The sequence below is a fragment of the Osmerus mordax genome, chromosome 21, assembly GCF_038355195.1.
Source record: "Osmerus mordax isolate fOsmMor3 chromosome 21, fOsmMor3.pri, whole genome shotgun sequence".
Lineage (NCBI taxonomy): Eukaryota > Metazoa > Chordata > Actinopteri > Osmeriformes > Osmeridae > Osmerus > Osmerus mordax.
Window position 1 is genome coordinate 9921432 of NC_090070.1, and position 68205 is coordinate 9989636.

A 68205-nucleotide genomic window follows, 5' to 3' on the forward strand; every position below is an offset into this window, starting at 1 on the left:
GGCCGTTCTTCATTAGTCTGAGACCCATGGGCCTTTGGGAGTAATTATGACCAGAGAAGCTGAAGTAGTAGACTCCTTTCACTGGTGCAGTGAAGATACCTGTGACCATCAGAACAGCACATGATGTATAATCCAAAACAGGGCTGAATCTTAATTACATTGCTAATCTCAGTCAGGTGCTAACTAGCAACAAATTGTAATACATATACCTGTTGCTGGGTTGTAGGCATTCCCAGCATTGGCAAAAACGCGCTTGTAAACCAGGGTAATCTCAATATTATATGGACCCTGATTTCCACGAGGTTCCAGTGATGCTCCAAATGCTACTTGCTCTGAAACACAAAGTAACACATGCATGCTTTGGGCAATTCAGATCAAGTCAGAATAGCTGTGTAGTGTACTTGTCTACTTATTACCATATGTTGTAAATGTGGAAGACTTATTATTGATCAAGCTGTGTTAATGTGTGTGGCATTCGTTAAACCATTTTGCCAAAACTGTTATTTTTTACCTATTTTACCAATAACTGTTGTGCCAGGTGTAAATGGGGCCATTTTTAAAGCTGTGTTAAATAACATGCCTGTTTTGCTAAAACTGTTATATTTTATCTATACTAGTAACTGTTGTGTTTTACCTGTCCTCCTCTGATCCTCGATTTGGCTCCTGATTAAGCTCCTCAAGGAGACCTTTAGCTCTGTGTCCTCTGCATCCTTTCTCTCTCTCACACTCGCCTCTTTGGCCTCGCTGCCAAGCTGTAGGGCACGAGTCTCCATGACGTCTCCACGCTCACCCAGGCCCTGTGTTCCACACAGAGAGCAGAGCAGCAGCAGAAGCAACACAGACTGAGCACTCTTCATCATCATGGACACCTGAGATGGGTTTCCACTCAGGAGTTCACATCCCAGCCTTATATACAGTCCTGTCAGAGAATTCAGGAAACAAAATGTAGGCTAATTTGTTAGCAAACCGGTTGTTTGACATTTCTTGTCATCAACCTCACCACAATGGATGCCTGGGCCTCCCCCTATGTGGTACCCAAGTCTGAAACTCACTTCCTCCTCACATCCATTTGTTGCATCCTCAGCGCAAGATTATTGCCTGAAGGGAGAAATGCACCAAGTTTTGAGGTGTGTTCAGGGTTTAATGTATGAATAAGTACACCAGTTCTGGCAGCAGCGCGCTGTATCTAAGCTAGCTCCTGCAGGATGTAGACTAATTCAGAAGACCTAAACAAGAGAATGTCTAATATAGAGAGAATGTGTTGCGCTGAGGACGCATGGATGTGAGGAGGAAGTGAGTTTCAGACTTGGGTACCACATAGGGGGAGGCCCAGGCATCCATTGTGGTGAGGTTGATGACAAGAAATGTCAAACAACCGGTTTGCTAACAAATTAGCCTACATTTTGTTTCCTGAATTCTCTGACAGGACTGTATATAAGGCTGGGATGTGAACTCCTGAGTGGAAACCCATCTCAGGTGTCCATGATGATGAAGAGTGCTCAGTCTGTGTTGCTTCTGCTGCTGCTCTGCTCTCTGTGTGGGACGCAGGGCCTGGGTGAGCGTGGAGACGTCATGGAGACTCGTGCCCTACAGCTTGGCAGCGAGGCCAAAGAGGCGAGTGTGAGAGAGAGAAAGGATGCAGAGGACACAGAGCTAAAGGTCTCCTTGAGGAGCTTAATCAGGAGCCAAATCGAGGATCAGAGGAGGACAGGTAAAACACAACAGTTACTAGTATAGATAAAATATAACAGTTTTAGCAAAACAGGCATATTATTTAACACAGCTTTAAAAATGGCCCCATTTACACCTGGCACAACAGTTATTGGTAAAATAGGTAAAAAATAACAGTTTTGGCAAAATGGTTTAACGAATGCCACACACATTAACACAGCTTGATCAATAATAAGTCTTCCACAATTACAACATATGGTAATAAGTAGACAAGTACACTACACAGCTATTCTGACTTGATCTGAATTGCCCAAAGCATGCATGTGTTACTTTGTGTTTCAGAGCAAGTAGCATTTGGAGCATCACTGGCACCTAGTGGACATCAGGGTCCATATAATATTGAGATTACCCTGGTTTACAAGCACGTTTTTGCCAATGCTGGGAATGCCTACAACCCAGCAACAGGTATATGTATTACAATTTGTTGCTAGTTAGCACCTGACTGAGATTAGCAATGTAATTAAGATTCAGCCCTGTTTTGGATTATACATCATGTGCTGTTCTGATGGTCACAGGTATCTTCACTGCACCAGTGAAAGGAGTCTACTACTTCAGCTTCTCTGGTCATAATCACTCCAGCAGGCCCATGGGTCTCAGACTAATGAAGAACGGCCAACAGATGGTGACAGTGTACAATCATCGTGCAGGTAGTCGCTATGAGACAGCAACCAATGGGATGAACCTGCAGCTAAAGAAGGGAGACCAAGTGTACATTCGGCTTAGGGCAGGCACCTGGATTTATAATAATGGCAATTACCACAGCACTTTCATTGGCCATTTGCTGTTTCCACTGTAAAACGGCAATATCTGTTCTTTTGATGTCTTCACTCTGTTTCTGGTGTGTGGGGTTAACATGATCTAATTGAATCAGTAGTTCTATGGTAAGTCAGTAAGGATACATTATTTGAATGATTACAGACTGTAGGACTCTCTTATAGTTCAGCATGTCACTGCAATAAAGGTGCTGTTTGAAGGGTTAACTATTTGTCAACCAGCTAAATTTCATACTTTACATTCCAAACAAGCTGGTAGCAATGTATCACCAAAATGTTTGGGTACACTTCTGTTTTGGGAAAAAAAACCTCTGTCGCCATTATAATGAAATTCTGACTGTTTCGTTAAAAAACACTTCATGTAACATCCTCAAGTTATTGTTGTTTGAACTGAACAAATGTATCAAAAGAAATCATGAAGACATTCTTTACTCAATAAATGACACTAGCATCTTAACATGTGTCTAATCTGTTTGTTACATTCCCTTTGCATTCATTTTCATTTCCTTATGGTCAAAGAAATGATTTAAGAACTCCTGAGAGAAAAGCAGATCAATGATCTCAGTAACCACGGTGTCTTTTTCTGCCATCTGCTTCTCATCTACAGTCACACATACCAAAATGGCATTTCACTAAACTGAGATGAGCAAGTGCTCATCTCAGACAGTAGGAAACATTTCAGTTTGCTGGGACTGATTTATGTTCTCGTAACAGGATCTTGTAACAGGCTGGAAGAGCTGTTCACATCCCGCACTGGAAGAGTGCGGGATGTGAGCGATGAATCACACATTTGTGACACTATTTCAGTCATATTCTCCTGGTATTAAGTGCTGACAGAATCCTTGATTCTGGCGAAAGATCGTTTATATTTGAACTCAAAAGCCAATGGAATAAAAGCAACATTTTTGATTGGCTGGACTAGAGTAGGGCTCGGTCCAGGTCACTTTGTTTGTTTCCTATGTACAGAGCCCAGGACTGTGTAAAGCTTTGTGTTTTTGAGCGCACATGTAACCGGTGTGAACTGGTGAAACTCACTCCTCAGGTATGTAATGGGTCACCCGCGTCAACGAATAGCTAGCTTTTCTTTGGCGTAGATGGTAGTGGTCGCGCTTGGCAAGTCAGAGGTCATGCGTTCGAGCCCAGCGAGTGGCTAACGACGCCTTGTAGTGACGGAGCGTGGCCACGTCCGTTACACACCCGTCACACACACACAGAACAGACAGCTAGCTAAAGGGGAAATTCGTTGAATTTGACAAAAAGTGTTTCTTACATAATATCAACACGGCACATTCCTTTCCGCTGTGTTTCACTTCTTCTTTTTGTGTGGCCGGGCAAGGCATTCCGACAACTTTTAATCATAAAAGGATGAAACCATGACAGATTTTACTATTAAAACGTATACTGGTGCTTATACAGAGAACACTGTACCACCTGCAGTCCTGATATATCAATCAGCAATCTAACAAACGTTTGGCCGTGGCCAAAAGCAAAACAATTGTAATTGTATTGTCATTTATTCATCTCCTTCTGAGGGGCAGCTCAGGCAAAAAGGGCAAATGGGCTGTTGCCCAGGCAACTTCATCTTGACGATCTACACTCAACATTTGGGCTTGTTTATTTCTAAAAAGGTAAAGGGGATATCTGCACGTCATTGCACTGTACTAATACACACGTCCAGTTTTCCTGCATCACAACATGGCAAAGGTACAGACACACCAGCCTTACCCAGGTCCAGAAACCACATGCAAAGTGGATGGGTTGACTCCCAAGATGACCTTTTACGAAATATCCAAGAAAACGGCTGTACATCATTTCTAGCCCAAACTGGCCCTGATGCGATACACATATATTTTTCTGGAACAGAGAGATTTCCCAGGTAGTTGTGAACTACAACCTTGCCTGTCATCTCCATCATCCATAAAACATAGTTGAGTTCAGAAATTCCGTTCAGAAGTTCAGAAACACTTTTGATGGCTTAGGTGACCTTTACAGTACTGCAACAACAGTGTATAGGCCCAAAGAGTTTGACAGCCAGTAGTTCAAAGGAGGATTGATCAGTCAGTTTAACAATCTTGTGCAACACAGCAGTTCAACATCACCTCCTCTCCCAGAGGGACAAGATTTACAGATGAAAACAAATCTTAACAGGGCTAAGATGTAAACAAATCTTGTTTTGTTTATGGTCAGGAGTTTTCGTGGTGAGAGAATGCGGGTATACATCTGACCTGGGCAAAGTGGCTAGTAGGTTATGACGACATATTGGTGATGGCAATTTACAGAGCAGAGAGAGGGAATAGTCTTCTGATCATTCTTGTTGAAAATGGTGTTCTTAAATCGTATCTTGTCACTAAACCACATTTTTGGAACACCCCTTTTGTTTCCGTGAGGGGCACAGGCTGTGAACTATGTAGTTCCGTGTCCTTATTTTCACCCTGTGAAAAGCTTTTACATCATGACATGCTGCAAGTTAAGGCAAGTTTATTTATGTAGCCCATTTTATTCACAGAGGCATTGTGCTTTACGTAAATAAAAACAAAAGGAATATACTGTAAACAAAGCAAAGTGCCTCAGAGAGCAAATCAACAAAGGATGATATGTACACATCATTATAAGAAGTGATATTATTAAATTAAGAGTGCAAGTTTTAGAGGCAATCAGGCACATGAAAATACATTGTAAGATGAAAATGTTGCTACATTTGGGACACATCTAACATCTTCTGGCAGTTTGTTCCAGTTGTATGCAGCATAACAGCTAAATGCTGCTTCACCACTTTAGATTAGCACTCTGGCCTCTACTAGCTGATCTGAGTCCATAGATCTTAAGGCCCTACTCAGTTTTAAATGTTTTAACTTATCAGAGTAGGATTTTAGAATCGGAGTAATTTGCTCAGTTTTCTTGATCTTGTATAAAACTGTAGCATTTTGAAGCTGCGGCTGTTTAATGTTTTTTTTGGTGGGAAGACCAGTTAAGAGACCATGGCAGTAGTCCACCCTTCTAGAAATAAAAGCATGGATGACCTTCTCTTAGTTATTTTGGGACACCAAACCCTTGATTCAGGCATTATTTTAAAGTTGATTTAAAGCTGTTTTGGTCATTGCTTTCATACAGTTGGTACAAGTGAGATCTGAGTCTATTAGAATTATTAGAATGAAGATTTCGGACTTTTCGGTCTTTATTTTTTAGAGCCCGAGGGTTGAGGTGTTGGTGACATAGCTATGGCCTTCATAAACTGAACACTAGTACTCTCGTTTATGTACCCTTTCTTAACAGAGACCGAGCTTATTTGAACATCCAGAGTGATTAGCAAGTCAAAGAAGACACAAAAATGATCAGAAAGGGTCCTTAGGTCCTTAACCACAACAGAAGAAATGTTGAGACCTTTAGAAGTAACCAGATCTAAAGTGTGGCCTTGAGTGTGGGTAGACTCTTTCACATGCTGCAAGAGACCAAAAGTGTCAAGAAGTGCAAAGAGTTATTCAGTATTATTTTCCATGTTATTATCTATGTGGATGTTAAAATCTCCTGTTGGGATAAAAAAAAAAAAAATGTAGATAACTGATAGTAGTTCAGCAAAGTCATTAATCGGAATATCTAGTCATGGCAAAACATATTGGATATCTTTTTTTTCTTATCGCTGTGAAAAGTGATATGTTGTGTTTGTGTGGGTGTGACAGAAGGAATGTTATTGGATACTGCAAAGCCATTTTCCCCACAAGTACAAACACATTATAAATCTTTGATGCTAAAAACTACTGTTCAAGGAACAAGGAAACATGATAACCAAGGAACAATGAAGTGTTGTGTTGTGAATTGCACGTGTGTTTCTCACCTCGTAACAATGAAATATGACAACCAAGGAACATTAAAGTTGTTTTCACCAAAAATACCATGCCTTGAAAACATTGGATCAAACTTAACCAGGTTAAAATGTTGCGGTATTATGTTTTAAGATTGGTAACTACATTCTGGAACACATTAAATATACTGTGTACGTATATATAGGCAAAGAGGCTTACAGCATAGAGGATGCTGACCTGAGAACTGATGCACAGTTAGAGAGAGCGGGAAAGACAGGGAGCTCCCGAAGTGGCTTCACCTCTCCATGTGACAAATGCTCTTCCTTCCATGCACGGTCCACCATACTGACCTGCGCGCCTGTGTCGAGAAGCGCCTTTACTGTCACGCCATTCATGATGCACTGAGTCAACGCCTTGCTTCCAATCAACTTTATTATTGCGTCATTTTTAGTCTTACCGGGGTCCTGAATACTTGTCCCTTGACCCCTGGATCTCTCCTCCATAGTCATCGATCTGCCCTTTAGTCTCTGGTGTTTTGTGTTTTGGTTGTAGCACTTCTCCCTCTCTCGGCCTAACCGGCTGCGGCCGAGTAACGTCTGTTTGGGGTGTTCGCACTACGGTCACTGGTCGCCCCTTTGCAGTGACCGGTTCCCGTTTCCCTGCCGTTGTGGTCGTCGTAGACACCCAACTGCCCGGTGTCCGTCTTCACCGCAGGTGAAACAGTGTGTACGGCTCTGTGGCCCCTCCTCCGCACACCATGGGCAGCACCTCACTCGGTGGGTTGTTGTTTGGCTGCCGGATCATTGGCAACCACTCTCAGTTCGTACTGGCCTGGATTGTTGCATGGCGTCTACCATACTGGTGAGAGCGTCAATCCTGGCAGTAAGTTGTTTGATTGGATCGTCTTGGCACCTTGTTGAAACAGCCCCTTGCACAACACTCACGTCCCTGTTTGGTTCATCACTAACATGGGCACTACTAGCTACAGGCGGTTTTGCTCTGGTTGGTGGCAGTAGTCGTCACAGTCTCTCATTTTCATCAGTCATGACTCTCATAACGTGTCTGAGAATAGCATCAACGGTTACACTACTATCAGCTAGCAAAGGTTTTAGCTCACTCCGAATATCTTTACACCGGTGGCTTAGGCCCTGGTAAACAGTATGTAGAAACAAGTCCTGTACTGTAGCTGCATTATACATCTTGTCGGAGTCAGCTCGTTTCGCCGCAAAAAGTATTTTCTGCTGAGGTGTTTCATGCTCACTTTGTTTCGTGCACATCAGTTCCTGGAACAGCTCTGTGTTACTTCGGTCATGTCGTCTTTGTTCATTAACGTGTCTTAAAAAAACCCTGGCTTGATGATTCGCAGCACCCCTCTAACAATATCGGCTTCGCTAAAGTTTTCCCGCCTGTCTATCTGCCTGCACTCGTTATTATATGTGATATCTGACGAATGATCCCCAATCTGGCCCCCATATACCTTAAACTCACATGGTTGAACGTATGAGAGTGGGGAATGCAAAGTCATGAACTACCCGTTTGGGTGGTTCAGTTTGGCCTACAGGTGGTGTGGTGTCGCCTCCTCGTGTTACAGGTTAAGCCCGGTCAGTGTTTTGAGTGGGTGTTGCCTGTACCTCAATGGCATGTGGGTGTGACACAGATGTAGTGTGAGTGTGTGCATCAACATCAGATATGTGTACCACATCGCAAGTCTGTTTTGCTGAACTTACAGTGTCTTGTAACACCAACAGTTTTGGTCCTTGGTCTTCAGCTTCAAGCAGCAGATCACTCGATATAAAAGCATTGAAACAACCGTCACTGTCCTCCAAATCTAGTTCAGATGAGTCGGTCCCTGGCAGTGATTCAATAATCTTGATGATGCGGAACAGTTCCTCCGCAGGTAATGTGACCAGGTCCTTCCTGATGGACCACATCAAGCGTTTCCTCGTACGATCTGCCATGATATCCCTTTCCGTCCCCCTCTATCACTGTCTCGATCTCAGGGTTAAGACAGCCGTCTTCTCAACTCTCCTGGTATGTTCTGTGGCTCGTTGCCACAGTAGACGTCGCAGCCGCTGGCCTCAGCCCTAGCTTCAACGTCTCCCCGGTTCCGCGGTTTAGTAATGTTTGGATTCAGTCTCCACACGTCACGTGGAACCGATCCCGGACGAGCCCCCAATAATCTGTTGCAGACCTCGGCTCAGGAGGCCTGACTGGCAGATTACTGTTACCTGTGAATACAGGAGACAATGAATGAAGAGAATGAATGACGAGAACGGGGAGTCTCTCACCGCTCCTGCATACGTGTCTTTATTTTAAACAACCAATTAACCTCAGTTACGACACAGTTAACTTTCTTCAATATGAACAAAATATTATTTTACATTTCTTCAGTTCAGTATTGTCACATTCTCTATTTTTACAATCACATTTCAATGTTCAATAAACCCTCATTTATTCATACCTTGCATCTTATGTGCAGTAACTGAACAAAATAATTTGTTCAGTTCAGTTCTTGGTCAGTTCTTAATTTGTTCTGCTTATGTTCACATTTTAAGATCAGGAGTAATTTTTTTTTCAACTTTTCATTTAATTTCATTCCTGCATGAAAACTAAAATGTATAACATTGTGAACAAGCTCTATGTCCGATAGCAAGGACAGACATGAAACATTATTTACTTCAGCAATAGTCTCAAGTTAAATTCTGCACTAATTTGATATTACACCAAAGTGCTTGTTTGCTGTTTGATGGTGTATTTTAAGGGCCAGTGTTGTTTTGAAAAGAGCTTCAATGTATTTTGGTCACGTTTGTGTTGTTTTGAAAAGAGCTTCAATGTATTTTGGTCACGTTTTTATACATTGCCTGTTGTTACTAATAATTAACATAAAATGTATTGCCTTATTGATGCCTTCACCTGGTTTCTATTTTAAAAGTCAGAAGCACAAACATAGTGGACATACTACATTACAATGGGGTTGATGCCATCTATTGGCTATAAACGGAACTTTTACAGTCATGGTGAGAACAGAAAAGAAATCCAAATAAATAGACCATGCAATGTTATGTATTGTTATTTAAAGTAATTAAACGTTCTTTAAACCACTGGGTTTAGGCTCATGGACTTCTGAAGGTGATGTAATATGCTGGATTTAAAAGTATGTCTAGATTAAACATTATATAATGCATGTCTTTATAACAGGCCTGAGCGTGTACGGTTTATGGTTCAGGATGACCGGACCTCTACTTCAGAGAACAACTAGCCATAGGCGACACAACCCAAGAAGCGTCCGTCTGGAAAATTGTTGTTTCTTATCTTAAACGCATGGTGGCGGCATAACCGCACATTCGTCACTGGGATGTTTCTCAAACTCTTCATTGATACTTGGAATTTAGCTTTTGAGTTCAGAGTTCCAATTATTAATTTACAAATAAACCCAAATGTTTGATTTGTTCAATGACCAATCTGATGCAGTTCAGTTAATCATATTTCTTTGTTTAAAATATTGATAGAAGAGATCACAACAAACGTTTGTCTATAATCAATCTGGATCCACCACATAACTCAAAACAAGGGCCGTGCACCAGCGCCGGTCGATAGAGAACATTCTACCAGTTTGTCATTGTTAAAACATGTTAACTATTAAGAGCCTAACAGGAACAATATAGATCTAATTAGTCGTCTCTTTTTTTTTATCAGTCCCACTTGTAATGTATAGGCCTACATCCTAGAAGAAGTAGCTCTAGTTATCACTGCGTGTGATAACGTAAATGTTGCACAGCTTCCTATCTTATCGATAGCTAATCGAATAGAAGGACAATTCGATCCTTTCTAAAAACTTGTGAAATGTGCAGTCCCACGGGTGTAGGTTATGGACGCTCCATTGTGAAAGAGTGAAAAGGGCTCTGCTGGCTGCTGCATCAGTGATGAGTAGGGGTAGGGTGGGGTGGTGGTGGGTACCGTTGTTATGGCAACAGATTAAGGTCAGAGATATTTTAGACGGCTCCATTAGCACATTTTGCAAGTGCGGTGGATTCAATGCTCTCTGGAGTTTTTGATGTGTGGGAAAGCTATTAAGACATGTGAACACGAAGAGTTTAGGTCAGTTTGGGGTAATAGCTTAGTTGCCACATTGTGTCCATATAATTAGCCTGGTGATTTTATTTATTGCTTTTGAAAGACTCTACACAGGCTGTATAGCCTTATGTGGGCGATAGCCTGTAGTTTAACTGTAGCGTAAGTCTATCACCAGCGCAATAAAAAATTATATATTTCACAAAATAAAAGGTCAAGCTGTGAAATTGTAACCTAAAGTTTCAAAAGCGTGCGTGCAGGAGGGGGATGAGGGAGAACCATCGTAAGAGAGGAGGAGAGAGGGAGGGAGGGGTGCCAGAACTGGTGATGCCTTTGCAGCATATCGGATCGACCACAGACAAGGATGTGCGTAAATGTTGCGGGAAAATACCGATGGAATTCTTTTTAAACAATGCCTTGTCGCGGCTAGATTGCTGGGATTTTTTCAAATCATTTGATGGATCTGTAGTAAGTTTACACGCTTTCTGACCAAGGACGCCTACAGTTCATTGCGGTTTTGCTGCGGCTGCAGCAGGGAGCTACTTAAATTCTCAAATAGTTTTACTAACGCAACGGGATCCCTATCGACCACAAGAAATGCTGCACCGGCTTCCTTACAATGACTGTGTTTTGTGTTTCATTCACAACTTTGTAGAAAGCGGATGGTCCGAATGAAGCTTGCTTTGTAGGCTATCTATAAAACAAGCCTCGTTTTCTTCTGAAGACAGGGCAAATGTCTGATTGAGGATTATAAACTGTCAATATTATCGATCGAGATGGAAAGCGAGGTTTTCCCCACCTACCTTAAGCAATTTATGCTGAGCCCGCTTGTCACTTGGGTAAGAACCGATTGATATGTTTGAATAATGTGCATGTTCAGATACAGTAGTAGCCTATGAATTGCATCAATTGACTGATTTCTCTCCTTTTTCTCTCTATCTAGGTGAAGACATTTGGGCCTATTGAGGGTACCACGCAATTGGATTATTCTGAGTTGCTGGACGGCGTCTTTTTGAACGAGATCATGAATGAAATGTAAGTTTAGGCCTTGCTTGGTGGCCGTTCACTGATACTGTCAATGTTGGCTTGCTGCCTGGATGTAAACTCCTGAACGCAAGATTGTCAGCAGTGCCCAGACTAATTTGTGTTTCAAAGGTGTAATAGTTTGACACAATGACCTATGTCTGTCTCACATTCTTTGACCTCGCTGTTAACTCCTGACAGCTCTGTATCCATAACTAGTATAAATTCATGTTGTCCGTTTTGTAACGCTATCTATAAATGTAGTGATTTTCTCCTGGTCATATTGGGTCACACTGTGTTTCATTTCAATGTTGTCAGACGTTCTTGTCCCTAGTTCCAGCTGTTTTCAATGCAGTATCAAGCCTCAAGTGACGACCTTTAACCAGGCAACATGTGCCCTCACAACAGTGCCTGCATTGTCAATTTTGACTGAAGGGGGAGTTTTGTGGTCTAAAAACTGCCTCGTTCTCCTGTCAAATGCTATTCAACTTTCCTGGAATGAGTTACTACATAATAGGTTTGGTAGTAGAGGTGTGTGTTGACCATAGTTGGTCATCATAACAAATCTACTAGTCTTTGGAGATTATGTGGGGGTAGATTATTTTTGGGGTGGCAGCCTTATGGTTCAGGGATTATCAGCACCTCTAATTACCCCAAACCGAAGGCCCTTTGTCAGTCTTTGGATATGACAGACAAAGAAGTGTGGTGTGTGGGGGTTGGGGGGGTGGTGGGGGGGTCAATATGAAACCCAGTGGTTGTATAACATCTCACTGTAGGTTACAGTAATACAGTGGTTTGAAATATGAGTGGACCATATACTGAGATTATGACAACACACATGCGTTTCCCAAGTGAGGAGGGAAAATATGATGACGCCATGTCCTGGAGGATAAAGGCGTCTGGCCAGACCAGCCAGGGAAGCCCAGCCCGGATCAGAATAACAGTTTGGAGAAGAAGACAGAACACAATGCTAGGCTGGGTTAGGGATAATCCCTTGGATTGGGAGACTCTCTGGGATTATAGAACCTTGTTGCTGGTGCTCTCAGGCAGAGAGAGAGAGAGAGGGGGGGGGGGGGGATGGTTGTGATGGAGATGGGACTGACTGATTGACTGGCCGACTGACTGACTGACTGGCTGACTGGCTGACTTTCTGGCAGAACTGCCTATACAGAAGCCAAGCTGTTTTAGGTCACTGTGTCTCTCTGTGGCCTGGGTGACCTGGCTGGCTGGCTGGCTGGTCCTGAATCTGTGTGCAAAACAGGTCATGTCAAACATGACAGCCGCAGTGACTAACCTGAGATTAGGCCACATGAGCTCAATCCTAATATCTTTCACAGTTCCTCACCATATACAGTACATTGTGTGAATTCCTCAGTATAAATTGTGGATTTACTGTAGGTGCCAATGGGAGAACATCTTTATATGTCTTGTGTGGTTCTCAATCCGAGGTCCAGTACTATAGCTAATGGAGGGACCATGGAATGTTTGTGTTTGAATGAAAGACTTGTTTCTGCTGTACGGTAGTTGTTTGGGTGGAGCAGGCCGATGCCAGCCCCCTTTGGCTGTGAATTCTCCTCAGTCCAATCCAGCCAGGAGGAAGAACGCAAGTCATGAGTCTAAAACAGGAATGAGATGAAAAGCTAATGTTGGGTTTAATGGGTTTTTTGAAGCCAAGGCTAACAGATACCGAGACAGATACAAGAATTCTCACCACAAACCCCTTGACAACTGTTTATTTTGCTTTTGTGTACTGTGACTGCATTCAGTAAATTATTTGTATATTGATTTCAGAAATCCCAAATCTTCTCTTGAGTGTGTAAACAAAGTGAACATGGACTCGGTTCAGAGAATCCAGAACCTGGCGGTTTTGATCCGTCAAATCAAAATGTATTACCTGGTGAGTTCAATATTTCTGTCCCTGTTTTTCCATCCTAAAACTTTCAGCTCATAAACTCTGTCTACCAGACATTCCTCTGTCTTATACTGTATGGAACATTGAAATATATTTCAACAGCTGGTCCGAATGGTCACTCAGTGTTATCACACACATTCACGGGCTGGGACACAAACACACACACACACGAAGACGCACACTTTCACTGACCCACACACAGGCTTAAAAACACGCATGCAATCTTCCTTTTCTTCATTCTCTCTCTCTCTCTCTCTCTCTCTCTCTCTCTCTCTCTCTCTCTCTCTCTCTCTCTCTCTCTCTCTCTCTCTCTCTCTCTCTCTCTTTTTCACACACACACACACAGAGATGCACATCCAGAAACACGCACACCCAGGCAAGAGCTTTTTTTTTTTTAACCAAAGCAAGGTTTAATTCTCTCTACAGGGAGTAGCTCTGTGCACATCTGTCCCTCTGTCCCCCTCCTCCCCTCAGCCTGGACTAGCCTGGCCTGGCATGGCCCGGTACATCAGCCTGTCAGCCAGGCTGTTCTTAAGACGCCTGGCCTAAATATCATCATCCACCCAGTAAACATCTGTGCGTCCACCAGTGTGCCCAGTTGCAGAGTTACAGGCTGTGTGTGTGTGTGTGTGTGTGTGTGTGTGTGTGTGTGTGTGTGGGTTATAGACTGCAGCACTGCAGTGACCCAGGACACACAGCTTTGAAATGACCCCATTTGAAACCACCAGGCCGTATCATCTAGTCCACTAGCATGTTCTGTAGGATAGAGCTAGCTTCTGTGGTAAATGAAAAAGATGTGTGACATTAGAGGCAACAAAACAGGATTGGGGAGACCGCTGGTCCTCTGTGCGCTTCAGGGATTAGGAAAATCGCATTTCAGATAAACATCGGAAATCACCCTTTTCGCCATGGCTGTTGGTATGTTTTTATAGCTAACGCTGCATCATTGACAGGGATTGATTGTAGCAAAAGCACTGGGCGTATATCCATTTGCAATGAGATAGACTTCAGCATCGCTCGCCTATCTCGCCACAAACGGATTGGCTGGCTCTGTTTTGAAACAGTGAGACAGACCGTCCCTGAGACTCTGATATATATATCTTTGAGGAGCCCTGCCTCTCATCCAAGTGATGTGCCCTCCCCAGAGGCAGGATGAGAGTCTGGGGACTCCGATCACGCCGAGCTCTTACTCAGCAAAACAAGGGAAAAGAAAACACAGAGTTGAAGCAAAATCACTAATTACTTACAGACTCAGGTGGCAAGTGAAGCTGCAGCCCACTCCAAATCAAATCTAAATCTTTCGGTAACAATACACTATAAAGAAAATAGGATTGGTAATCTTTCTGACCTAGGCTTGTAGACTTTTAGAAGGAAGAGAGAAGGTGGCACAGCATCCAGTCTAGTATGCTAAACATTCCTCCTAGGTAATGGGTGGCGTTCTGTGGAAAATGTGACTGCTTCACCTCCCTAAAGCTGGGCTAGTTTCCCCAGACTGGAGCTCTCTCACTGGGGAGTTTGTAATAGTTTCCTCAACTTCAGGGGGTCACTCCATTTCTCCTGAGGAGCATTTAAACATCATCATTACCATGCCACACACACACACAACACACACACACACACTATACACCCACTCCAACCTCCTCAACAGTCCCCAAACGAAAATGAGAAGGCAACAGCAGTGAAAAAAAAAGAAAAAGCCCTTGAGTCATTATGTCCCCTTTCCATCTGCAGGCATCCATGCTACATTTGTCTAAGGGGAGCGCTAGCCAGCTATACATACATAACCTTTCTTCCTGAGCTAGCTATGGCTTGACCCCAAACAGCCGTCTTTGTGCTCCCGTCTCCCGATGGAAACTCCCTTTATCTGCCTGCTCTCCTCCTCCTCCTCCTCCTCCTCCTCCTCCTCCTCCTCCTCCTCACCACCCCCCCCCCCCTCCCTTCTCATCGCTCTTTCTTTCCCTCCGTAGGAGAATCTGAGGCAATTGATCGTGATCCCTCCTCCTAACGTGCTGCTACTTGGGAAGTCACCTCACTCTGGTAGGTCTGTTCTCTGACGAAGCCCTCCTCTTCTCTGGCCCCTTCATTTCACTGCTGGTCGTCCGTGTCGAGGAAGAATCAGAACTACCGTATGATTCCACTGTGATGTGTTTGCCTTGAAGGGGGATGGTTTCCCTTCAGCGCCCTCGGTAATGAGAGGTGTGTGATTAAGATTGGTTTGTGCTTGTAGATTCTCTCGACTCAAATCAGTCTTCGCACTAGGATGTGCTTCCCCAGTACCTACTCACCCTTTTCCCTTGGGACATGTATCATTGCGTCTCACTTCCCATCAGGGTGATGTGCCTGTGTAGCATTGAGGACTGGGAGGGCTCGGGCGTGGCATGACACTAATTCACCACACCGCCTTTCCAGTTCCAACCTCTCTCTGCCCTTTTATCTCTCACTTCCAATATAAAATTCATTTTTTTTTTTGTCAGAGCAAGGCCTGGAGGAGATGAAGAAGGTGTTGCTGTTGCTGTTGGGATGTGCTGTCCAGGTAAGTGTGTGTGTGTGTGTGTTTCGGGGGATGTGGGTGGGGCGGGGAGGGGACGCAGTGTGTCATTGTGAGTGTGTGTTTGTTTGTGTTTTTAATTCCGATATTAAGATTGGGGAGACCTTGGTTTCACCCCACTAACAGGATGTCCGCTCCTCAGGCTATCCAGACTCATTTCCACTCGAATCTCTCCTTCTCTCTCGCGCCCCGTCTTTTTTAGTGTGAGAAGAAAGAGGAGTACATTGAACGGATCCAGACACTCGACTTCGACACGAAAGCTGCCATAGCAGTTCACATCCAAGAGGTATCTAATACAGTCACTCTTTCTGTCTGTGTGTGTCTCTGTGTGTGTGTGTGTATGTGTTCCTTTAGTTTTTCTATTTTGAAATCCTTCTCCTCGGTGGTGGAACATGCTGGAGGGTGACCTATGCTCACAGCAATCATTTACGTTTCATGTTTCAGTTTCACCCTCAGTTTCATGTCCTTTGTGCAGGGTCATAAATACATTTCTAAACAGATATTTCTCCAGTTGCACATAAGAATAACCAAACAATTTCCCTGAGGTAAACAAGATCACATGGAGTTAAAGTCATACGGGCTGAAAGGGGATGGTACCATAAATTCAACTGAATTACAAACAGACCCTTAGAAATCATTAGAATGCTCTGAAACGAACAGTGTGTATGAAACAATACATGCTCACAGAGCATGGAGATCTGTAGTACTTCAACCCTCCAGTGCAATCTTCAGGTCTGAAGGGGCAGAGGGCAGTGTGCAGACTGCCAAGTTTGGATCTATCAAGTGTGTTAAAAGAGACACTCCCGCACTGTTGTCGTGGTCACAACAGCGTAAACAAACAGTGTTCCAAACGTTGTACCTTGACACGCTGTTTTTGAAGGTCTAGGTTGTCTAGAAAGATTGTGAGATTCGGTCTTTCTTCGACCGTGGACGTTCAATCCAATTATATCATCACATTACATACGCAACCGATATCATTTGATTAGGTAATCCCAACGCTTATCAAACACTGTATATGGAGTCACTCTTTAGTACTTTGACACCTTCCCCTCCCCACCCTCCAATCTTGTCCAACCAGGTGACCCACTGTGAGGACAGCGTTCTGGACCTCCACTGGCTGGAGGCCAGCGGCCTTCACCCAGACGACCTGGAGACGGTGTCCAGGAACATGGCTCTCCACCTCAGACGGCTGGTGGAGCAGAGGGACTCACAGCTGGAGGTACTGACCCCGACACAGCCGCCCACGCAGAGAAAGGAGCGTGTTAGTAAAGAGATACAACCCCCGGAACTGCAGGGGATCGTTCGGATGCCTTGAAATGGAATCTGGTGTGACATGTAGTCCCGCCAGGACATCAAACGGTGTCCTGCGCTGTGGTCAGCGGTTAAGACGGCGATTGAAAGGCCTTGAGAGTGTGTCGCAACGCTAAAGATAGCATTGTCGTGTCAGACGTTTGACGGAGCTGTAGAAGTAAATGATTAGCTCTCTGTCCTAGTCCGACCTATGAAACGTTGGGGATGCAGTAGAAGAGACGTCAGGTGTTTGTGTCTCGCCCCACCTCACCCCCCCACCCCCCTACCCTCCCACCCCAGTCCATAGTGGAGCTCATGCTGGACAGGGAGAGCCCCCCGCCCTCCCCTCCAGACGCCCAGTCCCCCAGCGAGGGCCCCAGCGTGCAGCAGCCAGGCGCCCATCAGCACCTGGCTGTGGAGCTAGCCGACGCCAAGGCCAAGATCAGACGCCTGCGACAGGAGCTGTGAGTGGAAGACACGCACATGCACACACTTGTACTACACACACACATGCATACTCAGTCAGGTGGCTGAGCGGTTAGGGAGTCAGGCTAGTAATCTGAAGGTTACCGGTTTGATTCCCGGCTGTACCAAATGATGTTGTGTTCTTGGGCAAGGCACTTCACCCTACTTGCCTCGGGGGGAATGTCCCTGTACTTACTGTAAGTCGCTCTGGATAAGAGCGTCTGCTAAATGACTAAATGTAAATGTTCTCATTTACATACACACAGACGCTCATCTTTGGTCCAGATTTACTTTACACATACTTGGTTTACACACAGTTTTTTCCTGTGAGCATGGTTCAAGTGTTAGCCAACCGTGACATGGTGCCAATACGGGGTGGAGGAGAGAGAGATACGGATTGTCACACACACAAGCACACACACACACACAGGGTAAGATGCCTCAGGGGAGTTTGGCCCAGATTACTACAAGCCTTGGCAAGATCCATGGACTTGCAGCATTATTGACCCACATCGGCCATCCACTGTACGCTAAACACACACCCACACACACACACACTCACACACTCACATACCACCACTACCACAAGCACCACAATCCCCCGTTGAACTCACCCATCCCTCCATCTCTCTCATTGTCCCGGGGCTGTGCAATATCATAAAGCAACTCAACGCGGCATGACTTTGCGCTTTTCAATAGCAACAGCGCAGCACAGTGCTAGTGCTTTGTATGGGAAATGCAATAGCTCTAGGAAGAAGTACATTCTTGTCAACCAAATGATAGATCTGGCAAAAACAACAAGGATAATGGAAGCTCTCGGCTGTGAGAGATGAGGGCCTGTCACGCATAGCATGATGAAGCGGGAGAAACATGCTTCTCAGAGCAGATGAGGGTTAAGACAGGGTGGAATGGCGTGTGCTTGTGTGTGTGCTTGTGTGTGTGTGTGTGTGTTTGTGGCTGGGTGGGTGAAATCTGTCCAGCTTAGCTATCAAGTGCTTGTCATCCAATATCAGTCATCCACTGGAAAACACGAAACGACTCACTTTGTTAAAGGAATAGGATGGGGTTGTGGGATTATGTGTGTGTGTGTGTGTCCATTGGCAGCATGCCTAGCTGTGTGAGAATAAACAGTGTGTATGTATAACTATATAACTAGCGTGTTCAAACCACGCATACCACATAACTCTCTCTCCTTCCATCTCCATCCCCCGTTCCAGAGAGGAGAAGAGCGAGCAGGTGCTGGACGGCAGACAGGAGCTGGAGAACACCGAGGCTGATCTAAAGAGGCTTCAACATGAGGTAGACCAGGGGGCTAGCTTTATCTAGCATCTTCTAGCAGTAGTAACGGCATCCATACTATTAGGTGGCCCCAGGCTGGTCCCAGTACGTCGCCCGTCCAGTGCCACGCCCCCGCTGGGAGGCTCACTAAACACAACCCCTCCCCCTCCCTGGAGGTGACCTTGTAACCTTAACTCTTACTGACACACATTGACCCCCTTATCTGTACCATTGAGATTAACACAGAGATTAATGTACATTGTAGTTTAGTTTAGACGTGGGCTTAGTGACAGTGGCTATACTCTTCTGTTGTGGGACAACACGAAAGCTTAATGTGGATTTGCGCGCCAGGTTTCTGACTGTTTCATGTGAAAGTACAATGTTTAGTTCAGCATTTAGCCTGTATCAGAGAGCGAATGATACAATGACAATCGGGGGGGGGGGGGGGGGGGGGGGGGGGGGGGGGGGGGGGGGTCTTCTCCAGGGTGTAAAGTAATATTTACGATTACAGGTAAGAACGATATATAAATGTATCGACCCCCCCGACCTGTTGTTTTTACCTCTTTTGGGGGGGTCCAAGTCTTAATTAGGGGGGTCAAACCCCCCCGTAATTCGAACCCTGGCCTGTATGGTACACGTTTCATAGGTATGTTTCGTTTTTTCCCAATCGTTTTTTTTTCCTTTTGAGAAACACCAAGAAACACTCTTTGGCTGTCATGCCTATACGCCCTCACCTGCCCCCTGCGGGTGTTTTTTTCCAGAATGCGTCGTTGCTGGCAGACGCGCGGGCGGCGCGCGCCTACCGCGACGAGCTGGACGCCCTGAGGGAGAGGGCCATCAGGGCGGATAAGCTGGAGAGCGAGCTGGGCCGCACCCGGGAGAAACTGCACAACATGGAGTTCTACAAGACTAAAGTGGAGGTACGGCATGGAGGGAGGCAGTCCGGAGGCAGGCTATGCTCATGGGGGTGTGGAGGGAGGCAGTCTGGAGGCAGGCTATGCTCATGGGGGTGTGGAGGGAGGCAGTCTGGAGGCAGGCTATGCTCATGGGGGTGTGGAGGGAGGCAGTCTGGAGGCAGGCTATGCTCATGGGGGTGTGGAGGGAGGCAGTCTGGAGGCAGGCTATGCTCATGGAGGTGTGGAGGGAGGCAGTCCGGAGGCAGGCTATGCTAATGGAGGTGTGGAGGGAGGCAGTCTGGAGGCAGGCTATGCTAATGGAGGTGTGGAGGGAGGCAGTCTGGAGGCAGGCTATGCTAATGGAGGTGTGGAGGGAGGCAGTCTGGAGGCAGGGTATGCTCATGGGGGTGTGGAGAGAGGCAGTCTGGAGGCAGGGTATGCTCATGGGGGTGTGGAGAGAAGGCATGCTGGGCAGGGCTGACTCAGTGGGACGTCTGCGTTTGAATGTTTTCAAATCAAGTCGGTCGTCATTATCCAAACGTCATCGAATGCTGGAGGAGGATGCTGTGTTTCCTTAAGCGCCTCATAAATGCCAGTGGTTGTAACCGGATGTGTGTGTGTGTGTTTGCATCTACCAGGAGCTGAAGGAGGACAACCAGGTTCTCCTGGAGACCAAGGCAGTGTTGGAGGAGCAGGTGGAGGGCTGGCGAACACGCTCAGACAAGCTGCACCAGCTGGAGAAACACAGTCTGCTGCTGAAGGCCCGGGTCCACGACATGGAACAGGTAGGCTTTCTGACCGTCTAACAACCAAGAGTAAACAAAGAGTTTTGGGGTTCAAATATCAAGACCATCAGTGTCCCACCTCAGCCCTCCATTCCAGTTTTGAGATGTTTTCAGCTTTGGGAGTTTCTTCCTCTCTCACCCTCTCCTCTCCCCCAGGAGAAGGAGGTGGACAGGAGGCGTGTAGAGGAGCTGCAGGAGGAGAACCTGGCTCTGTGTCTGGCCCAGAGGAGGAGCATGGAGGAGTCCCAGCACCTGGGCTGGGAGCTAGAGCAGCTCTCCAAGAGCCCTGACAACACAGAGAGTAAGGCTCTGATCCGGTCTGATCCGGTCTGGTTCAGTCTAAACCTGTTAACACACGACATCGAGACGTTAAACTGTATCGTTTACCAACTACTTAAAAAGCCAGTTAGAATTCAATCATTTTGAAAGACGAACATAAGTGTGATGTGTGTGTGTGTGTGTGCGCAGGTCAGAAGTCCCTGAGCGAGGAGGTGAGCGAGAAGACCAGGAGTCGTCTGCTGAAGCTGGAGAAAGAGAACCGCAGTCTGCTCAGGACCATCGAGGACCTGAAGACCGTCTGTGGCCTCCGACCGCACCACGACCGCAACCACCCCGCAGCGGACATCTACGGCTCCACGCAGAGCACATCCTCCTTTGAGCATCCCCCGCTGGCCCCAAACGAGACAAGGGACACCGCCGCGATGGACGATGGCGACTCGTCGCTTTCCAACACGTCGGCGCTTCAACGCGCCCACGACGACGATGAGTCCGAGGCAGAGATCGCCCGGCTGGAGAGAGAGAGCGAGACCCTGGAGGAGAAGATGGACCCTTGGGATCAGGAGAAAGCTCAGCTGGAGGAGGAAGGGGACCTGAAAGACCGGACCCCCGACCTGGAAGCGCCGGAGAAAGGCTCTCCTCACTGCTCGCCCTGTTTCAAGAACAGCAGCCCTCTCTGGGGCAGCTTGGCGAGCCGCTCGCCCTACTCCTCCAAGCACACGGAGCGTCTGCAGGCCAAGTGCGGTGTGCTGGACACGGAGAACCAGCGCTTGCAGGCTGCCCTGGATAACACTGGTGGGTTTCTAGAGGATGGACGAAATATAACACTACTCACGTTTACATTTATTAATTTAGCGGACACTCATATCCTAATCAATGTATAAATAGGGATGAACGTGATATCTGTGGATGTGTTGATGATCGATCTCATTTTGAGATTGATGGAGCCCCCATTCATCCTTATTCCCTCCCTCTGGGCCAGGTCGTAAGCTCCAGCGCGTGGAGGCGGAGGTGCAGGAGCTGGAGGCGGAGAACCAGGCCCTGCAGGCGGGGCTGGAGGAGCTCCGGATCTCCTCCCGGAGGCTGGAGCAGCTGGAGGTGGAGAGCCGCACCCTGGAGCAGGAGGCCTCGGGCCTGGAGAGGGACAAGAGGAGGCTGGAGAAGGACAACCGCAGGCTCAAGCAGCAGGTCAGTGGTGGGGGGGGGGGGGGGGTGGAGGAAGTTGTGGAGGAGGAGGAAGTGGTGGGGGTGGAGGAAGTGGGGGTGGTTGGGTCAGAGTCTTCTGCATATGGGTTTGTCTTCGGGTGCCGTCGGTAGCCACACGAGTCCATGGTGCCTTTGATCAAGGAAGCGAATCCACAGATGAACTCGGGTCCTCTCATCCACACTGGGTGTTTGGGAGACGTCTTGGGTGTTCCGAAAGGCTTTACTCCCGGTCCCCCGCTTCAAGCGGATCACCAGAACAACAGTCTGACTGTGTCCCGTTCCGCCCCTCCCAGGCCGAGATCCAGGACGCCACCCTGGATGCGGCAAACGTGCGCGTGGCCAGCCTGGAGCGGGACGCCCGCGCCCTGGGGAAGGAGGCGGAGGGCCTGAGGGAGACGTCCGAGAGGGTGAAGGCCCTGGAGAGGGACAACAGGGAGCTGGCCAAGCAGACCGCCATCGACCACAGGACCCTGGCCACGCTCAGAGAGGTCAGGGTAGTTTGCTTGAATGAGAGGCCTGGCTATGCTGTGTCACGTCAGGGGTGTCTTGATGAGATGTGAGGGTCGGAGATATAACATTGGGATGAAAATTGTTGTCTTTTGTTTGTTCTCTGAGATTTGTGCATCGTTAAAGCCAGCTACAGTAACATTTCCTGATGACTCATTGCGCTGAAAGAACAAAGTGGATAAACATGAATAAAACATTTTCCTTCTGAAAAGTTACCTCAGATGCTCCAACTGATTGTTAGGGCTGTGTCTGTGTGTGCGGGCATGCGTGTGTGTGTGTGTGTGTGTGCGCGGGCATGTGTGTGTGTTGTAGGAGTTGGTGAGTGAGAAGCTGAAGAGCCAGCAGAGAGAGAATGAGCTGGAGAGGCTGGCCCACCAGCTGGAGCTGAAGGTGTTCAACCTGGACTCTCCAGCCAGCGATGAGGAGACCCCAGAGAGCAGGTAGAGATACAGGCTGCACAGACAGACTCCCTCCAACTGGTACATAGCTTTACAACTATGGCTGTGAGATGTGGACACTGAATAATATAACAGAAAAATATTGATATGTTATAATATTTTGAAACATTCTCCATATATACTTCTGAGCTATTAAGCTAAACAAATTCTTCAGTAAATGTTACAGGATTCTTGAATCTGCCAATACAATTGTGCTCTTCCACCCCCCAGTAGGTTCAAGATGCTGGAATCAGAGCTGGAGTCTTCCCTGAAGAGGTCCCTGCAGATCAAGGAAGACAAGATGGCCGCCCTTGAGGCACGTCTGCAGGAGTCCTCCACCCTCAACCAGCAGCTACGCCAGGAACTCAAGACTGTGAGGGCTTTTCAGTCTCAACCTCAAGAAATGTTTTAAAGAGGCTCTTAACATTAAAGAAGTGAAGATATCTGTCCCTCCCCCAAGAAAAAGGAACAATGGAACACTGTCTGACCTTTGACCCCTCTCTGTCTCTCTTCCAAAGGTGAGGTTGAATTACGAGGCACTGCAGCAGAGAAACGAGGAGGAGCGGGCGGACGCTGGCTCCGCCCCCCAGAGGGAGAGTGGCAGGGCTGCCAGCGAATGGCAGCGGGAGAGCCAGGAGGCCACCAGGGAGCTGCTGCGGGTGAAGGACCGCCTCATCGAGGTGGAGAGGAACGTGAGTGGACGAGATTTATGATGGATCAGCTAGAAGGCCAGTCGGCAGTGTAAACACACAGTTTAGCTACGCCGGTTAACTTTTCTCGTCCTTCCATCCATTCTACTACTTTTTCATGTTCTTGTAGTGTTGGTATGATTGCCTTTTGCGTTACGCAAGACAGTGAGAGTGAACCAGAACCTGAATCAGTCTATAAACCAGTTCACAGTGAACCACAACCAGTTCATGAACAATGTGGGTCAACATACTGAGTAATCATATATTGATCCTGGCCCTCTCTTGTGGCCCACCCTCTCTCTCACCCTCTCTCTCTCTCTCTCTCTCTCTCTCTCTCTCTCTCTCTCTCTCTCTCTCTCTCTCTCTCTCTCTCTCTCTCTTAACCATTCTTCTCTCTCTCTCTCTCTCTCTATCTCCCTCCCCCCTCCCCCAGAACGCCACCCTGCAGGCGGAGCGCCAGGCTCAGCAGGCCCAGCGGACTCAGCAGGAGGCCCAGTCTGAGGGGCTGCAGGCCCAGATCCTGGCCCTGCAGAGGCAGACCGCCTCGCTGCAGGAGAACAACACGGCGCTGCAGACGCACAACGCCAACCTGCAGGTGGGGCCCTCCTCACGCACTCCCGCCACGCTCCTACCGGGACCTGCCGCATCGCAGAGCACTCTGAACAACTAAACATGACCCCCTGCTGTCCCCTCCCCCCCTCCCTCCATCCCTCCCTCCCCTCCCCTCCCCTTCCCTTCCCTTCCCTTCCCTTCCCTTCCCTTCCCTCCCCTCCCCTCCCCTCTCCTCCCCTCCCCTCCCCTCCCCTCCCCTCCCCTCCCCTCCCCTCCCCTCCCTCCGCGGCCCAGGTGGAGAAGTCCACGCTGAACTCCCAGAGCGCCTCCCTGCTGGCCCAGAACGCCCAGCTGCAGAGGCAGCAGTCGGCGGCGGAGGGCGAGCGCGAGGGCGCGACGCGGGAGCGCGAGGAGGCGCGCGTCGTCCACGAGCAGTTGCTGCGCGACCACGAGCGCCTGGCGGCGCTGCACGAGCGGCAGGCGCAGGAGTGCGAGGCGCTGATGGGGAAGCACGGCGGGCTGAAGCACGCTCACCGCAGCCTGGAGCTGGAGCACCGCACCCTGCAGGACAGGTACGCCCTCCTGGGACACCTCACGTCAGGGGAACTAGTTCTGGGAAAAGACTAGGCCTGGAAACTGACTAGTCCTGGAAAAAGACTAGTCCTGAAAAATGGCTAGCCCTGAAAAATTACTAGTCCTGAAAAATGACTAGTCCTGGAAAAAGACTAGTCTTGGAAAAAGTCAAGTCCTGGAAAAAGTCTGTGGGCCTACATTCGTGTCCTTGTGTGTCCTTGTGCGTGTGTGTGTGTGCGTGTGTGTGCTGCAGGTACAACACTCTGCTGCAGCAGAGAGCCAGGCTGGAGGGCTTGGAGAAGGCACTGAGGGAGGAGCAGGAGAAGATGGCCCTGGAGAAGGAGCAGCACAGGACCACCGCCTCCGAGTGCCGCAGGCTCCGGGACGAGAAGGACTGGTGAGGAGGACACACACACACACCATATAGACACACACACACCCCATATACACACTGTCCCTACACACACATGCAGCTCACTCTTGACACAAGCACGTAGACCTTCCCCACCTCTCATACGTAGATACTGTCTAATAATACTTCAGGCTGAACCAAACCTACCGCCAGCTGGTGAAGGACAATGAGGAGCTCCAAGCCGACCATAAGAGCCTGAAGACCCTGCTGAACAGCACCAAGCTGGACCAGACCAGGCTGGAGTCGGACTTCTCCAAGCTTAAGGATCAGTACCAACAGCTGGACATCACCTCCACCAAGCTCACCAACCAGTGTGAGGTACAGATTGGTTTTGATTGGAAATTCCAAGATTTGGATACCGAATAGTTTCTTCTTCACTGTTTTTGTAGTCATTTGTAGGCCGAGTAAAATCTGTTTGTGGATTTTCGATTGTCGTCAAATGAGCCGCTCGAGCTGAGGTTCCGTGTTCCGCGTGCAGCTTCTGAGACAGGTGAAGGGGAACCTCGAGGAGGAGAACCGGCATCTTCTGGACCAGATCCAGACCCTGATGCTGCAGAACCGGACCCTGCTGGAACAGACCATGGAGAGCAAAGACCTGTTCCACGTAGAACAGAGACAGTACATGTATGGAACCCTTACACGGCATCAGTGTCACACTTCAGCACTCAAGTTCTACTTCACAGTGTTCTATATACAACAGTATGCATGTTGACATATCTAGAAGTTTGGCTGTGTGCATGTAACTATCTCATAACTATCTCTTAAGACATCTGGAAGCATAACACGTTTTAGGAGAGTGTTGCTTGGGGAGTTATGTTGCCCCCTCTGCACCAACAACACAGACATAGCATCCTCATCAGTCTATTTAGGGGACCCAAAATATTCTGCTACTCTCTGAGCATACCCAGAGGAGCTCCCGGGTTAGCCCAGTCGTGGATTATTGATGCTGTCTGACATAAGTGATGTGCCAGGTTTCAAAACAAAATTGACTGACCTAAAATGATCTCGTTCTCTCTCTCTCCCTCCCTCCATCTCTCTCAACACATTGGCTTGGACCAGATGAATCTCACTCAGATAGTTGTCTGCTGTTAGCAGATCAAATATGAAGCCAGCGTCTAAAGCATGACAACTTTTATAGCTTCATTGTTTCTCCAAAAACCACAACTTTATTGTTTTGAGATGTTAAAGGAGCAGTCTTTCAGACACTTGTGACAGTTGAGCTAAATCAGACCGGTGGGTGTTTACTCCTGAATGTAAACACGTCCAGATCGCCCCTCCTCCTCTAACCTCTGGCTAATGCTAGCCTGGGTGTTATTTTTACTGTGAGACAAGTACTGTGTGTATCTCTCATTCGCTTCTGTTTCCTCCTCAAAGAGACAAACTGAACGAGCTGAGGAGGCAGAAGGAAAAGCTAGAGGAGAAGATCATGGACCAGTACAAGTTCTATGACCCGTCACCTCCACGCAGGTACCTGAAACGTGTTCCCTAACCACCGTCGTACATCACACAATCACACCGACTGCGCGTTACCGCCATGTCCGACAGCCAAATTCACACAGACTCTTTGAGAGAGAACGGGCCTCGAGAAGGACAAGTTCAAGCGGTCTCTCCCTTCCAACCCTCCAGGCGAGGGAACTGGATCACCCTGAAGATGAGGAAGCTGATGAAGCCTCGCAGCCGAGAGCGAGGGTCCGAGCGCACGCCCGGCTCCCCGCCCCCCACGCGCTCCGCCTCCAGGGAGGGCCCCCCCGGGGGCCCCGTCCCCTCCTCCTGCCGGGACGACGGCTCCTTCGTCGGCTCCGACGGCTCCGGCGGCTCCGCCTCCACCTCGGTGACGGACGCGCTCTCGCCGCGCCGCCGCAGCAGCAGTGAGTATAACCTCTCCGACCACACCAGGCCCAGGCCGGGCCACAATTGGCCGGGCAGAAATCTACTGCAGCTGTGGGCGGAGCTGTTTTCGACAGGGCCGTCCCACCGCCGCCTCCCATTGGACAGGGAGATAGGAGGCTTTTGACATCAGCCATTACGTCGTCATTTGAGAACGTTTCAGCACGAACTCTCCTATTTTTATAGATGCCCCTCCCTCCCAGAGGGAAAATAAACATCATAAAAATAAATGATCTTTCAGATAATCGAACGAAATCATTGCTTATCCCTTTCTGTCTTACTGAATAGTCTTCTTCTGCCCATACATGCATACATAAAGTACATGCAGTACACATATGTATACAGGATTGGATGACATGGCATGCATAAACCGACCATGTTTGTGAACACCCAAAAACCTGGCATGTCTACCCTGCTCTCTCTCGAAGAAGAAGAAGAAGTGTGCTTTCTTGCATTTCCTGTGTCAGTGTTGTGCGTTCACGTGTGTTCTCTTCATTCCACTCTCTCTCTCTCTCTCCCTCCCTTACTCCACCCCTTCCTCCCTCTCTCCCTCACTTACTCCACCCCTTCCTCCCTGTCTCCCTCCCTCGTCCCTCGCTCCGATTCCTCCACCTCTGCCTCCCTCGTGTTCACGCGTTGGCAAAGTGTCCGCCCTGAAAATCTTTCCCCTCATGAGGAACAGACTGAAGGACAGGGACAAAGTCAAGTCTGTCTTCCGTTCCTCCATGTGTAAGAAAACGCGACACAGTTGACCAATCGGTGCCTGCCGAACCTCATCTGGGCTGTCGTTTGTTTTGTTTTTTTGTGCTTTAACCTCATTAGCGCGCAGTGATTTCTTCCTTTCGTCGTGCCATGGTTGCTATTCACAGACGAGCTCGGCATAGTTTGCAGTGATTTAGACCACAGCTCTTTTAATCACTTTTCGCTAGCGATCTTTCATGGCGGCATTCTTGCATATATCATTATCAGTGCTAAAATGCAGCTACTGTATGAAGGTCAGCTGTCATGACCATTCCCTTCTGACATGAAAATCACACAACCAGACCATCCACCATCCAATGCCCATTATATTATCATCTATACAGAAGCTATGTCTAAATGTCTGTCTTCGGAAATATTTGACTGTATCTGCCCTCTGCATAACTATAGACTAACGGCATATGGAGAGCAGTTGGTTTCAAGGTTGCAGCACAGCACAGTCCACTCAGAGGTCAGGGGAATACTGCATTGCAGGAGTGCCTCGGAACTGCACGTGCTTCTGTTTCCCTGGGAGCAGCTAGCCAGGGGAACCAGAGGGGCAAGCCTTACAGATGGATAGAGTGTTTGTTTATTTATTTAATACTGTGTTTGTGTCAATGGGATAGCCTGAAAAGGGGGAGGGGTGGGGGGGATTGAGGACGTTTTTAAGGAAGCCACTCTGCATACTCAAATTCAACTCATTTCTCACTACTTCACTCCTCCCTCCTCACCCCCCCCCCCCCCCCCTCCTCCAAGCCCTTAATGACCTGATGGACACTTCGGCCCTGGCCGTGGACCAATGGGGTGCCAGCTCAGAGCAGCTGGAAGGGGAGGGGTCAGAGGGCGAGGAGGACGGGAAGGAGACGTTGACCTCTTCCTCCCTCACCTCCTCCATCTTGTCCATCATCCATCCTCATCACTCCGTCACCGCCACACCCTGCCATCTCACCACCAACAACACATCACCTGTGCCGGAATGTTCTGAGTTCTGGGTGTCAGGTACATACAGTGTTCTGAATACCGTTCCATTGGCTAACCTTTTCATATTCCGTTTCGTCATTGTATTGTTACATTCCGCAATTATTCCTTTTTATCTGTTGAGTATTTTATTCGATTTCTTTGCAGCAGGGATTGTTTTTTTGAGGCGGGAATGATAACATCTCAGTTGTTCTATTGGTGTGGCTTTTCCCCTTGCTTTTAACCAGAATCATGAAATAGCTACACCTCTGCATTCCTTAACACCCATCTGTCGGGGTGTCAATCTCTGACCTCTGACCCCATTCTGCTCCACAGACAAGGATTCTAACGACAGTGCCGTCCCATCTGGCTTCGATGACAACGATGACTTACAGAACCACGGTGAGCAATTAGACTGAGTGATTATTATGGGGGATTCGCCATGGCGATACAGATGAATAAAGCAGGAGTACGGGATTTAGGATGTAAATCCATCCGTCCAGCATAAACATGGCCTTGATTCAGATTAATCTCTGTTTTTCCAGAGTAGTCACCGGCGATATGAACGGCTTTGCAATGTTGCCACCTGTTGGCAGTGACATGTCATTACACTGGTTTTACAATGGCACAAAGGTTTCCTGTTAAATATGGCATTACAAAATGGCATGTCAAGGATATAATCTCACATGCAGTTGACAGACAATAAAACGCAGTCATGATTGGGATGTTCAATCCCTGAATTAGGGATATTTCAAAATTGGGGATACCAACATAACAACATTTCCCCCTGGTTTCTCCAGGTCTGAATGGCGTGGGGAGTCGTGCCCAGAGCGAGAGCAGCGGCGAGTTCAGCCTCAGCCTGGACAACGAGCCCTGGTCCAACGGCAGCAGCCCCATCCAGCACCCTCCCTCCCGCCGCTCCTCCTCCTGCCAGCCCCCCAGCGACGCCTCCACCCCCAGAAACGGCCGCCCTACGCACAGGGACAAGGCGTCCAAGGGCTCCTCCTTGCCCATGCCCATCCCCACCACGAGCACGCCTGGCGTGAGCCACTCCGCGCACAAACCGACAGAGGCGGGAAACGGGGACGCGTGGCCGTGCCGGAGGAGCGTCATCCGCCGGGGCTCGGGCGGGAAAATCGCCCGGCGCTCGTCCGCCGTCGAGACGGTCGGCGGGAAACCGGTCGAAGGACCTCCGGGCAAACCGGAGCAGACCCCCCCCCGAGCCTCCGCCTGCTCCGCGATCACGGTCCTCTACGTCCAGGGTAAGTCGTCCTCCACGTCGGGCTGCCTCAACTGCTTCTCCGCCCCGCTGGGGAAAGACGTCCGCCTGAGGGGGCTGCGCCCGCCGTCCACGCTGCCCAGGGCCAGCAGCGTCATCTCCACGGCCGAGGGGTCCTCGCGGCGCTCCAGCGTCAACAGCGACTGCAGGGTGGCGGGGGCCAAGATCGACCTCGCGATCTCGCCCGCCAACGGTATTCAAGAGATCGAGGATTGCGGCGAGGATTCAGCCAATCGGGACGAGCAACGGCACACGGGTTTGAAAGAGCCCGTGCCGCCAGTCAAGCCTCCCAGAGACCCAGCTGTGGCCGCGGCAGAATCTGAACTCAAAGCTTCCTGTGTGGAGTCTCTGTTTGGCTCCCCCTTCGATTTCACTGCGGTTTTCTCCGACACCATCTTCAGCGAGGCTGCGGCCGCCACTCACGCCGAGAACGAGAAGAACCAGACGTTCCTTTCTCTGAACCCTTCCCTTGTCCGGAACATCAGCTGCCCGCCCCTGAGGCCGGAGTCCACCGACAACACAGCTCAGCCACAGGACCAGAGCCAAACTGCTCAAAACCAAAATGGCCGCCACGACTGTGAAAACGAGAGGGAGGTTAGCGATGACAAGCATTTTGTTATTGCATGAATACGATCCTGATTTTGAGTTATGCAAATAAAAATACAGTTGCTATGCATCATTTGAATGTACTCTGAGTGAAGGAAAAGCTACATTTAAATGTTTTATTTTGTTGGGAGGGAATGGCAGTACTGACTAGGTTCCTTTTAGGAGTAGATGAAAGTAGAACTCCTTTTGCAGTATGTATTCACAACACTGTCTGTCTTTAAGATCCCTCAACTTTTAGATACAGTTTTGTACAAATCAAGCACTACACCATCCTATTGTTATGGGCTTGAATCACAAGTTTAAATGAAATATACTTGATATGGGTTTACCTTACCTTAATAGTAATACATTGTTAGTAGATCATTCCTCTGTTGCTATTACCTGGCTTAAGCACATTGACAATCCCACTTTGTGTATTTTAAGTTTGTTTGCCAAAACCCTTTTCAGTGTTGTGGAAAAGTATTTTTATGTATTTTACTTGTATTTATAAGCTCTTTTTGAGTGCGTCCTCAATACTCAAATGCACTTGTGAGTAACCTGCTCTGTTTTAATACAGTTGTTTTTTTGTTTGTTTTTTTGCCATTGTGTTATTTAGGCCTGGGAAAACTTTATCAAAACTTGCTCATTAAAAACATAGTGTTATATGTTGTAAAATAAAACATGTATCTGAATGTGTTATTTCGCTTAAATTGATAAATTTTAAAGTGATTGTCCAGTATAGATTTAAGGAATTAATAATAAATTAGGTAAGTTTATAATGTTAAAACGTTGTAATAATAACGCGATTTTGATTGGACCCGATTTTGTTACATATCAACCATGTGACAAAACGAGGAAGTTCCATGGGTACGCTTGTGGTGCACATTTGTTTGTCCCGGATGGGTGGAGTGTTCGATTAATAGCCAACATAGCACTAGAAACTGGAAAACACAACGCATTCGGACTACTTCTGAATATGAAACGTATAACCCCAGTGTTTCAATAGCAAACAACGAACGATTGCTGTTGTTACTGTACGTGCTGTGTAAGATACCTGCAGTTCGACTGGAGTGGTTGCAACGATTATATCTTTCAGCGCGGCGAGTGTACCCGGGGTTTGACAAGATGCTCAATGCCGCTGCTGCCGAGAGGAACAAGGAGCCCATTTTAGCGGTGCTACGGGAGTGTGTGGACACGAATAGACCATTGAACGCTCTTGAGATTTCCTCGGGTACTGGTCAACATGTCACTCACTTCGCACAATCCCTACGCAATATTCTATGGCAGCCGTCAGAATTTGATCGGCAGTCCATCGCCAGGTAATTTCAGAATGCATGCACTACCACGTACGTATTTTATATATTCAGATTGGAACTAGACGCTTCTCTCAAATGCACAAGGTTTAGCGACAGAGTTGGCGCGATGACAGAATAACGAATATCAGTAAGATTGCAATTTAATGAAGGGCTATACCCTTTCATTAGATGGAAAACAGTGCAATTGTTTTCTGGTGCACGTACGCATTGAGAACCGTCTCTTTTGTCCCCTGCAGTATAGAAGCGTACAGAGCACACTATAACCTGGACAATGTGAAGCCCGCCATCCACCTCGATGCCTCGCAGCCCAATGAACACTGGGCTGGGATCCAGCCCGAGTCTCTGGATCTAGTCCTTAACATCAACATGATCCACATATCTCCTATGGCCTGCACAGAGGTGAGAGGGCCCAGTCCTATGAATTGAGACCATCGTTTCCATGCATTTCAGATTATAATTATTTTTGTCGCTTTTCCGAGTGCTACTAGTCTTCTGTTGATACCCTTGTTACACACAGGGGCTGTTTAAAGGAACGGGCGCCATCCTAAAACCACAAGGGGTCCTGCTGACATATGGGGTGAATATAGCCTAATATTGATGAAGGCGTGCAGTGTTATATTTATGTTACAACACCGTGTGATAATACCCAGCTTGAGGTTGAAACGACGCTACTGCTGTGTTCGCAGCCCTATGCGGTGAACGGGCGGATCACCCCTCAGAGCAACATCGACTTTGACTGCAGTCTCAGGCAACGGTGAGGCAAGATTCCATAGGCGGCAAAAGTGTGAAAGAGAGAGAGGGACATCTTGACTTCAGTTGAGAATAGCTACTTATATGTTTCCCTCCCTCCTTCTATTTGTCTCTTTATGTTGGTTCAAGGTGCCCTGACTGGGGTCTCAGAGATGTCTCCCTGCTCAGTTCCTTGGCACAGAAGAGTGGCCTGTTCCTGGAGAAAGTGGTAAGGCCTTTCTAAACAAGTGCGGCTCAAGAAAGTGCGAATGTGTGTTTTGTACTTCCAAGGTGCCAGATTGTGACCGGTTTCTACCTGTTTAGGTCGACATGCCTGCCAACAACAAGTGTCTTCTGTTCCGGAAGGAAAGCTTGGTGTGAAGAATCTGCTATTATTCCTTCTGTTGATGCCACCTCAATCTGAGATTCTATTCCAGCTAATCACCATGCATTACTATGTCACTTCCTGCTCAGGATGACCAAGAATGAACATTTGACGAGTTCTTTAAACTAACTTGACCTATGACTTTATCCCTATCCACTCTAGTTCAGTTTGGTCCCAATATCCTCCATTCCGTAGTATTCACATTTCACAGAATACACTTGTGCACAGATTTTATACTTTGTATAACTTCAAACTGTATGGCTCACTCTTGTGCTTGAATAAAAATGAACACAAACAAGCATTCACAATATTTTCTACTTCATACAAGAGTAAAAAAAAGGGTTTTATTTTTGTAATACAACTTAATGGTTTAAAGAACAGGGATATTTACAATGAAAGGGAGTGATTTACCAAATGCTTTGTTGAGATTCTTCACAGTTGGTTATACATAAACATGACGTTTAGTGAAATGTAATACAAACACTTAACACGCCAACAAAAAGACACTCACCATGACTCACCATAATATTACCCTATTGGCAGTACTGGAAGGTCAGTACATGGCTACGTCAGTATGAGATGATCCACAACGTTACACATGATGCAACCGGCGTGTCTAATAACATAATTTACAATGATGACGTCAACAGTTACGATAACCCCCCTGTAGTCAAGGTGACCAGCATCAGTCCTGGAACCTGTGGAGCATCTGGCAGGTCTTCTTCCCTATCACCTCGCGGATCTTCTTCAGCCTCCGGTCTGTGATGGGTCTGACGTAGCTGTCTGGCTGGATCACGGCCATGCCGTCCTGCACTTCCCCCATCACCACCAGCAGGGGGCCCTCCTCCATGGTGATGTTGGGGCAGGGGCAGCCCCAGTCGATCTTAGCCAGCGTCACCTCCAGGTGCCTGGTGTTGAAGAAGGCCAGGCCCATCTTCTCGTCGCGCAGGACCTCGTCCAGGCTGAAGCGGGCGATCCCCGAGTCCAGGTCCTCGATCAGCTCCGTCAGTCGGCCCACGATGGCGAAGTCGCTTCGGCAGAGGCTGGGCACCATCTTGCCCTTGACGCGGCATGTCTTGCAGGGCCGGCTCTTGGCGCGGGGGCAGCTGGCCTCGCACTCCTTCTTGCTGCGGAAGCTGTTGGCGTTGCCGTGGCAGCCGCCGTACGCGAAGGCCTGGCATTGTTTGGAGAGGGAGTTCCAGGCCCAGCGGCCCTGCCACGACTTGCAGGGGCCCTGGACGGCGGGCAGGGAGCAGGTGCCCGCGCCCTCCCGCTGGCACGACGCCCGGCACTCTTCGTACGTCTGGAAGCGGTTGCGGCCGTCCTCGCAGCCGTTGTTGCCGAACGCCACGCAGGTGGCCTGCTTGCTGTCGTAGTACCAGTCCACCTGGCGCTCGCCGCCGCAGTCTCGCCGCTCCACCTCCGCCAGGCAGTCGGCGGGCGAGAACGGACGCCCCATGGACATCCCCAACTCCGGGTCCTCGGAGAAGTCGTCGGTGGCGCGCCGGACGACCGACAGGGGGTAGTCGGCGCGCAGGGCCCCGCCGCTGTTGCGGGCGATGCAACTGTAGACGCCCGTGTCCCACACCTGGGCGTTGTAGATGACCAGCTGACCGATGTTGGTGATGACCACGTTGCCGTACATCTGGTCGGGACGCATCACCAGGCGCTCCTTGCGATCGCTCTGCTTCTCCCAGGTGACGTGGGGCCGCGGCGCCCCGATGACGTCGCAGTGGAAACTCACGGTGCCCCCCACGTAGATGGACTGGTGGCTGGGGTTGGAGAAGAGCGTAGGGGGCATGGCGTCATCCAGGGAGGAGCTTGGGGTGGGGTTGGCTGTGGTGTCCTGGGGTAGAGGGCTGGCTTGGGGCCCAGCCAGGTAGAAGCGGCAGGTGACCACCGTGATGGTTACCCCTCGTACGCAGGCCTCGGCGTCCATATAGCAGCGGTTGAAGTAGGTGAGGCCGTCGGAGGCGCAGGTAAAGCTGGGCTCCTTCTCGCAGCGGTCCTGACACTTGCAGATGGGCTGGCCCTCCCAGATGTCACAGGTGGCCCCCTGCTGGCTGCAGATGAAGCCCTGGCAGGTGGCAACTGAGACCTGGTCCCCGCCTGCTCCATGCTCCAGGCCGTCCGGCTGGGCTGGTGTGCCATCAGAGAACCGGGCAGCCACACAGCTATTGAGCCCACACACGTTGGTGCAGCACTTCTCAAAGTCTGCGCAGTCCTGAGGAGAATATAAAATTGATTTTTTTTTTTTACTGGATTAAAGTATCTCCTAAATGACAAGATATGTACATTTCTTTAATGGAATTTTCACAGATAATTTAACGAATAGCAACGTCTAACCTCGTCGACGTTGCATTCCCTCTCGCAGGTGCTTTGTGCATCGACCCAGAGGTTGGCATTCAGCGTGTTCGGACAAACTCCTTGATGCTTAATTTGGACTCCTGTTAAACTTGCACTCGAAGCGTCCTGGGGCAATGCGCAAACCAAAATCATGAAAACGAGAATAATCCATCTGATTATTCTTAATAAAAGTCCCTCTGAACTAAGTACTTTTTGCCGAGGCGCATCAATCTTCACTCCAACCTCCCAATGTCCGACACAAGTTGTATGCATTATTACTTATTTGCCATAAAACACCAGCCACCTATTATTTCCATATCTCCGTCAGTTTCTCATGAAAGCAAACTCATTATTTCAAACCGCAATTGTTCCGTTTGTGCGTAACCAATCTGGGAACAAGTGGCAATTTGTTGCAAGATGAAAAGAATCTCTTCTTCTCAAATTGCAGATGAATAAACCATTATCCAGCAACATCTACCTACTCGACTCCATCGACTAAAGAAGTAGCCTACTTCAAAGTAACAAAACACAAAGTAAAAAAAAAACAGGATAGAATTGTGGCTCTATATTCCTTAAAAAATGACTTAAAACTCAATGTCGAAGCTTTAATTCGCTCCAAAACAAAAACGTGTCTCTGCATACGTGCGAAAGCAGACGTGCACAAAGAAAGAGAAACGCAATATTGGTGAGTGTGAATGGAGGTGGAAAGGGCAGCCCCTCTGACCGCCCCCGTGGTCATCCAGCGTCTGAAACTTTTACGAAGGAACACCATGCGCTAGGCAACTGGACAAACATTGTAAATACATCAAAGGAATCGTGGGGCCATGTAGGCAAGCTGTCCCAACAACCGTGCGCACGGGGCCAAACATTCCGGTGAGAAATCCAATGTTTCATGCGCCCAGACACAATTTATAGAGGTGATGCTCATAAACATTGTAATGACTGAAGGCTATAAGGAAGGGCATTTAATTTGCTTCTAGATTATTGACACAACGCATCCACTTTTTGAGCCGCATGCCCAAATTGCTTTTGGTTAGGGATGTTGATTTGGGGAAAATACAATTCTATAAACCGAATTGGCTTTCTGTCCTAATAGCTGCACTCCAATTTAAACCGAACGCAGGACATGACACAAATAGCCTGAAGAAAACATCTTGTTTACGTTCGTCGGTGTCTAGACATCGGTCAGTTTAGCACCATCACTCATTCACACAAAGCTCTGAGATGCCGCGGTCAGGTGGGAAGACGTAAACACACACATTTTCAATGGTGTGCGACTCATCTTTGTCCAAGCACGGCCGCGAGGCCTCTGAGAAGCAGCTCCACTCTTCTTTTCACTGAAAGTGACCTATCAACCTTAGCGTGACTTTTGACCGCTCGGCATTCAAATGTCGTAGAGATGTACCGGTTAGCCTCAGCCCGGCCAATACCGCGAGGCCAGCTAATCAATTCAGCACCCCCCACGGTTTAATTGCACTTGAGCATGATGCCGGCTTCCCCGCTTTGCTTAGAAACCCAAGAAGACAATGGGAAACCAAAAATTCCCACCGCTCACGCTCTGACCTTGAAGAATGGAAGAACAAGATCATATAGGCCCAGAGCGACAATATGGGGCAACCCATCATTTATATTCAAGACTGCACTGAATGAAAATTCCGCACAAGTAAAAACGGTCAAACACATTTTGCTTTATTGTTGAAGAAATCACCTGCTTTTAATGGCAGCTTACTTTTATGCAGTCAAAATAGAAATTGAAAGTTGTTTATTATTTCCGTCAGCCATGTTGTATTAACATATTAACAAAACCAGATAGTGTTTTGATCCTTCATTAATTGTTCTTTTCCTCTAACAAAATACAGATGGAAAACATCATGCTTAAAATTGTTGTTCTGTGTGGCCTTTAGAGGAATGTTCCTGTGAATATTCTAACATTCTAAATATTTGTCCCTTTAAACACCTTACACTTTACCACAACATAACAAACACTGGAATATACATTCATGAAAAAGAGAATAAATAATCAGTAAAACAAAGAAATGAGAAAATAAACTAAAAACGTTTACTGAAGTCCGATGGTAGTATGTTACAATTTAATCCATTCCCATTTTTAAGTAATTTTACACATGCCCTCAAAAACACACCAGTAAAGCCAGATAGGTCAAGACCTTAACCAGAAGAAGTCAAAGCACTGATCAAACAATGCTTGGCCTAAGAGTTGTACATGATTTCATGAGAAAAACAAACTGCCAAATCTTCCAGCATATAACTGACCGCAGAAGAGGACTAGAGGCATGTTGTACATCACAACCAATTAAAATGAACCCAAGTACATTTTATTGCAGCATGAGCCTGCAGACTGGCGTCTAAGGTGTTGGGTTCCAGAGAGCAGGAATGACCATGACAACAGCAGTTGAATGATTGATGGTGATGGATGACGGAGAGAGTCGAACGGTAAATGGCATGTGACCAGGCCCAGCGGTGGACCTAGATACTTCAGAGGCCCCGCACGCAATCAAACTCTTTCAAATATCAACCGAGTGTGTGAGAACTGTGATTAAGGAGAACGAGGAGAACGAGGAGACCATGCATGAGGCTTGTTACAATGCCAACTACACATAGCTTCCCCTTCCTAGTCATGTTAAAAGACCCAAGAAGTTGGTGTGAAAACAAACTGGAAAACAAGCCAACAGTGTATCATGTATTTACAACAAAGTATTACTTTCACCCATGTGATCGAGTCCATTAAAAAGGCTGTTCGGGGGTCCTCCGCCTCGTGTAGTGTTGACAGATGAGCGCAGACCACTTGATTTGAGCTTCAGGATTCGACGGGTCACAGTGAAAGGCTGTGGGTGCAAGGGTCACCCGCAAAAAGGTGCGCGCGTGTGTGTGGATGGGGTTGAAAACGAGCACACACCAAGACGGCTTTAACGCCGCTGACTAACCCCACCTCAAACAGCTGCATCCTCAGGCAGACCACGTTCTCCGTAACAGCCCCCCCCCCCTTACACGGTGCCCCATGTGAGTCCGCTCACCCACAGGCCCCCCCACCCTTGAGGGAAGGGGATAGGAGGAGCAGGCGAGCGAGGGTGGGTTCCTCGCGCCCTCGTTTCTTCCCCCATCCCCTAGGATATCTTACAGTTGATTTTGCCGGAGGAGCTCTTCGGGGGGCTCTGCGGGGGGCGGAAGGACTTGGACCTCTTGAGGCTGTTGCCCTTGCCGCTGTTGGAGCCCGCGCCTCCGCCGCCGCCGCCCCCGGCCGGGTGGTTGGCCACAGAGTAGGAGCGTCCGTGCATCATGACGGCGTTCATGCCGTTGGCCATGGAGAAGGACTTGAGGTGGGACTTGATGGCGACGGGGAGGGGCAGCTTGTCGATGAGGTGGACGGGGGTGCAGGACACAATGGAGCGGCAGCAGAGGTCCTGCAGGCTGAACACTGCAGGTAAGGAGGAGGGGGGGGGAGGGGGTTAAGAGCCCACACCACAGGATGGGCAGAGACTGTGAATATTGCCTTTTTTTTTTTTTTTTTTTGCTTTAAAGACTTCACAGTACTTACATACATACTGTATAACCAAGCTGGTACTTGGTTAAACAAAGCGACGAGTACCTGACCCTCATATCCCAGTAACACACCCTGGACCCCTGATAGCCAGGTGATGTCCTACTAATCCCAAACCCACCGTCTTGCCCCTCTCCATCCACCCACGTCCCAGACCAACCTCCCCGTCCCCCCCTCCTCGCCCCCCGGTCCTCCTCACCTCGGTTGGGCTTCCAGAACTTCTCCATGCCGTGCCTCATCAGCACGATGCGCGACAGCTCCGTGAACGACTCGATGACGTTGAAGTTGCACAGGGGGCTGACCTCAAAGAAGGTCATGCCGTTCTTCTCGGCGTACGCCCGCGCTTGCTCCGTGGGCACCTGCCGCTTGAACGCCAGATGGAGACGATTGCCCACCAGGATGCGGGGAACGCCAGGGGCATGCTGGAGAGGGGGGGGGGGATGGTTGGAGTTTAGCCGTTTTGCGCTTTTTTTCCCCGTTATTTTGGGCACCACACTCTGGTTAACATCTCACTGACTTCCAGAGCTCAATATCGACGGTCCGGTTTTCGTAATACGAGTACATTGTCAGTCTCTCTTTAGGCACAGGAAATGGATTAGCCATGGAAATGGAAAATAGTGACCCCTCCCGACCCCTCAGTGACTGAATGTGATTCAGAAATTGGACTGCTGTAAGAGGATACTTGTTTTTGCGTAGTGTCACCCAACCAACGTGGTAAAAAGAGTTTACCTCGTCAATCTCTCGGATCCAGCGGTCGATGCCATCGAATGACCAGCCGTTTGTGATGTCATACACCAACAGGATTCCCTGTGGAAGGAACAAACATGAGATAATACCACGATATGTACAGGACAGACAAACATTTACATTCATTCAGTCATTTAGCAGACGCTCTTATCCAGAGCGACTTACAGTAAGTACAGGGACATTCCCCCGAGGCAAGTAGGGTGAAGTGCCTTGCCCAAGGACACAACGTCATTTTGCACGGCCGGGAATCGAACTGGCAACCTTTAGATTACTAGCCCGATTCCCTAACCGCTCAGCCACCTGACTCCCTAAACATCAGCTTGGACAGAGCAACAGTCCTCTCACCTGGGCCCCACGAGAATAGGATCTGAAGATGGTGCAGAATCTGCCTTGGCCAGAGGTATCCCTGTTCAACACAGAATTTGTGAGATTGAAGTTAAGATTCAATGCTGAGATTCAACCCAGAATGCCAGGCAACTCTAATCTCTCCTGTGTGTAGCGTTTCATTACTTACCACAATTCTAACTTGACTCTCCTTCCATCTAGTAGTATTGTTGTGGTTTTATAGTCAATCCCTGAGTGCAATACAATAATTAGAACAAAGATTTTTTTGAATTAGCACTTTGTAACCAGAAATAATCGGTCAATCCCATTTTATTTAAAAAGAAAACTCAAACTGATCTACAACAAAAAACGATTTTGGAGCACCGAGATAATGACGCACGACAAACATGAAGCACATCCCCATGACAATACTAATGATTGCATTTATGCAGATTCATAGATCCAACTGCAATTCACCACTCTGATTCCCCACCCGACCTACAGTACTCCAGTGCTGTCCAGCACTCACCACTGCTGTAGGCGTAGGGCGATTCCACCGACCCATCCTGCAAGCTTTCCAGAATCTCTCCCTTCCCAACATCACTGTCCCCCACCAGTAAGAACTTGAGGAGATAGTCGTAACTTTTGACAGGACTGCCCTGAGCGCCCATGATGCCACGCATTGGGTCGGATTAAGAGTTGAGCTTGTCGCTCCGATTCCTGTCCTGGGATCACTTGATTTGAAATATGAATGGCCCAAATGGCTAGCTACTAGTTGGAGATAGCTAGCTTTGTAGCTTAGAAAGACATGAGCTATGATAGCTAGCTAGCTATACTATTCAAATAAGATATACATTTAGAAATATATCTAGAAAGACAGCATTTGGAGACAAAGCTACAAAGGTTTGAGTTTTTACATCTAACACAATTCCAATAGCAATAAAATTTGCAAACGCTAGTTGTTAACGTTAGTTGTCCATGTTCTTGCTACTACTAGCCTAGCTGTCAAAACAATGTCGTATGTGGCTGGTACGCGCAGGGCCACAGTTGTGAGAGCCATTCTGTCATCAATAAGCGTGTCCACAACATGGTTGAATAAGATGGATTTTAAGAATATTGCGCTTTGTTTCTTTAGCAAGTTAATAACGTTATAAAACTACATGCCCAAAATGTTCGCATATAGTCGTAAAACAAACATAATGTTAGCGAGCTAACTAGCATAACCTCTTGGTTGCGTTGGAACTTCCTGAGTTTACTGTCCGACTTCCGGCATACGTTCCCTTCGAAAAAAAGGGTTCAGTAAAAATTTACATAGTAAAAAACTATCTGGAATAGTGTGCAGCTAGACTTTGAGTCCTTGATTTGTGATTTGGCTGACATGAACGCAACCCATAAATATATTAGTTTTTAATGGTAAAAGTCATGATAATACATCTGAGTGGACTTAATGGTTTTGCATAACATCATCTGCAGGTGAAATCAATTAGCATCACTGTGTTCCAGTATAAACGCACACAGAGCCTTGCTTCTTATTTATCGTAGCAAGCTATTGGTTGGTCTCAAAATGGAGGTGAAAGGATTCTTGCTGCTTATGTTTATGATAACCTCTGCCTACTGCCTTAAGTTTGAAAATGTTTTTGGGCAGTCACCTGAGGCGCTCTGGTCAGAGATGGAGAGAGAAATCGAGCAAGATGAAGCGGCAAGGTTAGTACCTAGGCAATGGAAACAAGGCACCCAAAAAATGCCAGGCAGCCGCCCAGAAGCCAGGAAAGTTCCAGAATTTGTGCCTATCGCAGCCTCTTCGGACCGGATGGCTCTTGTTGTCCCTGGGAAGGATGCTGAACCACTGCCTGACTCAGTAAAGGACATTCTATTGGCCACAAGAGGTCCACCTACCCAAAGGCCTCCCTGCAACAACCCTATCGACATATTGTGCCATATTAATAGGATCTATGTTAGAGTTCAGAGAGAATTATTTGCCAGCCTTGATGCCTACAGTTACCTGAAGTTTGGGTCCTGCCCTGTCAACCAAGCCACCGATAGTCACTTCTACCTGCTCTACCCCCTGATGGCTTGTGGTACTGTGATTACGGTGGGTGATTTTAACTGATGCATTCATTTTCACTGATCTTCAGTCTAACCTGAGCTCACAAGATTAGGTTTCAGATCTGATCCATGGCAGGTTAAAATCCTCCTTTTGGACTGGAGCCCCAGCAGCAGCCTAATTGTTCTTTTTCTTGTAGAGTCATGCTGACCGGGTGACCTTCACCAACAGGATCTCTTATAAACGGGATTCTACAGGGCCCATTGTGAGGGACTTCAACTTTGATGTTCCCCTCGAGTGTAGTTATAATCGGTAAGACCCCAGCCAACCCGCTTGCCTTTCTCCACATCAATTATTGCTTAAAACAACATGCATACATCATTGCACTGTCATCCACAAGCACTGGAGTTGGCATAAGATCTCCAGTTCTGACTGGACTCCTAACACTTCCTAAGGGAAACCCAAGGGAAATGATCTCCATGGGGAAGCCCATCTTTAAACCTTGCCTGATGCTGCTTTCCTTGCAGTTTCCATCTCTCTTACAAGGTCGGCTTCTGGCCCACAGTGAGGGGAGGAACCGTATTCAGACCCCTCACTTCAAGGACCTGGGTCACCCTCACTGCCTATGATGGTAAGTGGGGAAACAAGACCAAACTGACTTGGGTGTTTTAATATTCTTGGCGGATGAGACATGATTCTGTTTCAGTCCATGGGACCGAGTTGACTCCAGGTATCGGCTACACGCTTGGACAGCCCATGTTCTTTGAGGCTACGCTTGACTCTGCGCTGGCTCAAAAACCTGTGAGGGTGTACGTCAACAAGTGCTTTATGACAATCTCTCCGTTGCTCACCTCTGTGCCACAATATACAGTGATTGAGAACACTGGGTAAGGCCCTCATTTGTCTGCGTATACAATATTGGTCATTTTATAAATTGTCAGTCTAAGTTTGGGTTTTCTATCCCTGGGTAGTTGTATGGTTGATGGCCGGTACTCCGAGCAGTCACAATTCATCAGTCACGCCACAAAGACCGTTTTAAAGTTTACGCTTGGTAGCTTCATCTTTGAAGGGATGTCCAAAACGTCTACCCTGAAGGTATGGTTCTCCTGTTTTTTTTATTTTTTTATGTATTCAATTGTTGTTTTACTAATTGGAATTGTTACATAGGAACTCTACATGCATTGTGATATCTCTGTGGGAGATGTTACCCCAACTGAAAGTGCAAAGTCCTGCAACTACAATCCCGGAAGCAAAACGTGAGTGTTGAAACCTGCTATGGTCAAAGTTGAAGGTCCCCAGGTGCTTCATCTTATCCATTCTTGCAGGTGGACTGAGTTGTATGGTGACAATGCGGTCTGCTTTTGCTGTGACTCTGTCTGTCCCCCACCACAACCAGGTGGGTTTTGCATACTTGTGCTGTGTACGTTCATTTACAAACCAAATGCTGGCTTTGTTGGCACTAACTCTTGTAAACTCTCTCTAAAGCTTCACAGATGATAACCAGTCACTCCTGGAATGTGGATGACCCTCGGTGCACTCTCCCTTCGTGCACGCACCCTCAGAGCCCTTCTCTTCCTCATCCCCAGCACCCTCAGAGCCCTTCCCACCCCCAGCACCCTCAGAGCCCGTCCCACCCCCAGCACCCTTCGCACCCTCAGAGCCCTTCCCATCCCCAGCACCCTCAGAGCCCTTCCCAGCACCCTTCGCACCCCCAGCGCCCTTCCCACCCCCAGCGCCCTTCCCACCCCCAGAGCCCTTCGCACCCTCAGAGCCCGTCCCACCCCCAGCACCCTTCGCACCCGTCCCACCCCCAGCACCCGTCCCACCCCCAGCACCCGTCCCACCCCCAGCACCCTCAGAGCCCTTCGCACCCTCAGAGCCCGTCCCACCCTCAGAGTCCGTCCCACCCCCAGCACCCTCAGAGCCCGTCCCACCCCCAGCACCCTCAGAGCCCGTCCCACCCCCAGCACCCTCAGAGCCCGTCCCACCCCCAGCACCCTCAGAGCCCGTCCCACCCCCAGCACCCTCAGAGCCCGTCCCACCCCCAGCACCCTCAGAGCCCGTCCCACCCCCAGCACCCTCAGAGCCCGTCCCACCCTCAGAGCCCGTCCCACCCCCAGCACCCTCAGAGCCCGTCCCACCCCCAGCACCCTCAGAGCCCGTCGCACCCCCAGCACCCTCAGAGCCCGTCGCACCCCCAGCACCCTCAGAGCCCGTCCCACCCCCAGCACCCTCAGAGCCCGTCCCACCCCCAGCACCCTCAGAGCCCGTCCCACCCCCAGCACCCTCAGAGCCCGTCCCACCCCCAGCACCCTCAGAGCCCGTCCCACCCCCAGCACCCTCAGAGCCCGTCCCACCCCCAGCACCCTCAGAGCCCGTCCCACCCCCAGCACCCTCAGAGCCCGTCCCACCCCCAGCACCCTCAGAGCCCGTCCCACCCCCAGCACCCTCAGAGCCCGTCCCACCCCCAGCACCCTCAGAGCCCGTCCCACCCCCAGCACCCTCAGAGCCCGTCCCACCCCCAGCACCCTCAGAGCCCGTCCCACCCCCAGCACCCTCAGAGCCCGTCCCACCCCCAGCACCCTCAGAGCCCGTCCCACCCCCAGCACCCTCAGAGCCCGTCCCACCCCCAGCACCCTCAGAGCCCGTCCCACCCCCAGAGCCCGTCCCACCCCCAGAGCCCGTCCCACCCCCAGAGCCCGTCCCACCCCCAGAGCCCGTCCCACCCCCAGAGCCCGTCCCACCCCCAGAGCCCGTCCCACCCCCAGAGCCCGTCCCACCCCCAGAGCCCGTCCCACCCCCAGAGCCCGTCCCACCCCCAGAGCCCGTCCCACCCCCAGCACCCTCAGAGCCCGTCCCACCCCCAGCACCCTCAGAGCCCGTCCCACCCTCAGAGCCCGTCCCACCCCCAGCACCCTCAGAGCCCGTCCCACCCTCAGAGCCCGTCCCACCCCCAGCACCCTCAGAGCCCGTCCCACCCCCAGCACCCTCAGAGCCCGTCCCACCCCCAGCACCCTCAGAGCCCGTCCCACCCCCAGCACCCTCAGAGCCCGTCCCACCCCCAGCACCCTCAGAGCCCGTCCCACCCCCAGCACCCTCAGAGCCCTTCCCACCCCCAGCACCCTCAGAGCCCTTCCCACCCCCAGCGCCCTTCTCACCCCCAGCACCCTCAGAGCCCTTCTCACCCCCAGAGCCCTTCCCACCCCCAGCACCCTCAGAGCCCTTCGCACCCCTCCCACCCCCAGCACCCTCAGAGCCCTTCGCACCCTTCCCACCCCCAGCACCCTCAGAGCCCTTCGCACCCTTCCCACCCCCAGAGCCCGTCCCACCCCCAGCACCCTCAGAGCCCGTCGCACCCTCAGAGCCCGTCCCACCCCCAGCACCCTCAGAGCCCGTCCCACCCCCAGCACCCTCAGAGCCCGTCCCACCCCCAGCACCCTCAGAGCCCTTCCCACCCCCAGCGCCCTTCTCACCCCCAGCACCCTCAGAGCCCTTCTCACCCCCAGAGCCCTTCCCACCCCTCCCACCCCCAGAGCCCGTCCCACCCCCAGAGCCCGTCCCACCCCCAGAGCCCGTCCCACCCCCAGCACCCTCAGAGCCCGTCCCACCCCCAGCACCCTCAGAGCCCGTCCCACCCCCAGCACCCTCAGAGCCCGTCCCACCCCCAGCACCCTCAGAGCCCGTCCCACCCCCAGCACCCTCAGAGCCCGTCCCACCCCCAGCACCCTCAGAGCCCGTCCCACCCCCAGCACCCTCAGAGCCCGTCCCACCCCCAGCACCCTCAGAGCCCGTCCCACCCCCAGCACCCTCAGAGCCCGTCCCACCCCCAGCACCCTCAGAGCCCGTCCCACCCCCAGCACCCTCAGAGCCCGTCCCACCCCCAGCACCCTCAGAGCCCGTCCCACCCCCAGCACCCTCAGAGCCCGTCCCACCCCCAGCACCCTCAGAGCCCGTCCCACCCCCAGCACCCTCAGAGCCCGTCCCACCCCCAGCACCCTCAGAGCCCGTCCCACCCCCAGCACCCTCAGAGTCCGTCCCACCCCCAGCACCCTCAGAGTCCGTCCCACCCCCAGCACCCTCAGAGCCCGTCCCACCCCCAGCACCCTCAGAGCCCGTCCCACCCCCAGCACCCTCAGAGCCCGTCCCACCCCCAGCACCCTCAGAGCCCGTCCCACCCCCAGCACCCTCAGAGCCCGTCCCACCCCCAGCACCCTCAGAGCCCGTCCCACCCCCAGCACCCTCAGAGCCCGTCCCACCCCCAGCACCCTCAGAGCCCGTCCCACCCCCAGCACCCTCAGAGCCCGTCCCACCCCCAGCACCCTCAGAGCCCGTCCCACCCCCAGCACCCTCAGAGCCCGTCCCACCCTCAGAGCCCGTCCCACCCTCAGAGCCCGTCCCACCCCCAGCACCCTCAGAGCCCGTCCCACCCCCAGCACCCTCAGAGCCCGTCCCACCCCCAGCACCCTCAGAGCCCGTCCCACCCCCAGCACCCTCAGAGCCCGTCCCACCCCCAGCACCCTCAGAGCCCGTCCCACCCTCAGAGCCCGTCCCACCCTCAGAGCCCGTCCCACCCCCAGCACCCTCAGAGCCCGTCCCACCCCCAGCACCCGTCCCACCCCCAGCACCCTCAGAGCCCGTCCCACCCTCAGAGCCCGTCCCACCCTCAGAGCCCGTCCCACCCCCAGCACCCTCAGAGCCCGTCCCACCCTCAGAGCCCGTCCCACCCCCAGCACCCTCAGAGCCCGTCCCACCCCCAGCACCCTCAGAGCCCGTCCCACCCCCAGCACCCCCAGAGCCCCCCGTCGCACCCCCAGAGCCCCCCGTCGCACCCCCAGAGCCCCCCGTCGCACCCCCAGAGCCCCCCGTCGCACCCCCAGAGCCCCCCGTCGCACCCACCGTCGCACCCCCAGAGCCCCCCGTCGCACCCACCGTCGCACCCCCAGAGCCCCCCGTCGCACCCCCAGAGCCCCCCGTCGCACCCCCAGAGCCCCCCGTCGCACCCCCAGAGCCCCCCCTCCCGCCCCCAGAGCCCCCCGTCTCGCCCCCAGAGCCCCCCGTCTCGCCCCCAGAGCCCCCCGTCTCGCCCCCAGAGCCCCCCGTCTCGCCCCCAGAGCCCCCCGTCTCGCCCCCAGAGCCCCCCGTCTCGCCCCCAGAGCCCCCCGTCTCGCCCCCAGAGCCCCCCGTCTCGCCCCCAGAGCCCCCCGTCTCGCCCCCAGAGCCCCCCGTCTCGCCCCCAGAGCCCCCCGTCTCGCCCCCAGAGCCCCCCGTCTCGCCCCCAGAGCCCCCCGTCTCGCCCCCAGAGCCCTTCCCGCCCCCAGAGCCCCCCGTCTCGCCCCCAGAGCCCTTCCCGCCCCCAGAGCCCCCCGTCTCGCCCCCAGAGCCCTTCCCGCCCCCAGAGCCCCCCGTCTCGCCCCCAGAGCCCTTCCCGCCCCCAGAGCCCCCCGTCTCGCCCCCAGAGCCCTTCCCACCCCCAGAGCCCCCCGTCTCGCCCCCAGAGCCCTTCCCACCCCCAGAGCCCCCCGTCTCGCCCCCAGAGCCCTTCCCACCCCCAGAGCCCCCCTAGTAAGTACCCACCTTCTCGTCCTAAGTCCGGTCCAGTTGGTATGGTTCCAATCGTACCACCTTTTGGGAAGAGTGATTATAAAGGATTAGTTCCAGAGACTCCATCTGAGGAACTTGTTGGCTCCATTGAGTTCTGGGATGAGGATGACTATGTATGGTAAGATTGTAAGGGAATTATTATTACAAAGAGCATTAGCATGTGTTGACATTTTAAAAAATATTTTTTTTTTTTTGTAGATGCTATCAGGAAGAAATGACCAGTGAAGTGGAATTGTTTTAAAATAAAACATGGATCATGTCTTAATTTGTCAAATTTATTTGGTGTTTTGACCTAGCTTACTTTCAGAATGAAGAGTAACTTAAGTCTTACATAGCCATTCAAGATTTAATTCTTTTGGTGCGTATTCATGTGTCAGCAACTCAAGGATAATGCAGTTGAGGTGGTAATCTGTAAGGCCACTTTTACCTGTCAAACCTGTTTGCTTCCTGTGAAGGAAGACTGCAATTTCAAGACACTTGATGTGACAGGAGTTCTTGGGCAGATTTATATAGAGCTGTTTCAGAAAGTGGTCCTCACAAGGTGCAAATAAAAGTTCCCAGAAGGCCCATAGGACAGTTGTTGCTTAGAGGCGTTTTTCACGCCTCATAAGTAAGATATCTGAATCTTGTATTTTTTGGGGCTCCTTAATGTCTGGATTGATTAGAAATCTACGCACTTCTCGGTCAGCTGAACCAATAACAAAGAAACAAACATCCATTCTCTCAAAACAATCCCACCGTCAGCCAACACTAACACCCCCCCCCCCCCCCCCCCGCACATCAAGGACCGCCACTCCAGCGGGAATGTTCCCAGTCTTTTCCAGGCCCTGCGTGTCAGAGCCCCAGTGATCCAGACCGTAGTTGCTGAAGTCTCTCAGCACTTCCAGACGCTCGGCCGACGAGATGTCCCAGTCGCGACGCTCCTTGAGTTCCGTGAAGATCCAGGGGTTTGATGAGAGCGCCCCTGCGGGACATTGGCTGGATTTCACTTTTTTTTTTGTCTGAAATGAAGTTTAAGTTCAATTTAATTTCTCTTCCTCATTCAGATAAACCAAGGACCGTCTAAAGGTAACAGTTAACCCTTGTGCTGCCTTCGGGTCACATGACCCAAAGGTTCATAACGAACCATCGTTGTGTTTACCCAATATAAAAAATAAAAAAATCTTTTAACCTTTGCAATGTGGGGGGTCTGAGACAGCCCAATGGTTAAAAGAAAATGCTTCACTTTGTTTTTGTATGCGGTAAAGTTGTTGCAATACGACGGTGGGTCACAATGACTGATGGGTCAAACTGACCCGAAGATAACACAAGGGTTAAAAGATATGCTTGTTTTCGAGCTCTTAGCTGGTCAGATAAGAATGGATCAAAGATTTTAAAGAGCGTAGTAGTTTTTTTTTCTCTCTCTCTGATATGGAGTTTGTTTAGTGTAATATCGTTTGTAAAATAAATACAAAGTTTAAAAAAAATTCAATAAAAAAAGATACGCATGCTCACCTCGCCAATATAATACCAGACACTCCAGTCTCTCTGGCCTTCATGGCGTCCTCATAAGACAAAATGTCTCCGTTACCTGCAGAGAGGAAGGATAGATGGGATGGAACCCAATGGCCGTCTCCATTTCCTTCTTCAAAAAGAACCACAAGAAAACAGCCGGCTAGACTTACTTCAAACACCCGGCAACAATAATGTACTGGTCTCCACACACACGTGAGAACAGATGTACTGATTCATTTCAATGTGGATTGAACATAACAAAACGGCAGTACTATTAGGCCAGCGTACCAAACTGTGGGATAGGGCTGGCGAGCTTGGAGAAGATGTTGATGTAGTTCCAGTCAGCCATCTTGGTATAGCGCTGCTCCCTGGATCTGCTGTGTAGCTGGACAGAGACGAAACCTTTCAAACATGAACCTCTCAGAGCCAACTTCAACCCTCCCTCAAAACCTACATCATCGCAGAGACATCAGCACAAGGGTTAACCCTTGTGTTATCTTCGGGTCATTCTGACCCATCAGTCATCGTGACCGACCGTCGTATTGCGACAACTTTACCGCATACAAAAACAAAGTGAGTAATTTTCTCTTAACCGTTGGGCTGTCTCAGACCCCCCACATTGCGAAGGTTAAAAGAAAATGCTATTTATTTGTTTTTGTATTGGGTACAATTGGGTAAACACAACAATGGTTCGTTGTGAACCTTTGGGTCATGTGACCCGAAGGCAGCACAAGGGTTAAAAGAGCAGCTGAAATCACAAGGTGTCTCCCTCTACACGGCACATTGCTCAATCATGGAGCAGAGAAGGAATAAACATTGCGTCATTTACATTTAGTCATTTAGCAGACGCTCTTATCCAGAGCGACTTACAGTAAGTACAGGGACATTCCCCCGAGGCAAGTAGGGTGAAGTGCCTTGCCCAAGGACACAACGTCAGTTGGCATGACCGGGTATCGAACTGGCAACCTTCGGATTACTAGCCCGATTCTCTCACCGCTCAGCCACCTGACTCCCGTCATACAAAATGGTGTCTCTTCTCTCACAACACATTTACATTTAGCAGACGCTCTTATCCAGAGCGACTTACAGTAAGTACAGGGACATTCCACCGAGGCAAGTAGGGTGAAATGCCTTGCCCAAGGACACAACGTCAGTCGGCATGACTGGGAATCGAACTGGCAACCTTCGGATTACTAGCCCGATTCCCTCACCGCTCAGCCACCTGACTCCCTCCGTACAACACAAGATCACAGACGCTTTCAAAGTCCTCCGCTTGCGTTACAGGCGTTCAACTGGGCATGCATCCAGCTGTGGGATTATTGGGTGAAAGATGTTTGCGAGGTTGTCCCTCACGTACACGTGTGTGTGTGTGTGTGTGTGCGCATGTAAGATGAGCTAACCGCAACTTTCCCCCAACTTCTCAAAAGACAAACCCCTCACCGTCTCTCTCCACCAGGGTGAAGGGCTCCGTGTCCCAGCCGTCGTCCAAGTTGGCCGGCTAGGCGTCCAGGTGCCCGTAGATGCACACGGCCCTCTTCCTGGGTCTGAGCCCGGGCGGCCCAGCACGATGGGGGGCAGGGGGATCTCCTCTCCGGAGGGCAGCCTCTGCTTCCCAATGTCCACCATCTCCACGCTGCCCCCCAAGCCTCTCCATGTCCTTGGCCGCCATCTCCATCATTTACATTACATTTTACATTTAGCAGACGCTCTTATCCAGAGCGACTTACAGTACAGTATTTCCCCCGAGGCAAGTAGGGTGAAGTGCCTTGCTCAAGGACCCAACGTCATTTTGCATGGCCAGAATCTAACCGGCAACCTTTTGATTAAAAGCCTGATTCCCTAACCGCTCAGCCATCTTACCCCCATCATCTTCTTGATCTCTCCCCGCTTCTCCGGTCAGGCGGACACGCTCTGCACCGCCACCCACTCCGCCAGATGCTGGCGAGGGAGAGAGAAGCGTGAGAGGAGGTAGGCTACGGAATGACTTGGTGGAACACGTCGGGATGCTTGACTTAACAACAGCTTTCACAGGCATCTTTGTCATATCTATGTTGACTCCATAGCTAATTCAAATATCTTCAGTATGAATACTTTACTCATATGGCATTATGTGTGTGTCAGTTTGAAGTTATGACCAACTGGCATTAGCCTACTTGACTATTCAGCCAACAACACGTTACAAAACGTAACACTTGCCGAGTTGAGTTTCTATGGTAATATTATTTCTTACATTTAAGTTTGTCCAATGCAGAATACCACAATACAATTCACAACTCAAGTAAATCATGGTATTATTATTTAATTGACAGAAACATAGATGTTACCTGGTGTTCATCCACATATTTAAAGTGCTGGAAGGTGAGCCATAGTTTTCAGATCAAATCCAAAGGGACGACCTGATGATAGGGTGCCACCCGTCCCTTAAAACCCTTGTGTTATCTTCGGGTCATTCTGACCCATCAGTCATTGTGACCCACCGTCGTATTGCGACAACTTTACAGCATACAAAAACAAAGTGAAGCATTTTCTTTTAACCGTTGGGCTGTCTCAGACCCCCCACATTGCAACGGTTAAAATACAATTATTTTTATTTGTTTTTTTATTGGGTAAAATTGGGTAAACACAACGATGGTTCGTTATGAACCTTTGGGTCATGTGACCCAAAGGCAGCACAAGGGTTAAAATACGGAATCGTCCCGTATTTGAGAATAAAATAGCGCGTCCCGTTTTGAATCAATACGGGATGGGTTTTGTCCCGTATTTTCTGAGTTGTCTTCAATGCAGCATCCCATGCAAATCATTCCACCCGAATTCTGTGTAGACTCGTCCTATTCTGCCCCTGATTGGGTAATACTCGCTGCCATTGTTGGTTTGATAGTTTTTTTCAGGTTCACGGCCAATCAGAGTCAGAGAAGGGCGGGTCTCTTGGCGGAGAGTCGATTTAAAAGAGTGGCGGAGGCAGCTCCAGATACCCCTCGCGTAATAAGAAGTACACTTATAAAAGGAAGTAGGCTTGACATGTTTCAATACTGCACACTACTAGTTCTGGTCCACGGATGTTAAAAGCCTTTTTTTGTGGTCTCACTGTCAAACTTTGTCGGCCTATCCCTATGGTTATTATCCCCCAATTTTATCCCCCTATACTTAACTTTAGAATGCCGACTGTCTATCACGACTTCTGGCATTCGTTCCCTTCGAAACCTGCAAAAAGGGTAAAAAAAAAAAAATGTATAGTAAAAAACTATCTGGAATAGTGTGTGATTTGGCTTACATGAAAGCAACCCATAAATATATTTGATTGTAAAATTGATAATACGTCTCGGAATGGACTTATTGGTTTTGCATAATTGGTATCATCTGCAGGTGAAATCAATTACCATCACTGTGTTAAAGTATAAACGCACACAGAGCCTTGCTTCTTGTTTATTGTAGCGGTTGGTCTCAAAATGGGGGTGAAAGGATTCTTGCTGCTTATGTTTATGATAACCTCTGCCTACTGCCTTAAATTTGAAAATGTTTTTGGGCAGTCACCTGAGGCCCTCTGGTCAGAGATGGAGAGAGAAATCGAGCAAGATGAAGCGGCAAGGTTAGTACCTAGGCAATGGAAACAAGGCCAAAAACGACCGGGCAGCCGCACAGAAGCCAGGAAAGTTCCAGAATTTGTGCCTATCGCAGCCTCTTCGGACCGGATGTCTCTTGTTGGCCCTGGGAAGGATGCCGAACCACTGCCTGATTCAGTAAAGGACATCCTATTGGCCACAAGAGCTCCACCAACCCAATATAAGAGTCTTCCCTGGAACAACTCTATTGACATATTGTGCCATATTAATAGGATTTATGTTAGAGTTCAGAGAGAATTATTTGCCAGCCCTGATGCCTACAGTTACCTGAAGTTTGGGTCCTGCCACGTCAACCAAGCCACCGATAGTCACTTCTACCTGCTCTACCCCCTGATGACTTGTGGTACTGTGATTACGGTGGGTGATTTGAACTGATGCATTCGTTTTCACTGATCTTTGGTCAAACTAGATGCATTCAGGTCTGAATGAAGGATAATTATGAGCTGTTCACAGGCCTGAGGTGTGGTGACTAACACTTTCCACCCTTAACCCGGCATATCCCTACCTACAGTCAAGACTCAAACCCCTGAATGCATAATTTGAAGTCTAACCTGAGCTCACAAGATTAGGTTTCAGATCTGATCCATGGCAGGTTAAAATTCTCCTTTTGGACTGGAGCCCCAGCAGCAGCCTAATTGTTCTTTTTCTTGTAGAGTCATGCTGACCGGGTGACCTTCACCAACAGGATCTCTTATAAACGGGATTCTACAGGGCCCATTGTGAGGGACTTCAACTTTGATGTTCCCCTCGAGTGTAGTTATAATCGGTAAGACCCCAGCCCACCCGCTTGCCTTTCTCCACATCAATTATTGCTTAAAACAACATGCATACATCATTGCACTGTCATCCACAAGCACTGGAGTTGGCATAAGATCTCCAGTTCTGACTGGACTCCTAACACTTCCTAAGGGCAACCCAAGGGAAATGATCTCCATGGGGAAGCCCATTTTTAAACCTTGCCTGATGCTGCTTTCCTTGCAGTTTCCATCTCTCTTACAAGGTCGGCTTCTGGCCCACAGTGAGGGGAGGAACCGTATTCAGACCCCTCACTTCAAGGACCTGGGTCACCCTCACTCCCTATGATGGTAAGTGGAGAAACAAGACCACAAGTACAGGGATGGATTGCAATTTGACAAAATATGACTAAAACATTCTTGGAGGATGACATGATTCTGTTTCAGTCCATGGGACCGAGTTGACTCCAGGTATCGGCTACACGCTTGGACAGCCCATGTTCTTTGAGGCTACGCTTGACTCTGCGCTGGCTCAAAAACCTGTGAGGGTGTACGTCAACAAGTGCTTTATGACAATCTCTCCGTTGCTCACCTCTGTGCCACAATATACAGTGATTGAGAACACTGGGTAAGGCCCTCATTTGTCTGCGTATACAATATTGGTCATTTTATAAATTGTCAGTCTAAGTTTGGGTTTTCTATCCCTGGGTAGTTGTATGGTTGATGGCCGGTACTCCGAGCAGTCGCAATTCATCAGTCACGCCACAAAGACCGTTTTAAAGTTTACGATTGGTAGCTTCATCTTTGAAGGGATGTCCAAAACGTCTACCCCGAAGGTATGGTTCTCCTGTTATTTTTTTTTTTTTTATGTATTCAATTGTTGTTTTACTAATTGGAATTGTTACATAGGAACTCTACATGCATTGTGATATCTCTGTGGGAGATGTTACCCCAACTGAAAGTGCAAAGTCCTGCAACTACAATCCCGGAAGCAAAACGTGAGTTTTGAAACCTGCTATGGTCAAAGTTGAAGGTCCCCAGGTGCTTCATCTTATCCATTCTTGCAGGTGGACTGAGTTGTATGGTGACAATGCGGTCTGCTTTTGCTGTGACTCTGTCTGTCCCCCACCACAACCAGGTGGGTTTTGCATACTTGTGCTGTGTACGTTCATTTACAAACCAAATGCTGGCTTTGTTGGCACTAACTCTTGTAAACTCTCTCTAAAGCTTCACAGATGATAACCAGTCACTCCTGGAATGTGGATGACCCTCGGTGCACTCTCCCTTCGTGCACGCACCCTCAGAGCCCTTCTCTTCCTCATCCCCAGCACCCTCAGAGCCCTTCCCACCCCCAGCACCCTCAGAGCCCGTCCCACCCCCAGCACCCTTCGCACCCTCAGAGCCCTTCCCATCCCCAGCACCCTCAGAGCCCTTCCCAGCACCCTTCGCACCCCCAGCGCCCTTCCCACCCCCAGCGCCCTTCCCACCCCCAGCGCCCTTCCCACCCCCAGAGCCCTTCGCACCCTCAGAGCCCGTCCCACCCCCAGCACCCTTCGCACCCGTCCCACCCCCAGCACCCGTCCCACCCCCAGCACCCTCAGAGCCCTTCGCACCCTCAGAGCCCGTCCCACCCTCAGAGTCCGTCCCACCCCCAGCACCCTCAGAGTCCGTCCCACCCCCAGCACCCTCAGAGCCCGTCCCACCCCCAGCACCCTCAGAGCCCGTCCCACCCCCAGCACCCTCAGAGCCCGTCCCACCCCCAGCACCCTCAGAGCCCGTCCCACCCCCAGCACCCTCAGAGCCCGTCCCACCCCCAGCACCCTCAGAGCCCGTCCCACCCCCAGCACCCTCAGAGCCCGTCCCACCCTCAGAGCCCGTCCCACCCCCAGCACCCTCAGAGCCCGTCGCACCCCCAGCACCCTCAGAGCCCGTCGCACCCCCAGCACCCTCAGAGCCCGTCCCACCCCCAGCACCCTCAGAGCCCGTCCCACCCCCAGCACCCTCAGAGCCCGTCCCACCCCCAGCACCCTCAGAGCCCGTCCCACCCCCAGCACCCTCAGAGCCCGTCCCACCCCCAGCACCCTCAGAGCCCGTCCCACCCCCAGCACCCTCAGAGCCCGTCCCACCCCCAGCACCCTCAGAGCCCGTCCCACCCCCAGCACCCTCAGAGCCCGTCCCACCCCCAGCACCCTCAGAGCCCGTCCCACCCCCAGCACCCTCAGAGCCCGTCCCACCCCCAGCACCCTCAGAGCCCGTCCCACCCCCAGCACCCTCAGAGCCCGTCCCACCCCCAGCACCCTCAGAGCCCGTCCCACCCCCAGCACCCTCAGAGCCCGTCCCACCCCCAGCACCCTCAGAGCCCGTCCCACCCCCAGCACCCTCAGAGCCCGTCCCACCCCCAGCACCCTCAGAGCCCGTCCCACCCCCAGCACCCTCAGAGCCCGTCCCACCCCCAGCACCCTCAGAGCCCGTCCCACCCCCAGCACCCTCAGAGCCCGTCCCACCCCCAGCACCCTCAGAGCCCGTCCCACCCCCAGCACCCTCAGAGCCCGTCCCACCCCCAGCACCCTCAGAGCCCGTCCCACCCCCAGCACCCTCAGAGCCCGTCCCACCCCCAGCACCCTCAGAGCCCGTCCCACCCCCAGCACCCTCAGAGCCCGTCCCACCCCCAGCACCCTCAGAGCCCGTCCCACCCCCAGCACCCTCAGAGCCCGTCCCACCCCCAGCACCCTCAGAGCCCGTCCCACCCCCAGCACCCTCAGAGCCCGTCCCACCCCCAGCACCCTCAGAGCCCGTCCCACCCCCAGCACCCTCAGAGCCCGTCCCACCCCCAGCACCCTCAGAGCCCGTCCCACCCCCAGCACCCTCAGAGCCCGTCCCACCCCCAGCACCCTCAGAGCCCGTCCCACCCCCAGCACCCTCAGAACCCGTCCCACCCCCAGCACCCGTCCCACCCCCAGCACCCGTCCCACCCCCAGCACCCTCAGAGCCCGTCCCACCCCCAGCACCCTCAGAGCCCGTCCCACCCCCAGCACCCTCAGAGCCCGTCCCACCCCCAGCACCCTCAGAGCCCGTCCCACCCCCAGCACCCTCAGAGCCCGTCCCACCCCCAGCACCCTCAGAGCCCTTCCCACCCCCAGCACCCTCAGAGCCCTTCCCACCCCCAGCACCCTCAGAGCCCTTCCCACCCCCAGCGCCCTTCTCACCCCCAGCACCCTCAGAGCCCTTCTCACCCCCAGAGCCCTTCCCACCCCTCCCACCCCCAGCACCCTCAGAGCCCTTCGCACCCTTCCCACCCCCAGCACCCTCAGAGCCCTTCGCACCCTTCCCACCCCCAGAGCCCGTCCCACCCCCAGCACCCTCAGAGCCCGTCGCACCCTCAGAGCCCGTCCCACCCCCAGAGCCCTTCCCACCCCTCCCACCCCCAGCACCCTCAGAGCCCTTCGCACCCTTCCCACCCCCAGCACCCTCAGAGCCCTTCGCACCCTTCCCACCCCCAGAGCCCGTCCCACCCCCAGCACCCTCAGAGCCCGTCGCACCCTCAGAGCCCGTCCCACCCCCAGCACCCTCAGAGCCCGTCCCACCCCCAGCACCCTCAGAGCCCGTCCCACCCCCAGCACCCTCAGAGCCCTTCCCACCCCCAGCACCCTCAGAGCCCTTCCCACCCCCAGCACCCTCAGAGCCCTTCCCACCCCCAGCACCCTCAGAGCCCTTCCCACCCCCAGCACCCTCAGAGCCCTTCTCACCCCCAGAGCCCTTCCCACCCCTCCCACCCCCAGCACCCTCAGAGCCCTTCGCACCCTTCCCACCCCCAGAGCCCGTCCCACCCCCAGCACCCCCAGAGCCCGTCCCACCCCCAGAGCCCGTCCCACCCCCAGCACCCTCAGAGCCCGTCCCACCCCCAGCACCCCCAGAGCCCGTCCCACCCCCAGAGCCCGTCCCACCCCCAGCACCCCCAGAGCCCGTCCCACCCCCAGCACCCTCAGAGCCCGTCCCACCCCCAGCACCCTCAGAGCCCGTCCCACCCCCAGCACCCTCAGAGCCCGTCCCACCCCCAGCACCCTCAGAGCCCGTCCCACCCCCAGCACCCTCAGAGCCCGTCCCACCCCCAGCACCCTCAGAGCCCGTCCCACCCCCAGCACCCTCAGAGCCCGTCCCACCCTCAGAGCCCGTCCCACCCCCAGCACCCTCAGAGCCCGTCCCACCCTCAGAGCCCGTCCCACCCCCAGCACCCTCAGAGCCCGTCCCACCCCCAGCACCCTCAGAGCCCGTCCCACCCCCAGCACCCTCAGAGCCCGTCCCACCCCCAGCACCCTCAGAGCCCGTCCCACCCCCAGCACCCTCAGAGCCCGTCCCACCCCCAGCACCCTCAGAGTCCGTCCCACCCCCAGCACCCTCAGAGTCCGTCCCACCCCCAGCACCCTCAGAGCCCGTCCCACCCCCAGCACCCTCAGAGCCCGTCCCACCCCCAGCACCCTCAGAGCCCGTCCCACCCTCAGAGCCCGTCCCACCCCCAGCACCCTCAGAGCCCGTCCCACCCCCAGCACCCTCAGAGCCCGTCCCACCCCCAGCACCCTCAGAGCCCGTCCCACCCTCAGAGCCCGTCCCACCCTCAGAGCCCGTCCCACCCCCAGCACCCTCAGAGCCCGTCCCACCCCCAGCACCCTCAGAGCCCGTCCCACCCCCAGCACCCTCAGAGCCCGTCCCACCCCCAGCACCCTCAGAGCCCGTCCCACCCCCAGCACCCTCAGAGCCCGTCCCACCCCCAGCACCCTCAGAGCCCGTCCCACCCCCAGCACCCTCAGAGCCCGTCCCACCCCCAGCACCCTCAGAGCCCGTCCCACCCCCAGCACCCTCAGAGCCCGTCCCACCCCCAGCACCCTCAGAGCCCGTCCCACCCCCAGCACCCTCAGAGCCCGTCCCACCCCCAGCACCCCCAGAGCCCCCCGTCGCACCCCCAGAGCCCCCCGTCGCACCCCCAGAGCCCCCCGTCGCACCCCCAGAGCCCCCCGTCGCACCCCCAGAGCCCCCCGTCGCACCCCCAGAGCCCCCCGTCGCGCCCCCCGTCGCACCCCCAGAGCCCCCCCTCCCGCCCCCCGTCGCACCCCCAGAGCCCCCCCTCCCGCCCCCAGAGCCCCCCCTCCCGCCCCCAGAGCCCCCCCTCCCGCCCCCAGAGCCCCCCCTCCCGCCCCCAGAGCCCCCCGTCTCGCCCCCAGAGCCCCCCGTCTCGCCCCCAGAGCCCCCCGTCTCGCCCCCAGAGCCCCCCGTCTCGCCCCCAGAGCCCCCCGTCTCGCCCCCAGAGCCCCCCGTCTCGCCCCCAGAGCCCCCCGTCTCGCCCCCAGAGCCCCCCGTCTCGCCCCCAGAGCCCCCCGTCTCGCCCCCAGAGCCCCCCGTCTCGCCCCCAGAGCCCTTCCCGCCCCCAGAGCCCCCCGTCTCGCCCCCAGAGCCCTTCCCGCCCCCAGAGCCCCCCGTCTCGCCCCCAGAGCCCTTCCCGCCCCCAGAGCCCCCCGTCTCGCCCCCAGAGCCCTTCCCGCCCCCAGAGCCCCCCGTCTCGCCCCCAGAGCCCTTCCCGCCCCCAGAGCCCCCCGTCTCGCCCCCAGAGCCCTTCCCGCCCCCAGAGCCCCCCTAGTAAGTACCCACCTTCTCGTCCTAAGTCCGGTCCAGTTGGTATGGTTCCAATCGTACCACCTTTTGGGAAGAGTGATTATAAAGGATTAGTTCCAGAGACTCCATCTGAGGAACTTGTTGGCTCCATTGAGTTCTGGGATGAGGATGACTATGTATGGTAAGATTGTAAGGGAATTATTATTACAAAGAGCATTAGCATGTGTTGACATTTTAAAAAATATTTTTTTTTTTTTGTAGATGCTATCAGGAAGAAATGACCAGTGAAGTGGAATTGTTTTAAAATAAAACATGGATCATGTCTTAATTTGTCAAATTTATTTGGTGTTTTGACCTAGCTTACTTTCAGAATGAAGAGTAACTTAAGTCTTACATAGCCATTCAAGATTTAATTCTTTTGGTGCGTATTCATGTGTCAGCAACTCAAGGATAATGCAGTTGAGGTGGTAATCTGTAAGGCCACTTTTACCTGTCAAACCTGTTTGCTTCCTGTGAAGGAAGACTGCAATTTCAAGACACTTGATGTGACAGGAGTTCTTGGGCAGATTTATATAGAGCTGTTTCAGAAAGTGGTCCTCACAAGGTGCAAATAAAAGTTCCCAGAAGGCCCATAGGACAGTTGTTGCTTAGAGGCGTTTTTCACGCCTCATAAGTAAGATATCTGAATCTTGTATTTTTTGGGGCTCCTTAATGTCTGGATTGATTAGAAATCTACGCACTTCTCGGTCAGCTGAACCAATAACAAAGAAACAAACATCCATTCTCTCAAAACAATCCCACCGTCAGCCAACACTAACACCCCCCCCCCCCCCCCCCCCGCACATCAAGGACCGCCACTCCAGCGGGAATGTTCCCAGTCTTTTCCAGGCCCTGCGTGTCAGAGCCCCAGTGATCCAGACCGTAGTTGCTGAAGTCTCTCAGCACTTCCAGACGCTCGGCCGACGAGATGTCCCAGTCGCGACGCTCCTTGAGTTCCGTGAAGATCCAGGGGTTTGATGAGAGCGCCCCTGCGGGACATTGGCTGGATTTCACTTTTTTTTTTGTCTGAAATGAAGTTTAAGTTCAATTTAATTTCTCTTCCTCATTCAGATAAACCAAGGACCGTCTAAAGGTAACAGTTAACCCTTGTGCTGCCTTCGGGTCACATGACCCAAAGGTTCATAACGAACCATCGTTGTGTTTACCCAATATAAAAAATAAAAAAATCTTTTAACCTTTGCAATGTGGGGGGTCTGAGACAGCCCAATGGTTAAAAGAAAATGCTTCACTTTGTTTTTGTATGCGGTAAAGTTGTTGCAATACGACGGTGGGTCACAATGACTGATGGGTCAAACTGACCCGAAGATAACACAAGGGTTAAAAGATATGCTTGTTTTCGAGCTCTTAGCTGGTCAGATAAGAATGGATCAAAGATTTTAAAGAGCGTAGTAGTTTTTTTTTCTCTCTCTCTGATATGGAGTTTGTTTAGTGTAATATCGTTTGTAAAATAAATACAAAGTTTAAAAAAAATTCAATAAAAAAAGATACGCATGCTCACCTCGCCAATATAATACCAGACACTCCAGTCTCTCTGGCCTTCATGGCGTCCTCATAAGACAAAATGTCTCCGTTACCTGCAGAGAGGAAGGATAGATGGGATGGAACCCAATGGCCGTCTCCATTTCCTTCTTCAAAAAGAACCACAAGAAAACAGCCGGCTAGACTTACTTCAAACACCCGGCAACAATAATGTACTGGTCTCCACACACACGTGAGAACAGATGTACTGATTCATTTCAATGTGGATTGAACATAACAAAACGGCAGTAATATTAGGCCAGCGTACCAAACTGTGGGATAGGGCTGGCGAGCTTGGAGAAGATGTTGATGTAGTTCCAGTCAGCCATCTTGGTATAGCGCTGCTCCCTGGATCTGCTGTGTAGCTGGACAGAGACGAAACCTTTCAAACATGAACCTCTCAGAGCCAACTTCAACCCTCCCTCAAAACCTACATCATCGCAGAGACATCAGCACAAGGGTTAACCCTTGTGTTATCTTCGGGTCATTCTGACCCATCAGTCATCGTGACCGACCGTCGTATTGCGACAACTTTACCGCATACAAAAACAAAGTGAGTAATTTTCTCTTAACCGTTGGGCTGTCTCAGACCCCCCACATTGCGAAGGTTAAAAGAAAATGCTATTTATTTGTTTTTGTATTGGGTACAATTGGGTAAACACAACAATGGTTCGTTGTGAACCTTTGGGTCATGTGACCCGAAGGCAGCACAAGGGTTAAAAGAGCAGCTGAAATCACAAGGTGTCTCCCTCTACACGGCACATTGCTCAATCATGGAGCAGAGAAGGAATAAACATTGCGTCATTTACATTTAGTCATTTAGCAGACGCTCTTATCCAGAGCGACTTACAGTAAGTACAGGGACATTCCCCCGAGGCAAGTAGGGTGAAGTGCCTTGCCCAAGGACACAACGTCAGTTGGCATGACCGGGTATCGAACTGGCAACCTTCGGATTACTAGCCCGATTCTCTCACCGCTCAGCCACCTGACTCCCGTCATACAAAATGGTGTCTCTTCTCTCACAACACATTTACATTTAGCAGACGCTCTTATCCAGAGCGACTTACAGTAAGTACAGGGACATTCCACCGAGGCAAGTAGGGTGAAATGCCTTGCCCAAGGACACAACGTCAGTCGGCATGACTGGGAATCGAACTGGCAAACTTCGGATTACTAGCCCGATTCCCTCACCGCTCAGCCACCTGACTCCCTCCGTACAACACAAGATCACAGACGCTTTCAAAGTCCTCCGCTTGCGTTACAGGCGTTCAACTGGGCATGCATCCAGCTGTGGGATTATTGGGTGAAAGATGTTTGCGAGGTTGTCCCTCACGTACACGTGTGTGTGTGTGTGTGTGTGTGTGCGCATGTAAGATGAGCTAACCGCAACTTTCCCCCAACTTCTCAAAAGACAAACCCCTCACCGTCTCTCTCCACCAGGGTGAAGGGCTCCGTGTCCCAGCCGTCGTCCAAGTTGGCCGGCTAGGCGTCCAGGTGCCCGTAGATGCACACGGCCCTCTTCCTGGGTCTGAGCCCGGGCGGCCCAGCACGATGGGGGGCAGGGGGATCTCCTCTCCGGAGGGCAGCCTCTGCTTCCCAATGTCCACCATCTCCACGCTGCCCCCCAAGCCTCTCCATGTCCTTGGCCGCCATCTCCATCATTTACATTACATTTTACATTTAGCAGACGCTCTTATCCAGAGCGACTTACAGTACAGTATTTCCCCCGAGGCAAGTAGGGTGAAGTGCCTTGCTCAAGGACCCAACGTCATTTTGCATGGCCAGAATCTAACCGGCAACCTTTTGATTAAAAGCCTGATTCCCTAACCGCTCAGCCATCTTACCCCCATCATCTTCTTGATCTCTCCCCGCTTCTCCGGTCAGGCGGACACGCTCTGCACCGCCACCCACTCCGCCAGATGCTGGCGAGGGAGAGAGAAGCGTGAGAGGAGGTAGGCTACGGAATGACTTGGTGGAACACGTCGGGATGCTTGACTTAACAACAGCTTTCACAGGCATCTTTGTCATATCTATGTTGACTCCATAGCTAATTCAAATATCTTCAGTATGAATACTTTACTCATATGGCATTATGTGTGTGTCAGTTTGAAGTTATGACCAACTGGCATTAGCCTACTTGACTATTCAGCCAACAACACGTTACAAAACGTAACACTTGCCGAGTTGAGTTTCTATGGTAATATTATTTCTTACATTTAAGTTTGTCCAATGCAGAATACCACAATACAATTCACAACTCAAGTAAATCATGGTATTATTATTTAATTGACAGAAACATAGATGTTACCTGGTGTTCATCCACATATTTAAAGTGCTGGAAGGTGAGCCATAGTTTTCAGATCAAATCCAAAGGGACGACCTGATGATAGGGTGCCACCCGTCCCTTAAAACCCTTGTGTTATCTTCGGGTCATTCTGACCCATCAGTCATTGTGACCCACCGTCGTATTGCGACAACTTTACAGCATACAAAAACAAAGTGAAGCATTTTCTTTTAACCGTTGGGCTGTCTCAGACCCCCCACATTGCAACGGTTAAAATACAATTATTTTTATTTGTTTTTTTATTGGGTAAAATTGGGTAAACACAACGATGGTTCGTTATGAACCTTTGGGTCATGTGACCCAAAGGCAGCACAAGGGTTAAAATACGGAATCGTCCCGTATTTGAGAATAAAATAGCGCGTCCCGTTTTGAATCAATACGGGATGGGTTTTGTCCCGTATTTTCTGAGTTGTCTTCAATGCAGCATCCCATGCAAATCATTCCACCCGAATTCTGTGTAGACTCGTCCTATTCTGCCCCTGATTGGGTAATACTCGCTGCCATTGTTGGTTTGATAGTTTTTTTCAGGTTCACGGCCAATCAGAGTCAGAGAAGGGCGGGTCTCTTGGCGGAGAGTCGATTTAAAAGAGTGGCGGAGGCAGCTCCAGATACCCCTCGCGTAATAAGAAGTACACTTATAAAAGGAAGTAGGCTTGACATGTTTCAATACTGCACACTACTAGTTCTGGTCCACGGATGTTAAAAGCCTTTTTTTGTGGTCTCACTGTCAAACTTTGTCGGCCTATCCCTATGGTTATTATCCCCCAATTTTATCCCCCTATACTTAACTTTAGAATGCCGACTGTCTATCACGACTTCTGGCATTCGTTCCCTTCGAAACCTGCAAAAAGGGTAAAAAAAAAAAAATGTGTAGTAAAAAACTATCTGGAATAGTGTGTGATTTGGCTTACATGAAAGCAACCCATAAATATATTTGATTGTAAAATTGATAATACGTCTCGGAATGGACTTATTGGTTTTGCATAATTGGTATCATCTGCAGGTGAAATCAATTACCATCACTGTGTTAAAGTATAAACGCACACAGAGCCTTGCTTCTTGTTTATTGTAGCGGTTGGTCTCAAAATGGGGGTGAAAGGATTCTTGCTGCTTATGTTTATGATAACCTCTGCCTACTGCCTTAAATTTGAAAATGTTTTTGGGCAGTCACCTGAGGCCCTCTGGTCAGAGATGGAGAGAGAAATCGAGCAAGATGAAGCGGCAAGGTTAGTACCTAGGCAATGGAAACAAGGCCAAAAACGACCGGGCAGCCGCACAGAAGCCAGGAAAGTTCCAGAATTTGTGCCTATCGCAGCCTCTTCGGACCGGATGTCTCTTGTTGGCCCTGGGAAGGATGCCGAACCACTGCCTGATTCAGTAAAGGACATCCTATTGGCCACAAGAGCTCCACCAACCCAATATAAGAGTCTTCCCTGGAACAACTCTATTGACATATTGTGCCATATTAATAGGATTTATGTTAGAGTTCAGAGAGAATTATTTGCCAGCCCTGATGCCTACAGTTACCTGAAGTTTGGGTCCTGCCACGTCAACCAAGCCACCGATAGTCACTTCTACCTGCTCTACCCCCTGATGACTTGTGGTACTGTGATTACGGTGGGTGATTTGAACTGATGCATTCGTTTTCACTGATCTTTGGTCAAACTAGATGCATTCAGGTCTGAATGAAGGATAATTATGAGCTGTTCACAGGCCTGAGGTGTGGTGACTAACACTTTCCACCCTTAACCCGGCATATCCCTACCTACAGTCAAGACTCAAACCCCTGAATGCATAATTTGAAGTCTAACCTGAGCTCACAAGATTAGGTTTCAGATCTGATCCATGGCAGGTTAAAATTCTCCTTTTGGACTGGAGCCCCAGCAGCAGCCTAATTGTTCTTTTTCTTGTAGAGTCATGCTGACCGGGTGACCTTCACCAACAGGATCTCTTATAAACGGGATTCTACAGGGCCCATTGTGAGGGACTTCAACTTTGATGTTCCCCTCGAGTGTAGTTATAATCGGTAAGACCCCAGCCCACCCGCTTGCCTTTCTCCACATCAATTATTGCTTAAAACAACATGCATACATCATTGCACTGTCATCCACAAGCACTGGAGTTGGCATAAGATCTCCAGTTCTGACTGGACTCCTAACACTTCCTAAGGGCAACCCAAGGGAAATGATCTCCATGGGGAAGCCCATTTTTAAACCTTGCCTGATGCTGCTTTCCTTGCAGTTTCCATCTCTCTTACAAGGTCGGCTTCTGGCCCACAGTGAGGGGAGGAACCGTATTCAGACCCCTCACTTCAAGGACCTGGGTCACCCTCACTCCCTATGATGGTAAGTGGAGAAACAAGACCACAAGTACAGGGATGGATTGCAATTTGACAAAATATGACTAAAACATTCTTGGAGGATGACATGATTCTGTTTCAGTCCATGGGACCGAGTTGACTCCAGGTATCGGCTACACGCTTGGACAGCCCATGTTCTTTGAGGCTACGCTTGACTCTGCGCTGGCTCAAAAACCTGTGAGGGTGTACGTCAACAAGTGCTTTATAACCATCTCTCCGTTGCTCACCTCTGTGCCACAATATACAGTGATTGAGAACACTGGGTAAGGCCCTCGTTTGTCTGCGTATACAATATTGGTCATTTTATAAATTGTCAGTCTAAGTTTGGGTTTTCTATCCCTGGGTAGTTGTATGGTTGATGGCCGGTACTCCGAGCAGTCACAATTCATCAGTCACGCCACAAAGACCGTTTTAAAGTTTACGATTGGTAGCTTCATCTTTGAAGGGATGTCCAAAACGTCTACCCTGAAGGTATGGTTCTCCTGTTTTTTAATAAATCAATGTATTCAATGATGTTGTACTAATTGGAATTGTTACATAGGAACTCTACATGCATTGTGATATCTCCGTGGGAGATGTTACCCCAACTGAAAGTGCAAAGTCCTGCAACTACAATCCCGGAAGCAAAACGTGAGTTTTGAAACCTGCTATGGTCAAAGTTGAAGGTCTCCAGGTGCTTCATCTTATCCATTCTTGCAGGTGGACTGAGTTGTATGGTGACAATGCGGTCTGCTTTTGCTGTGACTCTGTCTGTCCCCCACCACAACCAGGTGGGTTTTGCATACTTGTGCTGTGTACGTTCATTTACAAACCAAATGCTGGCTTTGTTGGCACTAACTCTTGTAAACTCTCTCTAAAGCTTCACAGATGATAACCAGTCACTCCTGGAATGTGGATGACCCTCGGTGCACTCTCCCTTCGTGCACGCACCCTCAGAGCCCTTCTCTTCCTCATCCCCAGCACCCTCAGAGCCCTTCCCACCCCCAGCACCCTCAGAGCCCTTCCCACCCCCAGCACCCTCAGAGCCCTTCCCACCCCCAGCACCCTCAGAGCCCTTCCCACCCCCAGCACCCTCAGAGCCCTTCCCACCCCCAGCACCCTCAGAGCCCTTCCCACCCCCAGCACCCTCAGAGCCCTTCCCACCCCCAGCACCCTCAGAGCCCTTCTCTTCCTCATCCCCAGCACCCTCAGAGCCCGTCCCATCCCCAGCACCCTCAGAGCCCGTCCCACCCCCAGCACCCTCAGAGCCCTTCTCTTCCTCATCCCCAGCACCCTCAGAGCCCGTCCCATCCCCAGCACCCTCAGAGCCCTTCCCACCCCCAGCACCCTCAGAGCCCTTCTCTTCCTCATCCCCAGCACCCTCAGAGCCCTTCTCTTCCTCATCCCCAGCACCCTCAGAGCCCGTCCCATCCCCAGCACCCTCAGAGCCCGTCCCACCCCCAGCACCCTCAGAGCCCTTCTCTTCCTCATCCCCAGCACCCTCAGAGCCCGTCCCATCCCCAGCACCCTCAGAGCCCTTCCCACCCCCAGCACCCTCAGAGCCCTTCTCTTCCTCATCCCCAGCACCCTCAGAGCCCTTCTCTTCCTCATCCCCAGCACCCTCAGAGCCCTTCTCTTCCTCATCCCCAGCACCCTCAGAGCCCTTCCCACCCTGAAAGCCCTTCGCACCCTTCTCATCCCCATCCCCAGCACCCTTCTCATCCCCATCCCCAGCACCCTTCTCATCCCCATCCCCAGCACCCTTCTCATCCCCATCCCCAGCACCCTTCTCATCCCCAGCACCCTTCTCATCCCCAGCACCCTTCTCATCCCCAGCACCCTTCTCATCCCCAGCACCCTTCTCATCCCCAGCACCCTTCTCATCCCCATCCCCAGCACCCTTCTCATCCCCATCCCCAGCACCCCTCTCTTCCCCATCCCCAGCACCCTTCTCATCCCCATCCCCAGCACCCTTCTCATCCCCATCCCCAGCACCCTTCTCATCCCCATCCCCAGCACCCTTCTCATCCCCATCCCCAGCACCCTTCTCATCCCCATCCCCAGCACCCTTCTCATCCCCATCCCCAGCACCCTTCTCATCCCCATCCCCAGCACCCTTCTCATCCCCATCCCCAGCACCCTTCTCATCCCCATCCCCAGCACCCTTCTCATCCCCATCCCCAGCACCCTTCTCTTCCCCATCCCCAGCACCCTTCTCATCCCCATCCCCAGCACCCTTCTCATCCCCATCCCCAGCACCCTTCTCATCCCCATCCCCAGCACCCTTCTCATCCCCATCCCCAGCACCCTTCTCATCCCCATCCCCAGCACCCTTCTCATCCCCATCCCCAGCACCCTTCTCATCCCCATCCCCAGCACCCCTCTCTTCCCCATCCCCAGCACCCTTCTCATCCCCATCCCCAGCACCCTTCTCATCCCCATCCCCAGCACCCTTCTCATCCCCATCCCCAGCACCCTTCTCATCCCCATCCCCAGCACCCTTCTCATCCCCATCCCCAGCACCCCTCTCTTCCCCATCCCCAGCACCCCTCTCATCCCCATCCCCAGCACCCTTCTCATCCCCATCCCCAGCACCCTTCTCATCCCCATCCCCAGCACCCTTCTCATCCCCATCCCCAGCACCCCTCTCTTCCCCATCCCCAGCACCCCTCTCATCCCCATCCCCAGCACCCTTCTCATCCCCATCCCCAGCACCCTTCTCATCCCCAGCACCCTTCTCATCCCCAGCACCCTTCTCATCCCCAGCACCCTTCT

The 68205-nt window shown here is 51.0% G+C and overlaps 6 protein-coding genes and 2 long non-coding RNA genes across 8 annotated transcripts; 6 read left to right on the forward strand and 2 right to left on the reverse strand.

Annotated features, from left to right (window-relative positions):
* The first annotated feature begins 11151 nt into the window (after nt 1-11151).
* Nucleotides 11152-31308, forward strand: ccdc88aa (coiled-coil domain containing 88Aa). Its single transcript, XM_067259155.1, has 28 exons — nt 11152-11214; nt 11319-11410; nt 13190-13295; nt 15278-15347; nt 15785-15843; nt 16061-16144; nt 16937-17077; nt 17449-17612; nt 18831-18912; nt 19653-19811; nt 20426-20572; nt 20729-20873; nt 21041-21643; nt 21831-22036; nt 22348-22542; nt 22874-23001; nt 23230-23371; nt 23517-23690; nt 24121-24282; nt 24534-24811; nt 25066-25209; nt 25356-25542; nt 25703-25848; nt 26599-26691; nt 26851-27092; nt 28606-28848; nt 29143-29208; nt 29607-31308. Exons 1-28 carry the CDS (start codon nt 11152-11154, stop codon nt 30710-30712), a joined length of 5427 nt encoding a protein of 1808 aa, XP_067115256.1. The 3' UTR covers nt 30713-31308.
* Nucleotides 31309-31658: 350 nt separating this feature from the next.
* On the forward strand, nt 31659-33399 carry mettl26 (methyltransferase like 26). Its single transcript, XM_067259509.1, has 6 exons — nt 31659-31989; nt 32223-32385; nt 32504-32563; nt 32673-32740; nt 32866-32944; nt 33040-33399. Exons 1-6 carry the CDS (start codon nt 31796-31798, stop codon nt 33094-33096), a joined length of 621 nt encoding a protein of 206 aa, XP_067115610.1. The 5' UTR covers nt 31659-31795; the 3' UTR covers nt 33097-33399.
* A 386-nt stretch (nt 33400-33785) lies between these two features.
* On the reverse strand, nt 33786-35599 carry wfikkn1 (WAP, follistatin/kazal, immunoglobulin, kunitz and netrin domain containing 1). Its single transcript, XM_067259676.1, has 2 exons — nt 35447-35599; nt 33786-35324 (listed from the first exon to the last, which is right to left on the reverse strand). Exons 1-2 carry the CDS (start codon nt 35597-35599, stop codon nt 33786-33788), a joined length of 1692 nt encoding a protein of 563 aa, XP_067115777.1.
* A 2895-nt stretch (nt 35600-38494) lies between these two features.
* On the reverse strand, nt 38495-41300 carry LOC136965233 (ras-related protein Rab-40C-like). Its single transcript, XM_067259300.1, has 6 exons — nt 40603-41300; nt 40264-40324; nt 40095-40155; nt 39732-39809; nt 39202-39424; nt 38495-38879 (listed from the first exon to the last, which is right to left on the reverse strand). The coding sequence occupies exons 1-6, from the start codon at nt 40754-40756 to the stop codon at nt 38569-38571; spliced, it is 888 nt and encodes a 295-aa protein (XP_067115401.1). The 5' UTR covers nt 40757-41300; the 3' UTR covers nt 38495-38568.
* A 392-nt stretch (nt 41301-41692) lies between these two features.
* On the forward strand, nt 41693-43778 carry LOC136965667 (zona pellucida sperm-binding protein 3-like; the record flags this gene model as incomplete). The annotated part of the gene is made up of 8 exons (XM_067259853.1): nt 41693-42165; nt 42317-42429; nt 42645-42748; nt 42824-43004; nt 43089-43212; nt 43285-43373; nt 43443-43513; nt 43603-43778. Coding segments are annotated over exons 1-8 (1281 nt in total), but the record flags the coding sequence as incomplete, so codon positions are not given.
* A 3897-nt stretch (nt 43779-47675) lies between these two features.
* LOC136964846 (uncharacterized) lies at nt 47676-47983 on the forward strand. The gene is made up of 2 exons (XR_010879263.1): nt 47676-47836; nt 47917-47983. It is a non-coding gene; the product is annotated as an uncharacterized lncRNA (long non-coding RNA).
* Nucleotides 47984-52702: 4719 nt separating this feature from the next.
* Nucleotides 52703-54969, forward strand: LOC136965668 (zona pellucida sperm-binding protein 3-like; the record flags this gene model as incomplete). Its single annotated transcript, XM_067259854.1, has 8 exons — nt 52703-53189; nt 53486-53598; nt 53814-53917; nt 54014-54194; nt 54279-54402; nt 54476-54564; nt 54634-54704; nt 54794-54969. Coding segments are annotated over exons 1-8 (1284 nt in total), but the record flags the coding sequence as incomplete, so codon positions are not given.
* A 4214-nt stretch (nt 54970-59183) lies between these two features.
* On the forward strand, nt 59184-59498 carry LOC136964842 (uncharacterized). The gene is made up of 2 exons (XR_010879262.1): nt 59184-59351; nt 59432-59498. It is a non-coding gene; the product is annotated as an uncharacterized lncRNA (long non-coding RNA).
* The last annotated feature ends 8707 nt before the right edge of the window (nt 59499-68205 follow it).

What these genes read in the sequence shown, in the direction of transcription:
- ccdc88aa (XM_067259155.1), top strand. Translation starts at nt 11,152, where the DNA reads ATGGAAAGCGAGGTTTTCCCCACCTACCTTAAGCAATTTATGCTGAGC. An exon ending in AGCTCACCAACCAGTGTGAG is followed by an intron (nt 25,543 to 25,702) that starts GTACAGATTGGT and finishes TTCCGCGTGCAG; the next exon opens with CTTCTGAGACAGGTGAAGGG. An exon ending in GACCCGTCACCTCCACGCAG is followed by an intron (nt 26,692 to 26,850) that starts GTACCTGAAACG and finishes CCAACCCTCCAG; the next exon opens with GCGAGGGAACTGGATCACCC.
- mettl26 (XM_067259509.1), top strand. Translation starts at nt 31,796, where the DNA reads ATGCTCAATGCCGCTGCTGCCGAGAGGAACAAGGAGCCCATTTTAGCG. An exon ending in GATCGGCAGTCCATCGCCAG is followed by an intron (nt 31,990 to 32,222) that starts GTAATTTCAGAA and finishes TGTCCCCTGCAG; the next exon opens with TATAGAAGCGTACAGAGCAC. An exon ending in GACTGCAGTCTCAGGCAACG is followed by an intron (nt 32,741 to 32,865) that starts GTGAGGCAAGAT and finishes TGTTGGTTCAAG; the next exon opens with GTGCCCTGACTGGGGTCTCA.
- wfikkn1 (XM_067259676.1), bottom strand. Translation starts at nt 35,599, where the DNA reads ATGATTTTGGTTTGCGCATTGCCCCAGGACGCTTCGAGTGCAAGTTTA. An exon ending in GGGAATGCAACGTCGACGAG is followed by an intron (nt 35,325 to 35,446) that starts GTTAGACGTTGC and finishes TATTCTCCTCAG; the next exon opens with GACTGCGCAGACTTTGAGAA.
- LOC136965233 (XM_067259300.1), bottom strand. Translation starts at nt 40,756, where the DNA reads ATGCGTGGCATCATGGGCGCTCAGGGCAGTCCTGTCAAAAGTTACGAC. An exon ending in AGAGTCAAGTTAGAATTGTG is followed by an intron (nt 40,156 to 40,263) that starts GTAAGTAATGAA and finishes TGTGTTGAACAG; the next exon opens with GGATACCTCTGGCCAAGGCA. An exon ending in CCTATTCTCGTGGGGCCCAG is followed by an intron (nt 39,810 to 40,094) that starts GTGAGAGGACTG and finishes TTCCTTCCACAG; the next exon opens with GGAATCCTGTTGGTGTATGA.